General features: G+C 38.5%; 6 protein-coding genes across 7 annotated transcripts; 2 read left to right on the top strand and 4 right to left on the bottom strand.

Annotated features, from left to right (window-relative positions):
* Positions 1-553: 553 nt before the first annotated feature.
* On the bottom strand, positions 554-7,788 carry LOC148098634 (5-hydroxytryptamine receptor 3C-like). The gene is made up of 10 exons (XM_087852884.1): positions 7,780-7,788; positions 7,178-7,241; positions 5,739-5,902; positions 5,406-5,450; positions 5,021-5,127; positions 4,308-4,477; positions 4,025-4,188; positions 3,087-3,297; positions 921-1,130; positions 554-828 (listed from the first exon to the last, which is right to left on the bottom strand). The coding sequence occupies exons 1-10, from the start codon at positions 7,786-7,788 to the stop codon at positions 554-556; spliced, it is 1,419 nt and encodes a 472-aa protein (XP_087709010.1).
* Positions 7,789-22,235: 14,447 nt separating this feature from the next.
* On the bottom strand, positions 22,236-32,247 carry LOC102793853 (5-hydroxytryptamine receptor 3C-like). Its single transcript, XM_087852772.1, has 11 exons — positions 32,077-32,247; positions 30,876-31,048; positions 30,172-30,235; positions 28,438-28,601; positions 28,226-28,270; positions 26,779-26,885; positions 24,832-25,001; positions 24,540-24,703; positions 24,049-24,259; positions 23,146-23,355; positions 22,236-23,064 (listed from the first exon to the last, which is right to left on the bottom strand). Exons 1-11 carry the CDS (start codon positions 32,228-32,230, stop codon positions 22,781-22,783), a joined length of 1,746 nt encoding a protein of 581 aa, XP_087708898.1. The 5' UTR covers positions 32,231-32,247; the 3' UTR covers positions 22,236-22,780.
* An 8,404-nt stretch (positions 32,248-40,651) lies between these two features.
* On the bottom strand, positions 40,652-44,097 carry LOC102794437 (5-hydroxytryptamine receptor 3A-like). The gene is made up of 9 exons (XM_087852377.1): positions 44,076-44,097; positions 43,278-43,441; positions 43,037-43,081; positions 42,804-42,910; positions 42,344-42,513; positions 42,081-42,247; positions 41,652-41,862; positions 41,032-41,217; positions 40,652-40,947 (listed from the first exon to the last, which is right to left on the bottom strand). The coding sequence occupies exons 1-9, from the start codon at positions 44,080-44,082 to the stop codon at positions 40,652-40,654; spliced, it is 1,353 nt and encodes a 450-aa protein (XP_087708503.1). The 5' UTR covers positions 44,083-44,097.
* Positions 44,098-45,749: 1,652 nt separating this feature from the next.
* LOC102789501 (receptor-transporting protein 2-like) lies at positions 45,750-46,807 on the bottom strand. Its single transcript, XM_006791973.3, has 2 exons — positions 46,523-46,807; positions 45,750-46,141 (listed from the first exon to the last, which is right to left on the bottom strand). The coding sequence occupies exons 1-2, from the start codon at positions 46,669-46,671 to the stop codon at positions 45,814-45,816; spliced, it is 477 nt and encodes a 158-aa protein (XP_006792036.1). The 5' UTR covers positions 46,672-46,807; the 3' UTR covers positions 45,750-45,813.
* Positions 46,808-47,735: 928 nt separating this feature from the next.
* Positions 47,736-50,006, top strand: LOC102789798 (receptor-transporting protein 3-like). Its single transcript, XM_006791974.2, has 2 exons — positions 47,736-47,943; positions 48,908-50,006. The coding sequence occupies exons 1-2, from the start codon at positions 47,798-47,800 to the stop codon at positions 49,239-49,241; spliced, it is 480 nt and encodes a 159-aa protein (XP_006792037.2). The 5' UTR covers positions 47,736-47,797; the 3' UTR covers positions 49,242-50,006.
* Positions 50,007-50,400: 394 nt separating this feature from the next.
* On the top strand, positions 50,401-56,278 carry dynlt2b (dynein light chain Tctex-type 2B). Of its 2 annotated transcripts, XR_015720754.1 has the most exons (6): positions 50,401-50,765; positions 51,299-51,432; positions 53,089-53,158; positions 53,555-53,618; positions 53,696-53,846; positions 55,955-56,278. XR_015720754.1 is itself a non-coding variant. In XM_087852771.1 (5 exons), exons 1-5 carry the CDS (start codon positions 50,719-50,721, stop codon positions 53,741-53,743), a joined length of 363 nt encoding a protein of 120 aa, XP_087708897.1. In that variant the 5' UTR covers positions 50,401-50,718; the 3' UTR covers positions 53,744-54,986. The 2 variants fall into 2 exon arrangements, 1 of the variants encoding a protein (XP_087708897.1); XM_087852771.1 differs by lacking the exon at positions 55,955-56,278 and having other exon boundaries at positions 53,696-54,986.
* The last annotated feature ends 14,806 nt before the right edge of the window (positions 56,279-71,084 follow it).

The raw sequence follows: 71,084 nt of genomic DNA, 5'->3' as shown, positions 1-71,084 counted from the left end.
AAAATAGAGCAACAGGACCGCTAGTCTTTGACTTTATTTATTTTCTGCTGTGTTTTACTTGCATCTATTTAAAAGACTGAGTGTAAACACAAATTTTTTTTTGCTTGATGCATGAAGTTAAAAGATTAAAACTAATAAAACAAGTTTTAAAAAGAGACTCTTCCATTTGATTACATTTTGTATGATCGATTATGTAGAAAAAGTAGAATTGGGCTGAAAGATCTATCGCTTTATCACCTATTCAGATTGTAAATCGTGTTTTTAAAAAGTAACTAAGTAATTCATTACTTTTGAAAATAAGTAATCAATAAAGTAACAGGATTACTTTTTTCAAGTAACTTGACCAACACTGCTCCCAAGTCTCCAAGTTCATTTGTCTTAGTCCTGGTCTCAGTGTTTGTTACTCCCTAATTTATTTTGAAAGTCTCTTGTCCCATCTGTGTTATGTTCAGTTTTGCTTTCCCCGTCTCATTGTGGGTGTGATGTTAAATATTATTTGAAAACTAAAAGTTAATGCAAAGAGTTTAAAGAACAGACAGGCTAAAAAGTTAAATTAGGCTGCATTGTATGAAACCACCCAGATAATGATGATGGTAATGAAGCTGACTGTTATGAAGATGATGTAAAGGATGAACAGCAGGCGGTCTATGATTAAACCTATCTGGATCCATTCCTCTGTGCTCAGGCTTTTGCTCAGATGCTGCTCCACCTGAAGGCGGATGGCCTGGAGGACTCTGCCCAGGCTCCTCAGCTCTTGCAGGGTTTTGTCCTCACCCAGTGGCCCCTTCTGCTCCAGAGTCTTGGATTCCTCTGTCACTGGAGAGGAGACTGGCATTTTGTATTGCAGAGAAAACAACAGAGAAAATTATGTCAGCTTTGGCATTTTTTAAGAACTTGCTCATCCCGACATTCTATCCTACCTTTTGTGACCGGATTTTGGATCACTGTGTCGTTTCGATCTCTGGGCTTTGGAGGAAGGCATACTAGTCGACCCAGGATTTTAAGAAAAAGCACTCTGATCCAGCGAGGAGCTCGAGAGTAGTTAGAGGAACCGCAGAGGAAGTTTGTAATGACGATAGTTTCCAGTAGACTAGCCACCATCATAGCCAGGCACATAGAAAGGAAAACATCTAATAACAATAATAATAATAGTAGAGAAATAATTAATGTCAATATTTTACAGACAAATACATTTAAAACTAAAAAAAGGACATGGAGATGGAGGAAGACAGAGAGAGATACATTCCTTCAGTTCACTGTAAAGAGTGTTGCATACCTAATAATGTAGGGATGTGTGCAACTATTTGATTAGACAATTCATTTTCAGTATTGTCACTAATTGATACCAGACGGACTTGTTGTTTAATCTCATTAGTAACATTTTAATTGATGCCTAATGTCGGTAAATTGTTGTTACAAAAATGTTATGCAACCACTTACCAACAGATGGAGCATTGTTGTTGAGAAACGTCAACAACAATTTTAATCAAGGCCTGATCTTGTTACCACTATTATTGTGAAATGTTTTAAAAGCAAATGATTGTGAATACAAATGGCAGAAATTAGCTCTCAGTGGGTGGATGGGCTCTCTCTAGGGGCTCAAAATAGAGCTGCTACTCCTCCATATTGAAAGGTCACTAGTTGAGGCAGTTGCCTCCTGGGTAAACTGTTCCAGCTGGAGAAAGCCCCCGGGATACCCAGGACACACTGGAGCGATTTAATCTCGTGACTGGCCTGGGAATACCTCAAAATTTCCATGGATAAGCAGTAGTGATGTGCGATACCACTGATTTCCTTTCCGATCCGATACCAAGTAATATTCAGGGTGGTATCGACGATACTAATCCCATACCGATACTTTATACAAAAACTTATTTTATTTGTTGTATCTCAAATTATAGCGTCATAATGATTACAGGACATCAGATTACTTGTTCTTATCACTTAATAATGCAGAGTTCATCATACAGAAATAAAAAACTGAAGTTGTGAGCTATTTGATAACTTAAAAATGTTATTGTTTGGCTTTTTCAGTGTTTTATTTGTTCGTGAGTAAATCGGTTTGGCTGAGATTAAAGTTATTAGGTTAGATTAAATTAAATTTAACTTTATTAATCCCTCGGGAGGGTTCCTCCGGGGTTTTCACACAGCTGAATAAACGTTAAACAGAAAACTAATTAAACAGAAGTGTGAGACGGTCGAGAGTTTAAGTCAGCTCCCGGTTATATTTTAGATAGCAAGGAGCAGACGGCAGAGTTTCACTCCACCGAGGGAGCTCGTGACGTACTACCCGGCTTTCTTTAGACCGCGAAGGCCGGGTCCTCCCCAGCCTCTGAATTTGGACACCCCCGCTGTTTCCGGGCCGGCCAATAATAACGGTGACATTTAACGTATTTTATCCGATAAATAAACACTATAAAATGTATTTATCACCCCAAAACAGCCCTTTTGAACGTTTCCCTAATTCTGAGGTCTCAAGGTTGGCAAGTATGGCCACAACACCTCACTATTTTGCCACATGTATCGCAAACCACGTCTCAGCTGTTTGTCCGCACAATTACGCTCAGCCATTGTTGTGAGTGCGCACGCCAAGGGGCTGCGAGACATTTATACAGCCATATTTCGCACATGACTATGAAAGGCGGAAGAGGAAGTAGTTCTGTTGAATGTAGACAATCAGAATGTTATAGTTTCTTTCCATTCCTGTTTCATTCCTGTTAATGATAAACTACAAATTTACCCTAAATTACTAAAATATTGATATTTTAATGTGAGAATCGATTCTAGAACATAGATGATTGGTATCGGAGGAATCGATATTTCAGGATCGATCCGCACATCACTAATAAGCAGAAGGCAGCTGGTGAAAGAGAGTTTCCTTGCTTAGGCTGCTGTCCATTTGACCTGACTTTAGATAAGTTAAAGAAAATGGCTGGATGATTTATTATTTGGAGAGAAAAGACTTTATCCTCACAAACGTTCCAAACAAGTCATCCATCCACTTTGTATTTGTATACCCTTTTGTATTTGGGCCAAAGACTAACATTGGGAATAAGTGTATACCAATCAAGACAATGTAAACTTACTTATGAGAGGTATGGCATTTCCAGTGGCAGGCAGCAGGTCATTCATCATGAGCAGGAAGACGGTGTAGCCCAGGATCAGTGTCATCTTGAATGAAGACCGGTCAGCATCATTGGGAGGTAAGATGAAGCTGAAGAGGTCCACAGTGATGAGGAAGCAGCTGGGGAGCAGGAGGTTGGCTACATACAGCATGGCCTGGCGCCGCAATGAGATCTGCAGCAAAGTGAGAATTTAACCAATCTCACAGTTTTATGTGCTTTGATTATACAGTACCTCATACATATACAATAGTTAAATGACAAGGCTCATAAATTTGTAGATATAACTTAACTGTGTAAAACAAAGCCTTTCAATCTGTTTACTGTGGTAGAGAACTAGTTATGATCAGAATACTTGTGGCAGCAGGTAATAAAGTTTCTTTTTATTAGTAATTAAACAATTGAACTGCAATTAACCCATATGGAAAATAAATAAAAAAAACTTATAAAAGACTTGCATCAGATTTGGCTTGCTTCATATAGTGAATCATGTAAGGCTTATATGATTTACTCATGAAAGTGGCCACTTTCTCATTACTTTCATATATTGTCTTAGTAAGTATCCAAAACATACAAGTTTCATTTATATAATTTTTCAAGGGATCTTATATCTGTTTTCACTCTTGTATGCTTTTCATAGTTTCACACAAGACAGATACAAACTTTATAAGATTTATATATATCTTTTCCATATGGGAAACTGCAACTATACACCCAAATTCTTTATATACATGAAGCAATATATCCTAGGTTCCTATCAAATATACAAATAATAGAGTCAAATGGTAATGAAGAGAAAGCTCTTCTACTTCCTGAAATAACTTGTCTTCTGTTTTCTTACAGTATGAATAAGTAAATCATACAATAACATTACATTTTTACAGTGCAATGCAGTTTCTTACATAGAAGCGAATTTCATCGTAAGAGCCCGATGCTGTAGATGGTAGTGTGTATTTCTTTGCTGCAATTCCAATTAATTCAAATTCACCCATCGTTGCCATCTTAGATTTAGAGGATTCAAACATCCTCTCTGGAGTCTCTTTCAGGTAAAGCTGCAGAGCATTACCTGCATGGAAAATAGTCAAAGTCAGATAAAACCATTTACATATAAATTAAAAAACAGCTTTAAAGACTAATCCACTCAATTCACCAATGCTCGTGATACATCCTCATGGTTATACTTACTCTTGAGTGTGTATGAGTTGAAGGTTAAAGTGCAGTTCTGAATGTCAAATGGAAACAAGTAGATGTCAAGCCTGCAGGAGGTGATGGCTTTGATAGGCTGTGAATCACTCACAGTACCATTAGAAAGCAGGTAGGCATATGGCACCTTTGGAGCTGTGTTTTCATCCATGCTGCAGGAAGATAAAAGACATTAATTGAAGTCAGATATCTACATGGAAGAAATGGAAAATGTATGGAGAAATAGCTTAAACTGGACTGTAGCCTATATTGATTTTCACCAGAAGTGATAACCAGGTATCTGCAGATGATAATAGATCAAAGACTTGAGAAACGTGCAGCCTAATAATAAGTGACTTATTATTGTTAAATTATCTGCTTCTTTCTGTCTGCTAAATATTATAGGAGGCAGATGATGAGGATTATACCTTTATATAGTGGATAGCAGTGTTACCAAGCCACTCTATTGTCCTGTGCATGCCACAGGACAATGAAACCAACTGGAGTCACAAGCCCCATGTTTTCTGACAAAATTCTACACATAAACTGTACCTTTGTAGTTTCACTTGTATGCACTTTCTCCATTTTTTCTTTCCTACTTAGCAGAGTTAGCTCTTTATTGGCTAATGATGCTTCAGGGCTTGTTCTCAAGATCATAAAAAATACATAAAAAAGAAACTGATTGTAATCTGTGAATTGTTGAAGATAGGACTTACAATTCATTGATTATTATATCTGGTAGCCAGAGATTTGTTCTTGGAACAGATATCCGACTAGTTCCGCACTCTTCTGGGTCCCATTTGGTAAATTCATTTTGCCATTTCTGCAACAAAGAAACCCCAGAGTCTGACACCGTCCTTCTTTTTAACTTTCTCTCTGTATTATTTTACGGTCTTTACCTTACAATGTAAAGAAACTTGAGGCAACTATTGTTGTGATTTGGGGCTATATAAATAAAACTGTACTAAACTGAAAGTCACTAGTGGATTTGACCTTCTACTGCTATTTTGGGACAAAACTTACACTGTGATCCCTAAAAACATTTTCATGGATAGAAATCATCATTATTGCTTGAAAACTTACTATGAAGAAACTACTTACAACATCTTGCCAGAGAAATGTTTTGAGGAGTTGAGCTTTCTCATTCTGAAAAAGAAGATTTTTATCCATAACTGCATAGTTTTACTGAACCTTAATGTCTGTAGAGCACATACTGAACTGAATCATTCATTTGTCTTAATTATTGATGTTCAGATGTATTATACTTATTCATTTTGATTTAAAACTCAAATTAAAATATGTGGAATGAGAGGAAGAAAACATTTTTAAAAAAGTTTCTTTTGACCATTTTATGCTCTTTATCTTGTACAGTATGCAGAAAAGCACATGCGACCATTACTGAATTGATTTTAAGGTAATAAAGGTGTTATTTACCACTCCCAAAATGCCAAACACAGTTATAGAAATGCCAATGTTAGTGACAGTTGTTATGTTCACCACAGGTCGAATGGCGTTCAGGTTGAAGACTGGCTTAAGGGCCTCCAGCATTGAAGGTGAATCAGGGTTAGAGCAGTTCAGCAAGGTGGAGCTGTACTGAGCTACAAAGGATAGAAGAAATGTGCCCTTATGATTTATATAGGTGACTTGACATTTGCTTTACTATCTAGGAGCAGATATGTTTTTTTGCCCCAAATGAATAAATGGCCCTAGCAAAGCATCAGAAACCTACGGAGCCCCGCAGAGGACATGGGAGAAAAAAAAATTAAGAGATCTCGCAAAAGTTGAATTCCAACAATGGCGGCAGCTACTTAGTTGTAATATTACTCTTTCTGGGTCACAAAATACACTTTTAAGATATTTTGAGGCGTGAATGTAGTTGTGTAAACGTCAGATACCTGCTCGGTTTACAAGACATCACATATTTGCAATAGTGCTCCGACGTTTTCGCAGATCTGACACCCACTAGCTCGAAGCTAACGGGAGGTCGAGACCTACTACAGCCAGGAGGAACACCGCTTTCCCGGCACATCGCGCCTCGACCTCCCGGTCGGCTTCGAGCTGGCGGCCTCCGAAGAATGCGGCTAAAACTTTTGCGCAATCTCCCAAAAGTCCGTCTTAAATTTTTTTTCTCCCATGTCCCCTGCGGGGCTCCGTAGAAACCCACATAAACATTCGTGTGAAATGAAGAACCATAACCCTGAACCTCAATGTATACAGTGGTTCGGTTTGGAAGAACAATTACGACTGGTAATGTTTTGTGCAATTTTCAATTTTTTCATCAAAATGTTTTTCAACCCTACATTTAGGTGAAAACAGAGTACAGAGTAAACATTGATTAACATTACAGTAAAAGTCCCACTTAATTTATTGCAAGTTTTCTTAATATCTAAATATCATGCCTCATTTTTAAAAATACAAATGAGGCATGACCAGTCTAAATGTGTCTAAATCTAAACGTGATTTTATTCAGTGTTCAGATTCCCAAAGATTTTGAATATTTTGTTTTTAATCCAGCCATAGAAAATCTTTAAAATGTGGACACGAACGCACATTTCTGACTAAATGTGTGATTTGGACATGTTTTGGCTAAACTGTCATTGTGAGTTATGCTAACAAAATAAACAAGTCACGTCCCTGACCCTGGATTAACAGACAAAATAAAAAGTTCTAATGCTGAACCATTACCATGCATACAATCATTTGCATATTTTTTAGTATTTTGGATAACTGACTTGAATGAAAACTGTAAGAAAATCAACACTCAAAAATTGATTAAAAATGTAAATCAAGGAATTAATCACATAAAAGATGTGTATACATTTTTAAGACAAATCAAGTTAATTAATTTTATACATTTTAGCAGCTGCACTTACCATTCACAAGCAAAGATATGAAGATGAATAGAAGCTTAGAAGGTCTTACTTTCAGCAGGCAGCACTAAAAACATTAAAATTGCATCAAAACAGGTTGTCAGGTTCAGTGGTGTGCAAGTGGTGAGGAATGCCTGTAAAGATTCTTAGTGGCATTTTAAGTGTTTTTTAATGATTATATCTCTTCTTTTTCTTCGTCTGTTTCAAAAATCTGATACATATCCCCAACAGTAGAAAAAGATATTTCAAGATATGAAATAAATATTTTTGTTTAAGACAAAACAGAAAATATTGTTTTTCACGTTTAATGTAACACTGCCTTTATTGTTTTAAGAAAGTCATCACAATTAATTCAAAAACCATTCAAACTGAACCAGGCCATGGGTAAACGAGGGAACACAGCTGAGTGTGATCCAAATAACAAGACAGGGAGAAGCAAATCTGAACATGACGCACACAGGACAGGAGACTAACTTAGTAAAACAGGAAGTATGGGAAACACACAGAGACAGAGATAGATGAAACCAAGGCAACAGAGGAAGGAGAGAGTGCGAGAGCTCAAGAGACACAGATTACTTTTACTTTGCTCACTCATGTTAGGGTACCTGGGTCATTGACTCAGTGTTTTTTATATATATAAGAGCTGTTACAACTATATATTCATGTTTTAGATTACTTGAGTTAAGTGCTGCACTGTAACATGACATTATATCAATGATATTCTTAAGTTGCAGGAAAACTGCAAAATTACCTTCGTTAACTGGTAACATTTTGTAACCATATTACTGATAGTATCAGGAAAATACAGAAATATGCTTAGGGGTTTTCAGGATATCACAACATTATCTGTATAAATGTTTTCAGTTTAAAAAACTTGACTATTCAAGAAATTTGAAATACCATAAGATTCAGCAACCATAGCAACCACCGTCATTTTATGCTTGTTAACACTCTTCTGCTAAAGCCTTTTCTTTTCCTATTTTTGAGTGATGAGCATGCTTTATGATTGTATATGCACCCAAAACTGATAAAAAATATTTGAATATCAATTCTTATCTATGTACCCATTTTCAAACCCTCTAAGGATATTAGTCAAAATTAAGTAAACATTCATGTCACTAGCATAAATTGGGACCTCTAAAACATAGCAGCCAGCTACTACTACTAATAATAATAATACATTTTATTTATAGGCGCCTTTCAGACCCTCAAGGTCACCTTACAGTAGCACATAAACAATACCATAAAAAACATAATGGTATTGTTTACGTGTAACCAAGTATGTAACCCAGCAAAGAAGCTGATTGAGACGAACAGAACGCAGAGGCCAAACAAAAGGCAGTTTTTACTTATTAGTAACATTAAGACAAGAATATTTCTTACCATGATGTTGCAAGTGAAATTGTATTCTTGCCGTTCTGAGAAGTTTGTCTTCAAACTACTACAGAATATTTATCTTCTTTAAAGAATTGTCACATTCAAAACATTTTGCTGTCAGATGCATTAGTGAGCAGCTACAGTGTAAAAGTATGTCTGTAGCTTGCCTGGGAAACTAACTCTTGCCCCTCTCAAAGTCAGCCTTCATGGCCAAGATATACATATTGTCACTAAACAAAGATTGATTTGGTGGATTTGGACAAACCACGGGCAAATGATGTGGAGCAGGAAAAACTAGGCATGGCAGGGCAGCTGCTTTGGTCGTATGTGTTTTGAGACAAAGTGTAGATAAACCACAGTTAATGTGGTTTTCAAGTCAGTGTGTGACGTCAGTGCCACACCTGCTGATCACAAGCAAATGAGAGTAACCGTTGAGAAAGGTGGTGGTTTCAAAACCTCCTACCAGTGAACACGGTAATTAAAATTCACCAGTTTTGTGAGAACATAAAATCCTCTGTGTGATAGTTTCCGTTGTTTTCCTGTTAATAGTAATAATAACTTTAGTTGTACAGCTGTTTTTAAAACACATTTTGAAGTGCTTCACAGTTTTGACCTTATTGCAGTATGGATTTTAAATAAAACCAATCTACATCATTAAAATTACGTCTACAGTCGACCCCTGCCTATTTGCAGTGCAGCATTCGCAGATTCGCGGAGATTCACTCCAAATTATTTGTGGAATATTTGCCTATTCGCTGTATCTAAAATATTCACTAATTATTTATTTTCATGACTAAATACATTTTGGATGACAAAAACCTTCAAATATTAATAGGAGTATTAACAAGCCACTAAATGATCCCATCCACCCTTTTATCATTGTTTTATTTCCAGTGCAAGTAGCTGTAGTCCCATCCCAAATATTTTCTGACAACAGCATTCAGGTACTGTTGGAATTTATTTATTTTTTATTTTTAAGGCTCATGTCCCCCCATTATTGTATCTTACGCAATTACCTCATAATTAGCATTACACATTTGTTTTATCATTTACTACACACAGATATGTATTGTAGAATATTTGAGATTTAGATTGTTACACAAATAACAGATATAAACAGAGAGAGGACTTCTTCTCTGAGGAATTTGTGGGGGATGGTCTGCCTGGACTCTTGATGGCACCAGAAGGTACAAAACTGGCTGACTCTCCTACACCAAAACAGGGCCGTAATATCTGGTGTTAATATCTCCTCTTCTCTAACTGTACATGCCTGACCAGAGGACAAGAGGTGGTTGCCATGGTAATGGTAGTGATGCCTGGAATAGGGTCATCTCCATGTAAGGAAATGTCCAGAAGAAGAAACATGAGCCGATATCAGACCACCCTCAACTGATTCTACCAATCATGTTCACGTTGTGTTTCTGTGAGCCCACCAATAAAAGTGTTTGCTGCCTGTGTGTGGCCGGTTGTCTCTGAGCCAGAGAGACAGAGGTCCATGGCGCCATGTAAAACTAATCTGAAATTCTAACCGTTTGATAATAAATTGTGAAAACGTATAATCTGAGCATATTTGTCTTCTCTCATGAAAAAACCAAACAGTACTCGCACTTGCATTTTCTACATTTTTAATTTTTTTTGCTACTTAGGTCTTTATGAGCTAATAATGCTTCAGGGCTAGTTCTCAAGATCTTATAAAAACATAAAATATACACTGATTGTAATCTTTGAATAGTTGCTGATGGGACTTACAATTCATTTATAACAATGTCTGGTACCCAGAGATTTGTTCGTGAAACTTAAATCCGACTACAACCACACTGTTCTGGGTCCCACTTGGTAAATTCGTTTCCCCATTCTTACAACAGAAATCATGCAGAAAACATGAAACCTGCTGGTTATGTTAGAATTTATTTATTTATTTTTTTTTATCTTTAATCATTATTAACCCCATTATTTTATATTTCACAACTAGCTCATAATTTCGATCACACATTTATGTTTTATCTAACATCACACATTCAAATCTGATTTAGACTGTTGGACTCTGATGCTAACAGACACAAGACAGAAAACGCCTCTTAAGCATTTGGGTGTGGGTTGTGATACCTAAAAGAAAACAACTGTATAAATCATGGTCTAAATCTACCTCTGCTGGCCTGACCAGAGGACAAGAGATGTTTGCTCCATACAGGGTGGAAGATGACCTGAGGGATGGACCCAAGCCAAAGGGAGGACCAAGTCTAAAACCGTGGTACATCCTCAACTGTTTCAACCAATCACATTAACATTGTGTTTTTATGACACACAGTAAAAGCGTATGCTGCCTGGGTGTGGTGCTCTTTGTTCATTTCAGTCTCCTGTAAGAGACACAGCACTGTTTTTAACGTAAACCTTTAACCCTTAATAAATTTAACAAAATATACTTTGAGCATATTTGTCTTCTGTCTCATAAAATGAACCAGACAGTTACCATTTCAAACTTAATTTGAAAAGAAACTCCAGAGACTAAAGAGCCTGGCACCGTCTTTCATCATTTTAATCTGTTATTGTACGCCCTTTACCTTACAACTTGAGGCAACAATTGTTGTGATTTGGCGCTATATATATATAAAACTGAATTGAATTGAATTTAACTGAAAGTCACTAATGGGTTTGACCTTCTACTGTACAGAATTTCTTTTAATGACAAAACTTACACTCTGATCTATAAAAACATTTTTATGGATAGCATGGATAGAAATCAACATTATTGATTCAGAATTTACTATGAGGTACTTAAAAATATCTTGCCGGAGAAATGTTTTTAGAAGTTGGGCTTTCTCATCCTGAAAGAAAAGATTTATTTTATGGTCTTTATCTTGTACAGTATGCAGAATAGCATATGAGCATATGAGGTGAACATATGAGCTAGTACTGAATTGGTTGTAAGTTAACAAAGGTGTCATTTACCACTCCCAAAATGCCAAACATAGTTAAAAAAAAGGTCAACGTTAGTGGCTGTTGTTATGTTCACCATGGGTCGAATGGCTTTCAGGTTAAATATTGGCTTAAGTGCCTCCAGCATTGAAGATGCATCAGGGTTAGAGCAGTGCAGCATAGTTGAACTGTACTGAGCTGCAAAGAAAAAAAAATGTCCTTGTGATTTGCAAAGGTTACTTCATATGGTTTTACTATTTAACAGCAAATATGTTTGTTTTCTCTAACTGAATGAATGTCCACAATCAAAACTCTAGCACATCTTCAGTAACCCACATAAAGCATTCATATGAAATGAAGACTCCTAACCCTGAACCTAAGTATATAAATGCATAAGTCTGTTTTGGAAATACAAGTACAATTGCTAATACAATTTTCGTAGTTTTTCAAATTCTTTTCCAACCCCACACTACAGGTAGAATAAACATTTAACTGATCAGCTAAATTTTCAGTGAAATTCCTATTTGTGTGTTTACGTAGTCATATTTTGTATTGCAAGTTTACGCTGAAAATCTGTGTTTGAAGATACAAGTGAGGAATGATCTATCTACATTATCTATATCTAAACTTGACTTTTTCAAGATTCATATTTCAGAAGTTGATTTTGAATATCAGTTTATTCTATCAGTAAAAATCTTTAAAATGTGGACAGAAACTAAACCAGACAATATGGTGGATAAAATTTTCTGGCTAAATGTGTATTTTGGACATTTTTTTTTTTTTTTTACCTCTACTGCTTTATATTCCCTCTTCCTTAAATACTTATATGAGTTGTGCTGAAAATAAACCACCCCTGTTGCTTGTCATGTGTTTCTTTGGTGTATTAAGAGTTTTTTCATGTGCTATGTGCAGAGGTGGGTTTTTTTTTCTGTTCTCAAACCGATCTCCCTGTTGGAGTTCAGTCTGGGGGGAGTTTTTTTTTTTCTCCTTATCTTTCCTCATGTGGTGCATTTTCTCTCAGCAAGCTTTTCTCTCAGTAATTTGTCTACACTTGAAGAGTTTTAGAAAGCAGTTCTGGAAAATGTTGCAGCCTGTATATACTCTCATTAAATTATATCTCAAGCTCATCTTCAAAGAGGTGAACATACCACTCCTAGAATCCCACACAGCATGAGGAAAGGGCCGACACGGGCCATATGTCACTTACTTCAAAGACTGGAGACAGACAGTCCAGCAGTGCAGGTTGGTTTGGCACAGAACAGTTCACCATGTAAGCACTGCACAGAACTGATGAAACAGTTAAACAATAACATTGAGTCTAATTATGTTCCCATGCATGTTGTCTTTTTTTGCTGCTAAACTAATTTCTCCTTGTGAGAAAATAAAGTATTGAATTGAATTTTCACCAACATAATGCTGATTAAACAGAAATTTATATATATAACAATCATGGTTGGCTTGATGATGGAAGGACCCTGTATAATTAAAAGGAAGTATAATCAGCTATTTTATTAATAATAGCTAGCAGTAAAATATTGCATTAAGGTAACAGATGCACTATTGCTAGTAGTTATTATGTACATTACACTTCATAACATAAAGACCAGAAGATTCCTTTTCATGACTTCCAAGTCTGCAGCTTTTCTGGGAAACCAGCTCCAAATTTCCAGCCTTCATGGCCAAGATATACATATTCTCATTAAACAAAGTGCGATGAGGACAAACCACGGGCAAATGATGTGGTGCAGGGAAAACTAAGGGCAGAGCGACTGCTTTGGCTGTATGTGTTTTGAAACAAAGTGCAGATAAACCACAGGTAATGTAATGTACCTCAGTGTGTGGCTCAAAAAATGGTGAAGACTGACCACAGCAACGTCAGTATCACACCGGCTGATCACAAGCAAATAAGAGTAACCTGTGAGAAACAGGTGGTGTTTGGTTTCAAGACCTCCTACCAGCCAAGCTATTTATCATTTTATATAACATGTTCATTGAAAAAGTTTTTTTTGTCTACTATTTTTTCAGACTTGGTTTAAGTTATATACAATAACAATGCATGCATACTTCTTAATATTAATTTTCTCAGGAACAAATAAAACAGCGAAATAAACTTAACCCAACAGATATAAGTGAATTGTGTCTGGTGGCAGTCAGTGTTTATGTAAGCTGAAAATAAATAATTAAATACATAATTGACAAATTCACAAATGTAATTAATGGTCTAATGATGTATTTATTTAATTCAATTTGGCACTTGTGGCCAAACCAACCAGGGTGGGCTCGTTTGGCTTACAGCAGTTCGCCTTGCAAGCAATGCAAAGGGCTGATGAGACAGTACAATAATATTGAGTCAAACTATGTTGCAGCATTTGGTTTGCAATATGAGTTTCACAATAAAACAATTTCAACATTAATCTCATACTTCTTAGAAATAATTTGGAATTTAATGAATTTTTATTTCCAATTACAGCTCAGTCCAGAAAAAATTAAATATTCCAGGCAAAACCTCCCACAATTCTTCCGCAGTGATGTGAAAAACTCATTGCTAGATACCATAAATGTTTAATCGTCATAATTGTTTTTAAAGTTTTAAACCATGAATTGGTTTTGGTGCAAAAGTGGGGCCTTCCTCTGGTTCCTGTCGTCTGTTTCCACCCACCTGGTGTAATCACACACCTGTTCTTGATATTCTTGTTTGTGGCCAGTACTTTTTCTGAAGACCTGAAGTTTATGTTGACAAAGGGTTCATAGAGATTGAAAATGTGACGTCATTCAAGGGTAAAACCGCAAAGAATTCTGGGAACTCATGGCAAGAGGTACTAGTGCACGCAGGCTTTTAATTCAAATCAGTTACACAGCGATAAAAAGAAACATAAAAAAATGGCAGGAAGCTGTTGTATTATTAACTGCAATAGCCGGTCGCATGACAGCCACAGGAAGCCGACGGGTAAAGAGATAGTTTTTTATCGGATTATGTCGTTGAAGAGAGTTGGGCAGCACGCTAACGTCTTTTGTCCACTCTGTGTGCTTGTAAGGGTCTGACCCTTTCACTCCTTTGATTTTTTCCTCGTATCTTTTCTTTGACTTTTCATCAAGTCTGTCTTTGTACGGACCGGCATTGTTCTCCTTCGATTTGTACATAACTTTTTTGGGGGGGCAAAGAAAAACCAAGAATTTATTGGAACCGGAGAATGAACGTTTTGCGGTGCTGCAAATGCTTGCATTTGATGCGGTACTTGGATTGTTTTGCCACTAGTTCCCGGCATGCAATTCGCGAAAGTCACGTGGTCTGTCAATCTCTATTATGTAAAATTTTTCAACACAGTCCTCTTGGATGACATCTGGTGGCCAAAAATATGAATAACAGCTTGAATCTACAACTTGAAATGAACTGCTTCATTATGATTAGGGATGGATACCGGTATGGCACTGGTTCTGACATAAACGGTAGTAACCAGACCAAAAAGCAGCTCACATTTCGGTGCTTTTTTTTTCTTGAGATGTCTTACACTTTGGATTCTAGCCAATCATTTTACCTTTCCAAGGATAGTAGGCAGGGCCCAGGTACGTACGTTCTTTTAGAGCAGCGGTCAGTGTGGCTGTACTTCACAGCAAAAGATGCAAACTCAGCAGCCTGCAACAAGTGCTTTAAGGTGATACTGTGCAAAGGAGATAACTCCTCGAATCTGGTTATGAATCGTACAGTGGACCCGCGTACAATTGAATAACACGACATGGTGTCAGAAGTCCTGTGGTGATCCATATAACCTCGACTGGACGAACCTGTGTCTGGCGGAGCTCGCGTAAAAACGAAGGGGAGAATGTGGCAGATGAGACTGCACAGAGAGCACCGGCGGGGCCGAGCGCAACATTCAGCATCCAGCCACTGGAGTCCTTCGACTTTTCAAAACCGCAAGAGTGGTCCAAATGGATACGGAGGTTTGAGAGATTCCATCTCACCAGTAATTTGAACGTCAGTTCGGAGGAGAACCAAGTCAACACGTTGATTTACTGCATGGGAGACGAGGAGGACGATGTGCTTCGCGGTCTGAGTTTAACAGCTGAGCAAAGGACAACATATGAGGGGGTACATGATGGTTTCCAGGCTTTTTTCATTGTGAAGAAGAATGTGATCTATGAGCGTAAATGAGACAGTGGATGCTTTTGTGACTGCACTGTATGTGCTAGCAGAACATTGCAACTATGGAGTGCTACATGATGAGCTGATACGTGACAGGCTCGTTTTGGTCTCACGGGCAAACGGCTGTCAGAATGCATGCAGCTTGACCCAGATTTGACTTTGCAGAAGGCTATCAACAACAAGGTGTGTCATGTTGCTGGGTTGTTGACCCAGCGTTTTGTGTTTCATATTATTATTGTCTTCTGTTCTAGTTTATTCTGATGTTGGTATTCGGTGTCCTCCCCTTGTGCCCTGTTCGTGTTGTGGATTTCCTGTTTTATTTTGAAGGTCTGTGTTTGTTGTCACTGTGTTCAGCTTGTATCCTCAGGTCGTCTTGTGTATTAGAATCAGCTGTGCTCCCACCTGTATGTAATTTCCTGGTCTCCTTGTTTGTGTGTATATATAGTGGGTTCTCAGGTTTGTTATTTGGTTTTCCCAGTTTGGGTTTCTTTAGTCATTTGTCATTTCTCACTGCCAGTTTCGTCACCCTATTACTTGTAAATAAACGTCACTTGCATTATCAGTCAACTGCCTGCATTTTTGGTCCTTTTCCTCCTACACCACGCGGCTCGCCTCGGCAGCCGTGACAGTACGAGCCAACCAAACATGGACCCAGCGGCATCCGCACCTTCCGAGGAGCTTCGGGAGGAATTAATTGACTCTGTTTCGAGGTTGGTTAACCTGTGGCTCGAACATGAGGGAGAGGGATTTCACCGCGCTGTGGAAGCCAGGCTACAGCAATTAATCTCTGCTCACCCCTGGCTACTGGACTCTCTTCACCTGCTCGCACAGGATTTTATCCTCCACGAGCTTCATCCTTACCCTCCAGCCGCTACCGCTTCCCTACCCAGGCCGGCGGTGAATGTTTTGCACGTCCCACCAGGGAATCTGCGGCCCGGCCCGCCGGATGTGGAATTACCCGGCCCGTCGGAGCCATCTCCGAGAAGGAAGCGACGTTCGCGCTGTCGGCCCGTCACCCCACAGCCGGATGTTGGAACTTTAGAACTGCCGGCTGTGGTGAGTGGAAAAGACACTTTTTCTGTTTTGCCAGACTTTATGACTGTTTATTCCGGGGCTGTGTTTTTTTGAGTCAGCTGCCCAGCCAGAAGCTCACTCAGCTGTCCAGCCAGAAGCTCACTCAGCTGCCCAGCCAGAAGCTCACTCAGCCGCCCAGCCAGAAACTCAGTTAGCTGCCCAGCCAGAAGCTCACTCAGCTGCCCAGCCAGAAGCTCACCTAGCTGCCCAGCCAGAAGCTCACCTAGCTGCCCAGCCAGAAGCTCACCTAGCTGCCCAGCCAGAAGCTCACCTAGCTGCCCAGCCAGAAGCTCACCTAGCTGCCCAGCCAGAAGCTCAGTTAGCTGCCCAGCCAGAAGCCCAGTCATCCTTTCTTTCACTAGCTCAGTCTCCTGTGTCCCCGCTAGTGCAGTCATCTACTCCACCACCTACTCCAACTTCACCACCGTTATCATCTCAACCTTTACTTCAGTCGCCCTCAGCTCAGCAACCTATTCATCACCTCTTGCTCTTGACGAAGGCGGTCGCACTTTTCTCCTCTCCTCCTCTCCCTTAGCTTCCCTGCTTAGCCTCTTATGTCCTTGTCTAGTCTCGTGTTTTTTGCATTACTTTTCCCTGGAACACTCTCTCACAGTCTGTTCTCTAAAACCTAAAGGAGGAATTATGGATTTGATCAACTGGTCCCTAAATGCAATTGACACCCCTCTCTCAACGAGAAGTTTGGGCTTGGGTGAGCCTGAGTGCTGAAGATATCTACCTACCAGTGTTGGACTGTTAGAACAGCTTTGAAATTCATATGAGCTGTTTGCACTAAAGTAAAAAGCACCATCACTTCATGCGGATACCCTTTCGGCGCCAGCTGCGGTCCCAAGGCTGGAGCCGAACAAAAACTCCCTGATAACGACTGTGTTTAGACTGTTCCTTCCCATTCCATGCAAGGCCACCTGGGTTGGCTGGAAGACTGTTTACTTAGCCTGGCAGGGCGAAGGACACTGTCTCAGCTGAACTCTGGACACGCACACACATACATATACACTGATATGCACACACTCATCCCCCCTCCCTTTCCAAACGCCTTCGATGGTGGGTGTCGGTCTGTGCTCGTCGTCGGCTCGTCTGTGTTCCATGGTGTTTCGTTCCTCCCTCTGCCCCGTATCCCGTTTCTTATGTTCTCAGGTTTGTTATTTGGTTTTCCCAGTTTAGGTTTCTTTAGTCATTTGTCATTTCTCACTGCCAGTTCCGTCACCCTATTACTTGTAAATAAACGTCACTTGCATTATCAGTCAACTGCCTGCATTTTGGGTCCTTTTCCTCTAACACCACGCGGCTCGCCTCGGCAGCCGTGACAAGGTGTTTAAGGAGCTCTACAGACACAACCACCTCCCCTAGTCTCCACAAATCAACCAAGGCTCTCCTGGGTCCTGGGAGGAGTCGTTTGGATGTTGTTGGTGTCAGTGAGCTTGCACTGAGGAAGGGAGACAAAGAAATACTAGAGGATGTCTTTGTCATCAGACACCTGCACACTGCTTTGCTGGGGAGACCTGCCATTAGCAAGCTGGAGCTTGTGGCCCATCTGGGGAGCAAAACTATAGAGACGCTCAAAAAGTGCTACCCAAAGCTATGCAGTGGTCTCGGAGAGGTATGTCAGTCCTACGACATCAAACTGAAACCTGGAGCTCAACCTTTTTCCTTGAAGACGCCACGGAGAATTCCGTTGCCTCTGATGGACAAAGTTAAGCAGGAGCTGCCCCGTATGGAAGAACTAGGGGTGATCAGCAGGATTGAGGAGCCAACTGATTGGTGCTCAGGCCTGGTGGTGGTACTGAAGAAGACAGAAGATGTACGCATATGTGTTGACCTTACACACCTCAATGAGTCTGTGTGCCGAGAGAAGTACATATTGTCAGACAGTAGAAGACTGAGGAAATGTCCCCCTATACATGTCGCTTATGCTTTCAACAGAGCATGTTTTCTGGACATATTAGCAGTAAATGACAATTTCACAGAGAACATACTTTTACAACCAGGAACTGGACATGCCACAGGTCGCCCCTCCACTCTATGCTGTTTTAAGTGGGATATAAGTTCTTTCACTGTGTGAAATTGGCGCTCACAAAGTCTAGTGGCACATTTTAAGTCTGTAAAAATGGCGCTACCAGCAATAAGGGGTGCAGGTACATTGTGAACCCGATAGAAATGGGCTTTAAAGGCCGCACAAGCATAAAATGTATGCCTGCATTCACTACAGATGCATTTGAAAAAATGATGGGGTTTGTTCCTGTGAACTCGACAATGCAGCACATAACCCCTCAACATCTTCAGCGTTTTGTTGCAAAAAGAGCACGAAATCATTGTAGCTGTCAACAGCACATTTGTTTTAGGTTACTAACCTCCTATGACCTTATAATAACCACTGCTTGAAAACAGCATGGAAAAAATAGGACTAGCCTATCGCTCGGTCAGACGCCATTAATACTATTACTGGAAAACATACTCTAATGTATTTAAAGATAACAGAAAATGCAATGTTAGCTTACCAAAACTTTTGCTCGTGCTAAAATAGCTGAATATCTCAACGTATACACATCTCCACCAATCTGCTTGCAGACTGAGTGCGTAAAGGCACGAGCCGCCAAGCTTGCTACTCCCGCAATAATTTAAGTAGTCCAATCAAAGAACAGAAACAAACTCTCAGGCTCAGTGATTTGCCAAGGTAGAGCTTGTGTAGTTTTAAATACTAACACACTTTGGGCATTAAAAAAATAAATATTTGAGCAAATGATTAATTTAACTTTTACTAAATCTGGCTAAAATTGATTGAACGTGGTGCAAAATTAAAGAAATGACTAACATGGAGGAGATAACCAGCTGTCTATTTGAAAGATAATCAGCCCAGCACAGACTCTAGTCTGGCCCACTGGCCAGCTTTGGAAATTTGGATTTTAACAAGTTTTAGAAGATTTTACACAATTTTACTGTTAATTTCACAAACATTTTTACAGTGTAGGCTTCACATAAACATCGTCATGGATTCCCTCTAACTTTTGCTGTTTTGCCTTCCAGCGATAAAATCACACTTCATGCACAGCTCTCTCTCTCTCTCTCTCTCTCTGTACACTTCAAGAACAGTTTCCCATCTAAAAATCTGTTTTTCTGCATTATTAACTTGCTTATTATGTACAGCGCTGTCGGACGCTGTTTTTTTTTCCTTTTACTTACTTCTGAAAAGAAAACCTCATTTCTGCTGTTCAATACTGAACAAATTTCACTTCAGCAGCGTTTTTGATCTACTGCAGAATATTTTTATAAAATGCTTACACCTCTGATGAAGTCTTGCAAGTGTCAACTTTCTTTTTATAGATATAAAAATAAGGAAATGTACTGATGCATGATCTGAAATATAATATTTCTGACTGTCTGAGGCAAAATTTCCCCGATCCAAATCGAATTGAATCAAATCGTATCGATTCAGGACCTTGTGAATTGGAATCGAATTGATTCTAGATATCAGTGATGATACCCAGCCCTAGTACATGCGGCTGTCTTCTTGTTTGATAGAGTGATACCATATATGCCCTATAGCTACAAAAAAGGCTAACATTGTTATCTTTTTACAAAGAAAAACAGCTAAACATGAGAGGTTTTTGAACAAAGTTTGTGTTCTCCATTCTTAAAACACCGGTTCGAGCACCGTTTAAGCACCGGCACCGTTTCAAAAATACCGGTTTGGCACCGGTATCGGATAAAACCTAAACGATACCCATCCCTAATTATGATTGCCCCATCTGCAGAGCTGATTTGACAGCTTCTGTTTAAGATCATGTGACAGTTCTGTGGGATACTGGGCTACCGTTCTGGTGCTTTGAACATATATTTTTTGGTGAAAAAATTATGCTATGTCAATTTGATTAATACATCATTTTGATGAATACAATTGTGTGTTCTCCCTTTGCTTGTGTCGTCTTGATGTTTTTTTTTCTTAATAAAAATCCAAAAAACACTTTGAATGTAATCTATACAACACAATCTTACAATAGGCTGGAAGTATGCTTGTGCTCCATGTGATTATATAATTCATTAATCAAGCTTTATTAACAGACTTAAGTTCATGATTATACAAAAGAAAAAAAAGCACAATATATAAAACCAACCAAATATTGACTTTCTTAAAAGTGCTTTAAAAGTGCAAACACCTGCAGTTCCAAACATCTGAAAAAACATCTTACAACCCCCTCTGGCTATTTTATACAGAGCCCTGCAGGGGACATGGGAGAAAAAAAAATTAGGACGGACTTTTGCGAGATCTCGCAAAACAAACTCGGGATCTCGCAAAACAAACTCGGGATCTCGCAAAACTTTTGCGAGATCTCACAAAAGTTGAATTCCAACAATGGCGGCAGCTACTTAGTTGTAATATTACTCTTTCTGGGTCACAAAATACACTTTTAAGATATTTTGAGGCGTGAATGTAGTTGTGTAAACGTCAGATACCTGCTCGGTTTACAAGACATCACATATTTGCAAAAGTGCTCCGACGTTTTCGGAGATCTGACACCCACCATCTCGAAGCTAATGGGAGGTCGAGACCTACTACAGCCGGGAGGAACACCGCTTTCCCGGCACATCGTGCCTTGACCTCCCGGTCGGCTTCAGGCTGGCGGCCTCCGAAGAATGCGGCTAAAACTTTTGCCGAGTTTGTTTTGCGAGATCTCGCAAAAGTCTGTCTTAATTTTTTTTTCTCCCATGTCCCCTGCGGGGCTCCGTAATTTTAAGGAGGATTCTCATTGCATCATTGTATGTGACATGCAACTTCAGCATGCTACATTGTGTGTAAGATGACCACAGGGGGCCAGTAGAGAATGGTGTGCCATATGCTTCAAACCAGGTGTCTCCAACTCCAATTACTCCAGAGCTACTGTCCTGCAGCTTTGAATCCATCCCTACTCCAACACAGCTGAATGAAATGGTTGAATTACCTCTTCAGCATACCATAAAGTTTGGCAAAGGCATGGTAACAAGGCCAATCATATAGATCCTAAGATTTTCAGTGTGATGACCATGGTGGTGAGAATTCAAATGGAATAAATCAGAGCATTGTTATATCCCAAGATCAAAGTTGACTACAAAACCCCCCAAAGCACACTGAGTAATATATCATATGAAAACGCCTGTAGAGAACTGTGCAAAACGTAGTTTTTCCCAATCACAATGACGCCATAAATGTAGCAAAATCACACAGTACATGAAAACATCTTAACCCTTTAAAACCCCCCGTGTCATATTTCCTACATGAGTTTGGTTTTTTTTTTTAAACTTCTGCATCATCAGCGTGAAATAAATTGGAATTTTTTTCTAAGCATTAAAATAACAAACAAATGCAGGATGTAGCAAATATGACACAAATGAAAATTATACTGAATTTAATATTTAAGATTTTTTAAAAATGTCATCAATAGGGTCAATAAACAGTCCATTTTCAAGAACAAAAAAAGGATCCTCTAGTGTTGTTCAGGCTTTAAAGGAATTTTACAGCTTATAGAAGCAAACAATTTCAGCCAAAATGGGTGAAGATAATAAAATACACCATTTTAGTATGCAATGCTTTATAGTTTAGGGTCACACAAATTAGGAAAATGCTTTAGTTTCCACTGGATCATCTACAGACTTGCACACTATGAGTGCTCTTGTTTTATTATTTAATTTAATTTTAATTTTGAAGCCTTTTGAGTAATTTAGCACCAAACATCAAATACAGAAAACTGCTGCTATAGAAAATGTATGTATAGGGTTCACAAGAACTCAGTATAAAACTATCATCAGTTAAGATGCTTTTACACAGCTTAGAATATTTGTAAGATTTATTATCTGGACTTTAAAATATCTTGATTTAATTGTCTTATTGGTTCACAAAGTCATTGAAATTTAAGACAGATGAAGGGTTTTGTTGGAAAACACGGCTCTGCTATATATTTATTTGCATAACTGGCATACTAAAATGACAAAACATGTATTGAATTATGGTTAAGGTAAAGTATTTCAGTGTGTGGTGTTAAATGTTCTTTTTAAACAAGAAAAACGAATACAAAGAGTTTAAAGAACAGACAAGCTAAAAATTTAAATTAGGCTGCATTGTATGAAACCACCCAGATAATGATGATGGTAATGAAGCTGACTGTTATGAAGATGATGTAAAGGATGAACAGCAGGCGGTCTATGATTAAACCTATCTGGATCCATTCCTCTGTGCTCAGGCTTTTGCTCAGATGCTGCTCCACCTGAAGGCGGATGGCCTGGAGGACTCTGCCCAGGCTCTTCAGCTCTTGCAGGGTTTTGTCCTCACCCAGTGGCCCCTTCTGCTCCAGAGTCTTGGATTCCTCTGTCACTGGAGAGTAGATTGGCATTTCTATTGAGCGGAGACAAGTCAGAAAATTATGTCAGCTTTGACATTTTTTAAGAATTTGCATATCCTGATCTTGTTTCCTACCCTGTGTGACTGGATTTTGGATCACTGTGTCGTTTCGATCTTTGGGCTTTGGAGGAAGGCATACTAGTCGACCCAAGATTTTAAGAAAAAGCACTCTGATCCAGCGAGGAGCTCGAGAATAGTTCGAGGAACCGTGCAGGAAGCTTGTAACGACAATAGTTTCCAGTAGACTGCCCATCATCATAGTCAGGCACATAGAAAGGAAAACATCTATAAAAATGATAGTGGAATAATAATTAATGTTTACATTTTACAGACAAATACAAGTTAAATCCAGACAAAATATTTAAAAATTAAAATCATGAATATTTTTGGTCTATTCAGGGGAATGGAGACAAGCCGTAAACTATTTAAGAAATATCCTCAGCCCCTGTCAGCTCGGTGACAAAAATGGTCACAGATGACGCTTTAATCTATGAGACTGTGAGTCAACTGCTCTCAAAAATTCTGTGTTTGTTGTGATGCATATATTGATTTTCCTAAATCTTGATTCTGACATATTTGTCATGCATTATTTATAAATAATAATTAAAAAGACCCAAACTATCACTGAAACTGATAAAAATTAGATTAAAACTAAACATTTTCATATAATAAGAACTAAACTGAAATCAGCAGACCTACAAACAGAAAGTTGAAACAAAATAACAAAAATAACTGTGCATTATAACCAAAAACCTGGCACTTTGTTAATAATTCGATATGATGATTTGTACTTTTTAAAGGTATACTTTTAAGAATATATTATCCATCGTTTTCTTTCTCACATGTAGCTTCATCATTACATTATGGTAGTTATACTGTTATATCTCTAGGTGGCTCAGAACAAGCAACCCTTTAGTATTTGGGCCGAAAAGTCACATTGGGACGAAATGTATACCAAACCAGACAATGTAAACGCACTTATGAGAGGTATGTCATTTCCAGTAACAGGCAGCAGGTCATTCATTATGAGCAGGAAGACGGTGTAGCCCAGGATCAGTGTCATCTTGAACAAAGACCGGTCGACTTCTTTGGGAGGCAAGATGAAGCTGAAGAGGTCCACGGTGATGAGGAAGCAGCTGGGGAGCAGGAGGTTCACTACGTACAGCATGGCCTGGCGCCGCAATGAGATCTGCAGCAAAGTGAGAATTTAACACTAAGGACGGTGCTGATGTTCCTGGGTGTTTTTGATGTTTTTAGAACTTTTAGATGTTTTTGATTTAAATGTTCTATAGATCCTAGGTTCCTCTGATATACTAACTGAACAGTTAAATATCTGATAATGAAGAGAAAACTCTTGTTTCGGATTACTTTCTAAAAGCCTTTGCCTTTGTGTCCTCTGTTTTCTTATAGTATGAATAATTAAATCATACAATAACATTATAGTTGTATAGTGTAATAGAGTGTCTTACATGGAAGCGAATTTCATCATAAAAGCCCGATGCTGTAGATGGTAGTGTGTATTTCTTTGCTGTAATTCCAATTAATTCCCATTCACCCATCGTTGCCGTCATAGATTTAGAGTATTCAAACATCCTCTCTAGAGTCCCTGCCAGATAAAGCTGCAGAGCATTACCTGCATGGAAAACAGTCAGTTTGTCAGACAAGACTATTCATATCAATGTCAGTAAAATAATTTTACTGTATTATAAACGAAACCATTCATTTCATAGGAGAGACTGTGATAGATCCTCATGAACTTACTCTTGAGTGTGAATGAGTTGAAGGTTAAAGTGCAGTTCTGAATGTCAAATGGAAACAAGTAGATGTCAAGCCTGCAGGAGGTGACGGCTTTGACAGGCTGTGAATCACTCACAGTACCATCAGAATGCATGTAGGTATATGGGACGTTTGGAGCTGTGTTTTCATCCATGCTGCAGGAAGATGAAAGACATAAAATGTAGAAACACATGCACCTGTATGCTGATAGAGCCTTCATTATTAAAATTAAGTTTACTCCGATAGCTACATGGCAGAAATAGAAAATGTATGAAGAAAGGGCTTACAGTTGGTTTATTAGTGCCGCCTAATATTAAGTATGACTGCTAAGTGTTAACTTGTGTGCTTCGTTCTGTCTGCTAAATATTGTAGGAGGCAGATCAAAAAGATTATACCTTTATATAGTGGATAGCAGTCTTATCAAGCCGCTCTATTATCCTATCCACACTATTGTTATGTTATTCCACTGACATCAGTTGGACCCCTATGTGAATTGCTACCTTATAGTAGTGGAGGGGTTTGTGTGTCCTACTGATCCCAGGGGTTATGCTGTCAGGGAGCTTTGTCCCCTCACATGGCAAATTGGTCCTGGGTGAGGGATCACACAAAGAGAAGAGCCTTCAGAAGACGCTTATGTGTACACGACCAAAGGAACCATTCACTCTGCTTGGGATGGAGTTACTATCCCAGCTCAGGACCACTTTGCTCGGACTAGAGCCGCTACTTCTCCATGTTGATGTCAAGGTGCTGGGTCTGGTGACCCAGTGTTTGTGTTTTTGGTTAAATATTCTTTGATTATTGTTGTTCTTGGTTTTGGTTATCTTAATTTCTTAAGCTCTCAGGAATCTTAGTGCTCCCTCCCTCAGTTTTCATCTTAGCCTGTGTTTAGTTTTTGTTTCCGTGTCCCACGTTTCATGTCTACTCTCCCCTGTCTTTGTGTTCCCCGTGTCTCCCCAGTCAGCCGTGTCTCCATGTCGCCGTTTGTACTCTTGTCTCTGTGCTTCACGTTCACTCCGTTTTCTCTGTCAGCCTTGCCTCCTTGTCAAGTCTGCGTCTCTGCACCTGTCTTTTGTTTCCTGTTTTACTTTGATAGTCTTGTGTCCTGCATTCACTGTTTTGAGTTTTGCTTCCCCTTCGTCTCGTTATGTCAGATTAGTCCCAGCTGTTTCCCTCCTGTTTTCCATTCCCTCGTTACTCCCTGGTGTATTTAAGTTTTCCTCTGTCCATTGTCATGTTGTTAACCATGATGTACCTCTGTGCTGCGTGTGTTTCTTCCGTACTCCCACGTTAAGTTTCCTAGTTTCTTGTTTTTGGTTTGAGTTTCATGATTCTAGTTTCTTGTTTTTGGTTTTGTTTTTTGTATCAGTGTTGGAGTTTTTCCAGCAATAAAGCTGCTGTTTTGGGTTTACTCCCCCGTGTATAAGTCCTGTGTTTGGGTCTGTCACACAGCAAACTACGACAGTTGGAAGGAGCCAGTTATGATGGTCAGGCATTTGATAAGGATGCGTCCTGGTGAGGTGTGCTTGACGCATCCCAACGGGAGGAGGTCCCCGGGAAGACCCAGGACAAGCTGGAAAGATTATTTTTCTTGACTGGCCTGGGAATGCCTCGTTGTTCCCCTAACTAATCTGGAGGAGGTGGCTTGGGAGAGAAATCTGAGCTTCTCTGCTGATGCTGCTGACCCCGCGACCAGATAAGAGCAAGAAAATGGATAGATGGAAATCAGTTGGAGTCACAACTTAAATATTTCCTGACAACGGTATGCACAGAGACCATGCCTTTCTACTTTCACCTGTATGCTCCATTTTTGTTTTTGCTGCTTAGTAGAGTTAGCTCTTTATTGGCTAATGATGCGTCAGGCTAGGTCTCAAGATAACATATACATAAAAAAGAAATGATCTTAATCTGCGAATTTTTGAAGATGGCACTTACATTTCATTGATTACAATATCTGGTACCCAGAGATTTGTTCTTGGAATTGAAATCCGAGTAGTTCCACAGCTTTCTGGGTCCCACTTGGTGAATTCATTTTCCCATTTCTGCAACACAAACCATGCAGATGTAAACATAAACACAATATAAAACCTGCTGGCTACCATTTAAAAACTCGAGATAATTCAATTTAAAAGGGAACCCCAAAAACTTTTCTTTTATCTTAACTAGGGATGCACCGATACCACTTTTTTGGAAACGAGTACGAGTACTTGCATTTCAGTACTCGCCGATACCGAGTACTTAATAAAAACATGATTTAAATTTACAGGTAACAGCTTTAGTCCTATAATTTAACAAAAAACAAACAAACAAGGGACTAGTTTGGAATTAAGAACATTTATTTAAAATGAAAAGCATGTTGTATGCAACATATTACAGAATAAATAATTATAAAAAAACAAGATTTAATTTTAAATTTGTTCGTCTGTTTCTCTGTTTAGAAGTCTCACTAGCACAGTCACAGCTGGGATGACATCAGAGGCTAGTGCGTCGTAGCTGCTCACTTTTTTAGTTAGTTCCTCAAAGGGGGCGAGGACGGCAACAGTCGTCTCCATAAGAGCCCATTGGTGAGCGGTGAGATAGTCAGGGAGTTCGTGCTCGGACACGCCCAGCACTCGCTTTTGCTCAATGAGAGACTGGAGCATGTAATACGTGCTGTTCCAGCGCGTCTGTACGTCCTGCTGCAGTCTCTTTATTGGTTGGTTGAGCTGTCCCTGAATGTCCTCGAGGCGGGAGTAGGCTAAGGCGGAATGTTTAAAATGCCCAACTATTTTCTGTCCCACTGCTATAGCATCAGCTATGCTCCTCTGTGCTAATAAGCGTGGGTAAATAAGCGTGGGTAAACTCTTTGTACTCGTTGTCGTGTATTTGGTGCTTGATTAAATTGCTTGTGTTAAATGCGCTACCTTTTGAGCCTCCTCTGGACAATTTCGCTGAGCACAATTTGCAGTCCGCCTTTGTTTTCGCGTCTTCGTTCACTTTGAAATAGTTCCACACGGCCCTTCTCTCAGCTCTGAGCTGCAGCCGGGGCCTGGGGGCGGGCACTCGGGGCCTGGGGGCGGGCACTCGGCGCCTGTGATTAACCCCTTACATGCCGCTCAAACATAGACAGGTCTCAGACCGTGGTATCGGTCCCCGGTATTGGGGGACTTTTAACGAGTACGAGTACTTTAGAAAATGTGGTATCGAGGCCGATACCCGATATCGGTGCATCCCTAATCTTAACACTTTTATGTCACTAATGGGTTTGCCTATTTGCTGCCCAAAAAGATTTCAAGGGCAAAACTTAAACTTTCATCTATAAAAACATTTTTTATGCATAGATATGGGTAGAAATCAGCTGTTTCATTATTGCTTGAAAATGTACTATGAAAAAACTACTTACAATATCTGACCATAGTAATGTTGTGAGGAGCTGGGCTTTTTCATCCTGAAAAAGAAGATTTTCATTTATTTATTCTCAAAAAAATTAAAAATTGCCCTCATGGAAAATTGCTTTTGACCATTTTATGCTCTTAATCTTGTACAGTATGCAGAAAAGCGCATGCACATGATCTAATAATGAAATGGTTTTATGGTAACAAAGGTGTCATTTACCACTCCCATAATGCCAAACACAATTAAGAAAAGGCCAACGTTAGTGACTGTTGTTATGTTCATCACAGGTCGAATGGCGTTCAGGTTGAAGACTGGCGAAAGAGCCTCCAGCAGTGACGGTGTATCAGGGTTGGAGCAGTTCAGTATGGTGCAGCTGTACTGAGCTACAAGGGAAAGAAGAAATGTGCCCTTATGATGTCGCAGCAAATACCTTTGCCCACAATTACAACTCTGGCAAACGCGACCCAAATACGAGTGAGGCATCATGTATATCTACATTTATCTAAATCTAAACTTGACTTTATCAAGTTTCAAATTTGAATTTCAGTTTTTAATCTAAAAGTAAAATCTTTAAAATGTAGACAGGAATAAATTGGACAACATGGTCCATAACATTTCTGGCTAAATGTGTATTTTAGACAATTTTTGGCTGCTACTACCTCATGTTTCCCCTTCCTTGAATATTTATAAGACTAGCTAACTGTCAGTGTCAGCGCTGACAAAGTGAACAAGTCAAGTACAATGACCTTAAATTAAAAAAATCCTCCAATACAAAACATGTACACTTTATCTTTTAATTGGTGTTATAATCGGACTATAGGAAATCACATTTGCAGTTCGGAATTTCAACAGGTATAACATCATTTTGTAATAAGATTATTTTTTAATAAGATGTCTGGAGACACTGAAGATTATGCACATAAAATAAGCGGTATAGTGCAAATAATAACACAGTTTGATGAACCATTACAATGTGTCATTTATATGTTTAAATACTATTTACTATTTCAGATAGTGACTGTGAGAAAATCAACACATCAACAATTAATTACACAGGAGATTCAAATGGTCAATAATATAAGAATTAGTCAAAGGAGCTTGCAAAGAAAAGCGTCTGGACTTCTTTAAGTTACTTGAAGACGTTTCACCTCTCATCCGAGAAGCTTCTTCAGTTCTAAGGTCAAATGGTTTACAAAAGACAAAAACTGGTTCACCAGAAAGACAAAACTCCAAAACACAGACTTAACAATGTGGTGTATGCTGTACAGTGCAGCGAGGAATGCCCAGACCTCTACATTGGAGAGACCAAACAGCCACTTCACAAGCGCATGGCACAACACAGAAGAGCGACCTCCACAGGACAAGACTCAGCAGTTCATCTGCATCTTAAGGATAAAGGACACGCTTTCGAGGATGCCAATGTTCACATTTTGGACAGAGAGGACAGATGGTTGAGCGACCATCTTTGAACAGAGGCGGTGGTTTACGACACCAACTCTCTGCCATCTATAATCCAGTTTTGAGTTCCCTCCCCAGACGCCTTAACGCCCACTCACATCCTGGGCCATCTGACCTCAGGAATTCGCATGATAAGGTGGGGCCAGGTTTCACAATGAGCTCACCTGAAACTCTGGCTGATTGGGACCCACACCCAGTTTCACACCTTGGCTCAGGCGATTAGAGGATCATCAGGGGGTCCTTTTGTCCCTCTGTGGGGGGGAAACTCCCACTAGGTTTAAATCTGGGACTCTCCGCCATTTGACCTTAGAACTGAAGAAGCTTCTCGGATGAGAGGTGAAACGTCTTCAAGCAACTTAAAGAAGTCCAGACGCTTTTCTTTGCAAGCTCCTTTGACTACGATGACCTGGATGACTGAGAACCTTCACAGACATAAGAATTAGTTATTTTTTAATAATATAAATAAATGTGTATTTGTGCATTATAGGAACTTACCATGCATGAGCAGAGAGATGAAGATCAATAGAAGCTTTGAAGGCCTGACTTTCAGCGAGCAGCACTGAAAACATTAAAACTGTGGTTGTCAGTTTGAGTGGTGTGATAGTGGCGTGGGAATCTTTTTAAAGACAGTCATTACAGGTCATTAAAAAAAATCAACGTTCAAATCGAACCTAACTGTTAAACCTTGACGTTGTTAAACATTTCTTCATCTTACATCTGTTAAACATCTGGTATGAAATTTATGCAAACCTTCCTTGTATGCCCACAATGTAAAAGCAAGTTTATATTTTTTAGATGTTAGATATACATAATAAACAGTAGTTACAAGTGTGAATAATGAATGAGGTGTATCTTGGTCTTGAAACTGATGTTTTAGATTACTTGGGTTAAGTACCACACTGTAATATGGTTCAATCATCATTGTATTCTTAAGTTGCAGATAAAATTACATTTTGTAACTGGTAACACTGTGTAAACATATTATTGATATAATCTCAGGAAATACAGACATATCTATAGGGGTTTTCAATAAGAGGGAGAGCCTCTGTTTTTATGATATCACAACATTATTTTTTCATGTTTTTCCAGTCTTAAAAACAAATTAAATATCCAAGGCTCCATCCTAAAAGACCATAAGGGTTGGCAAACATATTTACAGTGTATTTTTGTACACTCAAAATAGATAAATATTTGAATACCTGCATCCAGTCCTCTGAGCCTTGGTTGACTTGCCGGTGGATGTCTTGGAGGTCCTTGCCCCCTTTCTTTAGCTCCTGCACAGCCCCGTCCTCCACTGCTGGCCCATTTTTCTCTTGAGGCCCTTCATAATCTTCAATATTTTCCACAGCAGTCGGGGTGTTAAGGTCTATTTCTAAATCAATGAGAGAAAAAGTATCAGAATCAGAATCTTTAGTGCCATAATGCTAATAGCACAACAAAATTATATGCTAATCCATTCAGTGCAAAGCAAGGGAAGCAAACAATCAGTTTAACTATTGAAAAAATACATAAATAAAAAATAAAAAATATGTTCTGAAAATAAATATAGTATAAACAGTATAGAAATATAAACAAATAGATAGGTACATGTGTGTGTAATTGAGTCATTATTGATTGCACATATCAATGTTCAGTTATTGTTTATTATTTACAATCACAACAGCCCCTCAGTATATGCCGTTTATTTTGGTTTTTATTGTCCTGTGCTGCCTTCCTGTGGAGCAGTTCATGTGCCGGGGATTGTTTGATTTAGGTCTTTTTTTTTTTTTTACAACTTTGCAAAATAAATTATTTTGAACTCTGTAAAATCAATTATTTCTGTTATCCTGAATTTCCTCATGCTACTGATTCTAAACCACTTCAAAGCTACTTAAAAACTACATACCCAAACACTTAAGCCAGACCCAATCTGCGCTTTATTTGGAGTGAAGCCGGTTGTTGTAGACCTGTCAGCCACCCAAAATAATGTGATACGTTTTATGACGCTGCTGGCACGCCGTCTGATTCTACTAAATTGGAAACAAAAGGTGCCTCCTACCACATCAGCGTTAATACAAGATGTATTGAGACACTTGCAGCTGGAAAGAATTAAACTCCTACTAAAGGGGAGGTTGGAGGAATTCCATTCAACCTGGCAACCTTTTATAGATCTCTTCAATACTGTACAGATATACATGATCACTGAGCCTCGTTGGTAGTTCGATAAATAGCATCCTCTGTCCAACGTTCTTTCGTTGTTTGTTGTTGCTTTTTTTGTTTTGTTTTGTTTTGTTTTTACTTTGTTTAATTTTTATTGTATATATGTAATCATTTATATTTGAATCTTAGTTGCCTTTGTGATAAATAACACTGGAAAACCAAATAAAGAGATTTGAGGGAAAAAAAAAAAAAACTACATACCCGAAGCTCTTGATTTCTTATTTATTGGTGCCATGGAAACAAGAAATCCCAGAAATTGTGTGAGGACTCGGATCCAGTGAAGGACGGGAGAGAAGTCAGCAGACCCACACAGCAGGTTGGTGATGGGGTTTATTTGTCGCAAACTGGCCACCATCAGAGGCAGGCAGATGGAAAACAAAACGTCTACAGAGAGACAGAGTGTGTGCTGAGGCCCAGAAACAATACAGATTTACAATGTCGCAGCCTAGTTGACTGAATTTGTGCGTGTGCCTGGACATAAACATTAGCATTAAATACTGTTGGCATGAAAACCTGTTCGATGTAAGATTTACATATTTTTATTTTATTTTTTACACACAAGAATGTTCCCAGTCCAGTTTCTATTCAAACACAAATGTAGCCAGTTTCAAGAAATCAGTGTAGACTTTTTGTTGAGTGTTACTCACATATGAGGGGTATGGTGTTTCCAGTGACCGGCAGCAGGTCATTCATGATCAGCGGGAAGACGCTGAGGATGAGGGTCATCTTGAAGGCGGACCTGTCCACGCTATGTGGAAAGCAGCTGGGGAACAGGACGTTTACCATATACATAGTGGCCCGGCACCTCAATCTGATCTGTGGAAAGAAAAGAAGAGATAACTGAGGTACTCTTAAGCTGTGTACCATGCTTGTCATTACCTGGTACATGAATGTTTGATATATAACTGTATAATTCAGGATTTAGACTGAATTTATATTTTTAGGTGTGTTTTAATTTTGCAATAATGTTAAACATTTAAAAATATAGGGAAAAAATTACAACATAGCTTTGATTTTATCTTACTATTTATTGTAACTTCTCATTAGAATCAACTTACATGAAATTTAAACTCATCAGCACATAAACCATCACTGTTAATATCATTCTCTGTTGCTTTATCTGAGGTGATATCCAGTAGCTCCCATTCACACATGGTGGCCATCAAACTCTCGGAGACTGTTGCCTTTATTTCTGCAGGTCTTCCAAGAAAAATCTTTATGTCCCTTGCTGTGCGGGGAAGAAAAGTAAAGAGAAAAATGCTGACTTTAGTCAGAGCTCACATTCAATTTAGATATAATTAAAAAGGGTGAAACTGATATGCATAATTGTTAAATGTTCTTACCAAAGTGCAAGTAGGGGTTGAAGGTATAAGAGCAGTTTTGTATGTTAAAGGAGAAGGTGCAGATATCAAGGTTACAAGAGCTGACAGCCTTGACAGGTAGACCGTCATCCACCGTACTACTACACAGGGAACAGGGCGTTTTTTTGTGAATAGATGTGTGAAATGAGGACATGGCATAAATTAAAGGCACTGTTGATGTTGACAAACAACCCCAACACTAACCCCATTATGTCACAGCGAAAAAGTAAAACTAAATTATTTTGTAAAAATACTTCTCGATGTGTCTTTTTGCACAATATTCAGGAGAACCATTTTCAAAATCCAAAAATTCAACATTCTCAAATCACGGGATTCGATTTAGGGTTTTTAATTAAGGGTAATCATATTCTCTTGTTTGCATATAAGTTAGATTTGTAATTTCAAGACAAAGGCACAGAGGATTTGTGGCATTTACAACAACAGAGTATCCCACATAATGCTGAAACATTCATTTTTAGAGTTTCTAGATGTCTGCTCTTTTGGAAATACTTGTGCGGAGTTTGAGATAAAGAGTAAATGATTTTGTACTTACAGCTCGTTGATTACAGGCTCTGGAACACACGATTTGTTTCCGGGGAGATGTAGCAGCTCAGTACGCCACTGAAATGGGTCCCAACTGACAAACTCATTGATCCAAGACTAAAACAACAAAATTGGTATCAGCACAAATAGCAGGCAAACCCCTGCAGGGCTACTAAAATTATTGCAGTACATAGTGCAATAATAAGTGAGGAGAAGTTCAGCCTTTTCATCCTGAAAGACCAGAAAAAAAAGTCTCTAACACAGAAAACACAGAAAGTCTCTCTTTGAATAAGTTTGAACTAGTTTGTGACAGTCCGTCAACTCAAGAGTTTCAGATACAATAGATACCAAAAGATAAAATCTGTATACACACTGTTGGGAAGCACTAACGGCATTGTAAATAAGCTCATGTGACAGGTGACATACCGCTCCTAGTATCTCACACAGAGCGACGAAAGTGCTGACATCGGTGGAATTTGTCATTTTCTCCACAGACCATATGTCACTTACTTCAAAGACTGGAGACAGACACTCCAGCAGGGCAGGTTTGTCTGGTGCAGAGCAGTTCACCATGTAAGCACTGCAAAGAGCTGATGAGGCAACAAAATCATGAATCTGAGTGTAATTACGTTGTAGTGTTTGGCTTGCAATGGGATTTGACTGAAATGAATTCAGTAGTTGTCAATTCAGTTGTCTCTCTCCAGATTTAATGCTCATACTTTTACTATATTTAACATCATTGATTAGCTACTGAACTACTGTTGTTAAAACTGAAACTCAAACACTTTCATTGTGCTTAACAAAACACATACCTGTCTTGAAGATCAAAATCATGGTTGGCTTGAGTGACGTAAGAAGCTCCTGTAATCACAATCAGGAGGATTTATGGATAAAAAATGGTAATAACATTTTGTATTCAAGTAACAGATATGCACTATTATTAGTATTTAACTTCAGCAGTAACACTTGTGACAATGTAACGAGAAAGAAGAATTCCTTACCATAATGTTGCGAGTGAAAGTGTTGTATTCCAGCTGTTTTTTGAATGGAAACTGTTTTATTTGGTATACTACAGAATAATCATCTCCTTAAATAATTGCCACATTAAAAAAAAAAAGTTGACAGCTGTATTAGTCAGCAGCAGAGCAAAGGTGTGTCTGCTGGTTATCAGGGAAACTTACTCTTGCAAGACTAAACTGCGAAGATATACATATTGTCACTAAACAAAGCGTGATGTGGACAAACCTTGGGCAAATGATGCGGAGCAGAAGGCAGGACAGCTGCTTTGCTTGTAGGTGTTTTCATACAAAGCACAGATAAACCACAGGTAATGTAAGGTACCTCAGTGTGTGACTTGAAAATGCTGAGGACTGACCACAGTAGCGTCAGTGTCACACATGCCCATCACAGGCAAATCAGAGAAACCCGTGACAAGCAGGTGTTAGTCTGCCAAACAAGCTTTTATTATTTTATGGAACGTGTTTTTTTAAATATATTAAAATTCACCCATTCGATGAGAACAAAGAAATAACCTGAGATGATACTACTACTACTACTAATAATAATAAAACAAAATTCCTCATGTCATCTTGGGTATACTTGCTTTGATTATAATCACTTTCTGTGTTTCTGCGTCACTACTGCGTCAAATTCTCTGTCGAATTTAAAATTTAATTTTCTTTTCTCCTTTATGAGTTATGTATCAAGATACTTTGTATCAGGTTGGATTTTTTTCTGCAAATTATTAGACATATTAATTTAAATAAAATACCAGCTACAGTGGGGCAAAAAAGTATTTAGTCAGCCACCGATTGTGCAAGTTCCCCCACTTAAAATGATGACAGAGGTCAGTAATTTGCACCAGAGGTACACTTCAACTGTGAGAGACAGAATGTGAAAAAAAAATCCATGAATTCACATGGTAGGATTTTTAAAGAATTTATTCGTAAATCAGGGTGGAAAATAAGTATTTGGTCACCTCAAACAAGGAAAATCCCTGGCTCTCACAGACCTGTAACGTCTTCTGTAAGAAGCTTTTCTGTCCCCCACTCGTTACCTGTATGAATGGCACCTGTTTGACCTCATCATCTGTATAAAAGACACCTGTCCACAGCCTCAACCAGCCAGACTCCAAACTCCGCCATGGCCAAGACCAAAGAGCTTTCGAAGGACACCAGGAAAAGAATTGTAGATCTGCACCAGACTGGGAAGAGTGAATCTACAATAGGCAAGCAGCTTGGTGTGAAAAAATCAACTGTGGGAGCAATCATCAGAAAATGGAAGACATACAAGACCACTGATAATCTCCCTCGATCTGGGGCTCCACGCAAGATCTCATCCCGTGGGGTCAAAATGATCATGAGAACGGTGAGCAAAGATCCCAGAACCACACGGGGGGACCTGGTGAATGACCTGCAGAGAGCTGGGACCAAAGTAACAAAGGTCACCATCAGTAACACACTACAACGGCAGGGAATCAAATCCCGCAGTGCCAGACGTGTTCCGCTGCTGAAGCCAGTGCATGTCCAGGCCCGTCTGAAGTTTGCCAGAGAGCACATGGATGATACAGCAGAGGATTGGAAGAATGTCATGTGGTCAGATGAAACCAAAGTAGAACTTTTTGGTATAAACTCAACTCGTCGTGTTTGGAGGAAGAAGAATACTGAGTTGCATCCCAAGAACACCATACCTACTGTGAAGCATGGGGGTGGAAACATCATGCTATGGGGCTGTTTTTCTTCCAAGGGGACAGGACGACTGATCCGTGTTAAGGACAGAATGAATGGGGCCAAGTTTCATGAGATTTTGAGCCAAAACCTCCTTCCATCAGTGAGAACTTTGAAGATGAAACGAGGCTGGGTCTTCCAACATGACAATGATCCAAAACACACCGCCTGGGCAACAAAGGAGTGGCTCCGTAAGAAGCATTTGAAAGTCCTGGAGTGGCCTAGCCAGTCTCCAGACCTCAACCCCATAGAAAATCTGTGGCGGGAGTTGAAAGTCCGTGTTGCTTGGCGACAGCCCCAAAACATCACTGCTCTTGAGAAGATCTGCATGGAGGAATGGGCCAAAATACCAGCTACTGTGTGTGCAAACCTGGTAAAGACCTATAGTAAACGTTTGACCTCTGTTATTGGCAACAAAGGTTATGTTACAAAGTATTGAGTTGTATTTTTGTTATTGACCAAATACTTATTTTCCACCCTGATTTACGAATAAATTCTTTAAAAATCCTACCATGTGAATTCATGGAATTTTTTTTCACATTCTGTCTCTCACAGTTGAAGTGTACCTCTGGTGCAAATTACTGACCTCTGTCATCATTTTAAGTGGGGGAACTTTCACAATCGGTGGCTGACTAAATACATTTTTGCCCCACTGTATATTATTTTGAAAAAGCTTTTGCCTCTGTGAGATGGGAATTTTTTATTCCAAGTAATGCTTAAATTTGGGTTTAATGGGTCGATCATTACAATATTGAGGGCTTTGTATAATAGTCCAACTGCAAAAATAAAGATCAAAGGTGAACTTTCAGATGCTTTCAAGCTTGAAAGGTCCACAAGACAAGGATGCCCACTGAGTCCACTCTGATTTGCCATTTTTATAGAGTCGTTGGCTCAAAGGATTAGGCAGAATGATAAAATAAAAGGGATTAATATTGCTGGAAGTGAGCAGAAATTGGCCTTGTTTGCAGATGATGTTTTGGTTTACTTATCAAAAAGTACTGAATCATTTATGGAGCTTATGTCAGTGTTAAAGGAGTATGGGTCCTACTCGGGATCAGTGTTGGTCAAGTTACTTGAAAAAAGTAATCAGTAACTAATTACTAATTACTTCCCAAAAAAAGTAATCCCGTTACTTTACTGATTACTTATTTTCAAAAGTAATTAATTACTTAGTCACTTAGTTACTAAGTTACATTTATAAAAACAATTTAAAACCTGAATAGGTGATAAAGCAATCAATCTTTCTACTTTTTTCTGCATAATCCATCATACAAAATGTAATCAAATGCAAAAGTCCCTTTTTAAAACTTGTTTTATTAGTTTTAGTCTTTTAACTTTATGCATCAAGCAAAAATTTAATTATATGCAACATTCTCTGACTGGAAGAAATTTGTTTAACATTTAAACTTATTTTCTGCACATTCCAGCACATAAAATAAAATATTTTTTGTGTTTACACTCAGTCTTTCAAATAGATGCAAGTAAAACACAGCAGAAAATAAATAAAGTCAAAGACTAGCGGTCCTGTTGCTCTATTTTCACCTGTAAAGCAGGAGTGGGGCAGGCGGAGGTTTACCCTGGTGCAGGTGTGCTGCAGCGGTCAGTGGAAGAATCCGCGAGTTTCTCTGTGAGTTTCCCATTACGTCGTAGCGCACTGTGATTGCTTGGAAGTTTAGGGGGTTTTTTTTCGCTGTAAAAAGAAGTTTTCTTCCCACGCACAACGGACACTAATGTTTTTGTGGAATCAAGCTTAAAGTAAGGTCAGTACTTCCACGCTTTAAACGCTGCATGCTCATACTCTCTCCCGCACTCGATATATTATCCATTGTTGATCTGCACACAGCTGTTGTCACAAACGTCGCACTTGCTTACGTCACTGTCACATTCTCGCAAAAAAAATCACGGTTTTAGTAACGCAGCGTTCCTACAGGAAAGTAATAGTAATCTAATTACCGTTTTTGCAATAGTAATCCCTTACTTTACTCGTTACTTGAAAAAAGTAATCGGATTACAGTAATCCGATTACGATTGCAGTTACGCGTTACTGCCCATCTCTGCTCGGGATAGAAACTGAATATACAAAAAACACAAGTTCTTAGTAGCTTTTACCCCCCCCCCCCCCCCCCCCAAATTTGCTCAGCAAACACAAACTAGGCTGGGACAAAAAAAATTATCAAATATTTGGGCATTAACTTATCAAAGGATATAACCAGTTTGGAAGAAATCAACTACTCCCCACTTAAAAAAGATATCATGGTAGATATTAGCAGATGGTCATTAACCCCTTCTCTAAGCGTCTCTTCTAGAGTAGACACCATAAAATGAATATGCTCCCAAAGATATTGTACTTATTCCAGTCTGTTTCTATAGAAAAACCTGACAGATACTTTGCAGAATGGGATAGGATCCTCTCTAGATTTATATGGGCGGGTAAAAAGCCAAGAGTTAAGTTTAAAACACTTCAGCTTCCCAAGGAAAAAGGAGGACTAGGCCTCCTTTGCCTACATGACTATCATAGGGCAACTCAAATAAGAAATCTGGTGGGCTGGTTTAAACCTGGATACTGTTCAAGATGGAAGGAAGTGGAATTTTTCTTGGGAGGTAACTTCCCTGTCGGGGCACTGATAGGTGATCCCTCAGAGTTACGATTCCCAGGCAACCCTTGGATAGTAAGCTCAATAAAGACATGGAAAAGAGTACTTAAAAAGTATCAATTAAAACAGAGGGCCAGATTCCTTAGTTGGTTTACATATGACCCAGAATTTTTGCCTAGTAAGACCGACTCGACATTTAAAACATGGGCTAATAAAGGCCTCACCACATACATTACCTTGTTGAAAGATGGAAAAGTGATGAGTTTCCAGGATCTTAAGAATAAGTTTGGGTTGCAAAATCAAGATTTTTTTTAGATATTTGCAACTGAGGGACTTCCTGAATAAAAAGCTAAAACATCCCCAGTTATCGACTGGGAATGAAGAAATTATTTATATATTCGAGAATGCATATAGAGATGCACCCTATCAAAACATTATTTCCAAGGTTGTATCCAAGATGGCCGACTTCTAAATGGCCACCATGGTCACCACCCATCTTGAGGAGTTTGCCCCCTCACATATACTAATGTGCCACAAACAGGACTTTAATATCACCAACCATTCCCATTTTATTACGGTGTATCCATATAAATGGCCCACCCTGTAGACTATTTTTTTAATGGAAAGAATAACTTTTAGGCTAAAGTTGCAGGCGGACTCATTTGAGGATTACTGGTTGAAATGGTTGAAATATGTACAAAATGGGAGGCCCGATTTTGTATAATCTCATTGTATTTTCTGGTTTGTTTGTTTTTTTCGGCTTTGTTTTGTTTTGCTTTTGTCCGTTTGTTTTTTTGTTTTATTTTGTCCCCCCCCCCCCACTGTAATTAAGTTGTATTGTTGTACATGCTGTATAAATAAGAAAAGCAATAAAATATAAATAATAATAATAAAAAAGAATATCCCATATAGCCTACCTTTGTGTTAAACAAAAACTACAGTGCTGAAACTGGAAGTTTTAAATATCAAATGGAAAGCAGAAGATGGTGCCATGATTGGCATAACGTCTCAAAGCTAAATTCCCTGTTTGAGCGTGATTGCTTTGGGACCTGTCTGTGTAAACTTTTTATGTTGTGTGGCTCGATAGGTTTGGTGCTCTGGCTTCCTCCCACAGTCTAAAGAGGGTTAAATGTATGATTCAAGTGCAGCTTGTAGTCTGAAGCACTTAGAAGGAAACATTATACTATATAATACCATTTATATAATCTACACAGGGATGTGATTGTGCGTTTTTAAATGAATGTCACTCACAAATTGAATTAAATTTTACAGACGTTTTATTTTGTATACAGTGGTTTCCTCCATTTAAAAATTGTACAGTACAACACAGAAGGGTAAAGATGAATGATTATAAATGCAGCAGAGCTAATTTAAAGTCCAGTATGAAACAACAATGCAAAATACAGTATAACTATACTATACATACTGCATAAATGTGCTCTAAGACAGTAGTTTTTCACACCATCTACAAAAATGACAAAATCTTGGTCCAAATCCACTAACATTCAACCCACTAGCACAAATGGAGAGCTTTAAAACACATGGCAGTTGTCTACTTATTGTATGAGTTCACCCAGATAATGATGATGGTGATAAAGCTGACTGAGATGAAGAGAATGTAGAGGCCAAACAGCAGGCGGTCTATGATGAAACCCACCTGCATCCACTCCTCTGAGCTTTGGCTGTCGTTTAGCTCCTGATCAACCTTCAGGCGAATGGCCTGGAGGTCCTTGCCCAGTTTCTTGAGTTCATACACAGCCAGGTCCTCCGCTGATTGCCCCTTTGGCTCTTGAAGCCCCACATAAGTTTCAATAGCTGCCACAGCAGTCCTGGTCTTAAGGTCTGTTTCTAAGCAAAGTGAAGAAGAAATATTCATAGTCACCTAATCTTGTAACCTTAGATTTCTAAACTCGCTACTTATGTTTGACATACCTGAAACTCTTGGCTTCTTATTCATTCGTGGCATACAAACAATAACACCCAGAAATTGCAGAACAAGGACTCTCATCCAGCGAGGGACAGGAGAGAAGTCAGCAGACCCACACAGCAGGTTGGTGATGAGGATTGTTTCCAGCAGACTGGCCACCATCAGAGCCAGGCAGAGAGAAAAGAACACGTCTACAGAGAGACGAAGGAACCCAGAAACAATACAAGTTTACAATGTCACAGTCTAAGCCACTAATCTGTATATTTTTATCTTAAAAGCTGTTCTTTAAATGCATATAGTTTAAAAAAAAGTGAACAGTATTTACAAATTTGGACATAATAATATTGATTTGACTATTTCACACATGTTATGTATGTGTATCTATAACAAGTATATAAGTATACAATGCTAATACTGCATTACAGTATGTATGTGAGTACAGATTTTCAACTTGACTCTATAAGATCGAGGTCTGATATGGGATGTAAGGGTTCCCTTAACTTTCTTTAACCAGTACGTTTCATATTATAGTTTTTTTTTAGTATAGGATAAGTTAATAATTAAAAAACATAACTACAAACAGTTTCAAGAAATCACCGTAGACATTTTGTTGAGTGTCACTAACTTATGAGGGGTATGGTGTTTCCGGTGACCGGCAGCAGGTCATTCATGATGAGCAGGAAGACGGTGTAGCCGAGGATGAGGGTCATCTTGAAGGCGGACCTGTCCACGCTCTGTGGTGGCAGCAGGAAGCTGAAGAGGTCGACTGTGATGAGAAAGCAGCTGGGGAGGAGGAGGTTGACCACATACATAGTGGCCCGGCGCTTCACTTTGATCTGTACAATAAGGGAAAACTTGGTCAGGTATGTTTGTGCTGTGAAATCTTCTTATCGTGACCAAGTGGATCGTGTATGTAAGCAAATCGTGATTTTAGCTGTGTTGGATTTACAAAACAGGCATTATAGACACATTAATACGAGGTATGTGAACAAGCCCAAGTATGTGCTCCTTTCTGCCTAGTTACAGCAGTTTATTGGCACTGCAATCCACCTACACGAAATTCAAGCTCATCATAATAATCACTGTCATCCTCTCCATCATGATTGAGTTTACTGGCGGTGATTTCCAGCAGCTCCCATTCACCCATGGTGGCCATCACACTCTGGGACATCTGTGTTATTAGTTCTGCAGATCTTCCAAGAGAAATCTTTATATCCGATGCTGTGCAGAGAGGAAAAGCAAAGAGGAAAATACTGAGCTAAAGGTGAGCTCACTAATTGTCCACATGTAATGTATATGTATAAAATATTTTCTGACCATCGTGCAAGTAGGAGTTGAAGGTATAAATGCAGTTTTGTATGTCGAAGGGGAAGGTGTAGATATTGAGGTTACAGGAACTAACAACTCTGACAGGTATAGCGAGATTCACTTGACCATTACTGTACAGGTACAGATAGGGAGCAGGCGGTGCCTTGTTTTCCTCCATACTGTAAGAACAATTAGAAAAATGATGGCGTGAATAACAAACATGGCACCTATTTAAACATTTGCTAAGAATTACAGTGTCTAGTAGTTAGACAATTATGGACCTATAAAAAACATAGCAACTGCACAGTTACATATAATAAAAATTGCTGAGAGATGACCAAACATTAACAAAGACAAATACAAAATGTTTTTATTATTAGGAAAATATAAGGAAAAGACTTGTTTTGGTGCCATAGATTATAATATGTGTATGCTTTGAGAGGCACAGGCTTGGTAATATATCACTTACAATTCATTGATTACAATATCGGGAATCCAAAATTGGCTTGAGGGAAGAGACATCATGTCTGTACCACACTGGACTGGGTCCCAGCTGACAAATTCATTCATCCACAACTAAAAGAACAAAACTCATGACAATGGATAGATCGCGCATGCTACACGTAATCATCATGTTTTAAAAAATATGATTATTCCTGTATCACAGAAGAACAAATGTAGCCGGATCATTGCAGTACTCACACACTGTAGCCAAATGTAAGCGGTCAAGAGTTGTGCCTTTTCATCCTGAAAGACAACCCAGTATATGCCAAGGGATTAAAAAACATTGGTGTTGCTATGGAAAGAGAATCATTTGAGCAATGTGGATATGGTTTATCCATTTCTGTAAGTATTTTGCCTTTACTTAAAGAGTTTTAGAGTGCAGTCTGTATACACACTTGTTACATTTTATGTGATGTGATGTTCTGATCGGTGAACATACCACCCCTAGAATCCCATACAGAGTGAAGAAAGTAGTGATATTGGTGCATGTTGACATGTTCCTAACAGGCCGTATGTCACTCAAGTCAAAGACCGGAGACAGCGCCTCCAGCAGGGCAGGTTGGGTTGGCTGAGAGCAGCTAATGGTGTAATTACTGCAAAAAGCTGATGAGACAATGAAATAATATTGAGTGTAATTATGTTGCAATGTTTGGCTTGCAATGAGATTTTCACAAGAAAAAAAAAAATCAGTGTTTATCTTGTACTTTGTAGAAATCATTTGGAATTTAATGAATTCTGTATTGATTTGAATTTCCAATTTATAACTCAGTACAAGATAATTTCACTAATCCTGAAGTTCTTTTACTCTGTTACACAAACATTGTTCTGTAGACACCAAAAACTTTCTTCTAGACTTTTTCTTTTTGAAACTGATGCTGACCTGTTGTTGAAAATGAAACTCAAATACTCTGTGCAATATCCCATCTACCCTCCCGTCATATTTCTTTTCAAGATTTTGTTATTTAATCACTAGTGTACATATATTTATATTTATAGATACATATATATTTAGTCATCTTTTCTCTTTTACCATGTCTCTCTAATATTTAGCTCCTTACTATTTTTATATTTTTATATTTTATTTTATTTCATTATATTTTATTATATTTTCTCCTACTGTATCATGCTGCTGAGTGACTGCTGCTCGTCAAACACATTTCATTGCAATGTTGACCCTGTGCTAACTTGCATATGACAAATAAAACTGAAAACATAGTATGGTTCAGAAACTTCTTACCTGGCATGAAGATACTGAGGGAAATAATCAGTGTAGACTTGATTGATGACAGGAGACCCTTGAATAAAAGCAAGTACAATCAAAAGGTCTGATGGTTAAATGATGAAATGTTTAAATAAAGTAACAGAGGATGTATTGAATTGGTGGTGCTGTATTGATCCTAAGGAATAACATAACATAAACACAATGCAGGTATACCTTACCATTTTGAAAGTGAAATTGTTGTATTCCAGCTGCTTTGGAAACTGTTCTTTGATATACTCGTGAATAATCTTTAAAAAATGGACACATTCAAAAAATTTTGCTGCCAGCCCTATTAGTCAGCGCCTACAGTCCTAAAGTGTGTCTCTACTTATCTGGGAAACGAACTCTCGCAAGTCTAAAGTCAGCCTTCATGGCCAAGATATACATAATGTCACTAAACAAAACGTGATGTGGACAAACCCATGGAAAAGTTGTGGAGCAGGCAAAACTAAAGGCTGGCAAGTGCTTTGCCTGTAGGTGTTTTCAGACAACATGCAGATAAACCACAGTTTATGTACCTCAGTGTGTGACTCGAAAAATGTTGAGGACTGACCGCAGCGATGTCAGTGCCACACCTGCTGATCACAGGCAAATGAAGAGGTGTCGCTGTGTGACAAACAGGTTGACTTTGCTTTCATGCAAAACCTCCTATCAGATAACCTTTTCCTTTTTTCAACAATTGTGCAAAGAAGAGTGGGCCAGAATTCCTCCACAGTGACGTAAAGAAACGCATCAGCAGTTACCACAGATGCTTGATTGCAGTTCATGCTGCCAAAGGATGACATAACCAGTTATAAGGTTTAGGGGGCTTGCACTGATGTTTGAATATCTTTTTTTAAATCATGAAAAACAGTAAGTTATAATTTAAAGGCAGATTTTTATTTATTCTTTGTATTATCTTTGTCTGCACTACAAACACGTCATAAAGGCAGTTTAACTACAGTTGCAGGATCAGTAAACATGATGCACTAAAGTCTCCTCTTGCACTGACGAGTTACAAAAAAATGGAGAAATAAAATACATTTCCAGAAGATTTTCATTTTTTGTATTTTTGTAAGAAAACAATATCGTCTGAGACAACAGCACGTGTTCAGCCCCCCTTTTTTTACAATTAAAAAAGTAACATAAGAGAGAGTGTACTTATTAATATTCATGAACATGCTCATGTTTGTTCTTAAAATACCAATCCAATAATATCTTTGCATATTTTTTCTTGAAGAATGGTGTTTTTTTCTCTTTGAAAAAAATACTCATTGTAAAACAATGTATTATATTTACCAAAATTCATGGTATGTCATGCTTCACGTGTCAGCTGTGTGTGTGGCTCTAAATCACTTTAAAAAAGAAGATGTTGCCCACCTCTCTTGAACAATAATGTCATGCTTATTTTTTTCATAAAGATGTATTATTTATTTACAAAATCAGAAAGTACAAATTTAAATGTGAAAAGTGACTCCTGTAGACCTTCATGTCATATTTAAATCTTGACTTATTTAATTCATTTGTAACAGTAAATGTATGAGAGCTTTTGTGCTAAGGAACGTTTTTAACAAACAAAGCGATATATTAGCTAAAGCTGTCTGCTACCAAGCGCAAATAAAGGATAAATACAACAATGTGCATCTGCTTATTACATAAAAGAAGAATAAAATAAAACAGAATGAAAGAATGCAAAGTTATGATCGAACAGAAACAGGCTGACTTTAAAAGCAGCTCATTTTGTGCACACGCCTTTGATGCACCCCTCACAATGTGTGGGCTCATGCGGGCTGTCGACGTCAAAGCTTCTGAAATACCGATTCCGTCCACCAGGGTTTTTATTGTAGCACTTTTGTTTTATTTTCTCCACCAGATTCTCCATGAGGATGTGCACATTGTCAGATTCCACGCTGGGATTCTCCATTGGAGCTTCGGAGCACACCTTGCAGTTCTGGCGTAAGGGCCTCACCTTGACAGTGCCCTGCCCGTTTTTCAGGCGCATGTGGAAGAGCACCTTCACCTTGTTGGAAGGCCATTCTCTTCTGCACATGGAACATTTAAACCTTGGAAATGAAAAAGAGCATGTGTTACTTTACTAGAAGAGTCTAGAGTGATTACATGATTATTTTAATACGAGTTTAAACTTGCATCGAATTGTTTTTTAACGAGATGGCACCCACACAAGGACGTGAAAGGAAACAAATGATGTCAGCTCCATCTTACATCTTCAGTTTTAGCGTTGCTAGTCTAAAAAATATGCTCCCATCATTGAAACTCTGGAATATTCTTTTTACTTTTAATGAACTAAGGCTCGTTAGCAACTACATTTATTCCCTCATCTTTAATGTTGCAATCCTCATGCACAGTAAGCAACTATAATGCAACTATATTTTTATATATTAACCTATGAAACATACCATACTGAATATACAAACCACACTGACCTTGCACCTGTGTTCCTGATGTACTGCTTCCAGCCCATGACTGGGTTGTCAGGCTCAATATTTTCATCATACTCTAAATACCAAGAGTCTCCTCGTTTAAGACTCTGTGCTTTAATACGAAAGATACGTATCCATTCAGGTGGCAGCATCTTTTCAGTTAAAGTGGTCGCTGGTAGCTGAAGAAGAAGGATAACTCTAACAGCTGATGTGTGCAGTAAACAAACAGCTGGTGAGAATGAGTCATCCTCCTCAAGCTGCGAACTTTGACTGTGGCTCTGTCAGAAGAGTTTGTGGGGAAGACAAAACTTACAACTGTAAAACACGCTATCTTAAGTTTCAGTTGCAGTTTTGTACAATCGATACTGGTGCACCTGAAGACTGAGAGAAATGAAACTGAAAGCGTTTCTTGTTAAGCAACACTGACATCTTCTGGTTGCTCGCCATGCTCCTCTTTGCCCAGGTAGACTCAGAAGGCTTTTCTGTATCGCTATACTTTTTGCACACAGTGTGGCGAAAATGTGCAAAATGTTTTCACTGTGTATAAAAAACAGACATTAGTGAACATTAGTGGAAAAAAGAGCTGATAAAAAACATTAGTGAACACGTGATTCTTATCATCGTGCTTATAACTCAACTCTACTGATTTTGTTTTTCTTTTTGTAGCTTCTCCCTGGTAGCAGGTAGCTCTGCATATGTCTGTGCGCATGTTCAAGCAGGTAATCGTTTACTTGTTAAGCAAATGTGTGAAACTCTACACTATGGAGTCATTAATTATAATAATGTAGAATAAGAATATATAACATTCATTTATTTATTTGCTTTTTCTGGTAACATAAGAGCAAAAAATATGTTAATTTTACATTTTCACCACTTGTATTTATTTATTTTGCCAGAGTGAGAATATTTCACTCAAAGTAGTGACTGCAACAAATGCGTGCACAAAGGCTACGAGTATAAATACAGTCTGAATTCCCACCCAGGGAGAAGTGTGGAGGGCAACAAAAACCAGCAGGTTCCAGTGTTGCTAGAAAACATTTCAGTTTCATTTCACGTACAATCTAATGATTCGCCATCTAATATTCTGATGTTCATTGTGTAAACCATAACAGAAACTTAAGGAAGCCTGCTTTGCACTGGTAGCTTTCGGTTTCCTCTCAGCTGGTACAGCCCTATTTAAAGTTCGCAGCTTGAGGAGTCATTCTCACGAGTTCCTTGTTTACAGTACAGATCAGCTGTTAGGGGTTTCTTTCTTCTTCAGCCGATTTAATTGAAAAGATGTCACCAGAATGGGCACAAATCTTTCAGATTAAAGCAGAAGATCTTAAGCAAGGAGACTCTTGGGAATTACAATATGATGCAAATATTGAGCCTAATAACCCAAACTTGGACTGGAAGGAGTACATCAGGAACACAAGTGCAAGGTCAGTATGCTGAACAACTGTGAATTACTGCAGCTGGTTTGCATTTAGTATTTGCATGAGTGTTAATATTTACACTATTGTATATTTGTGTTACATTAATATGCCTTACATTATGTAATGTGCGTGATAACAGTACAACATCAATACATTTTAGTTATTAAGGAATATTTGTTCATTCCTTGTTTGTTACAATTCCAGAGTTTGAATGATGGAAAATAATTGGAAGTGGTATAAATACAATTTTACCAAAAAAATACAGATTTTAGTCTACCAATACTTGCCTGGAAGAGCTATTCTAGCGATTCTAGCTCTATCTGGTATTATGTAAACTGGAATAAGTAACATCAGATGGTTTGTTTTCCTTTTATGTTCTTGTTCCTCACTTTTCAAATGTCATTATTACACTATTAATTAGCCAAAAAGCTAATAATTTGGTCTGCTCAGTTACATCTAAAAATATATTTATTAGATTTTCCTCTTTCTTTTTATGACATGTATTGTATTACTGTGGTGGCACATCACTGTCACACTGTAATGAATATACTAAGGTCATATTCACCTATCCATCCACAAGTTTTCACTGACTATTCTCTAAATAAAACAAAAAAGCTGAGTAAACATAAAAAGCACAAGCTTCTTCTCTTTGAAATATATTCAACTTTCATAGCTCAATAGTAAATTTTTTAACAAATTTAAACATAAACATCATATGAATCACACATTGATCTGTCAGAGGGGACACAGTTAAGCATGAGAAGCTCAGTTATATCTCCTCCCACTGCCCTTGTAAATGCATTTGATTCCACCCAACATCTGAGTGCAACACATAGGGCAGCTATCAGCTTTTACACAAATCATGAGTTTAGTGCAAGTTTGTGTGGTTAAATGAAAAATTCTGAATTTTTTAAAAGTAATTTTGACTTCTACTGAAACAGACATGCTCTTTCTCTTTTTTAATTTCAAGTTTCAAATGTTCCATGTGTCGAAGAATGTGGCCTTCCAACAAGGTGAAAGTGCTCTTCCACATGTGCCTGAGAAATGGGCAGGGCACTGTCAAAGTGAGGCCCTTACGTCAGAACTGCAAGAAGTGCACAAATGCTCCAATGGAGAATCCGAAGATTGAATCTGAGAACATAAACACCCTCATGGAAAAACTGGTGGAGAAAATCAAACAAAAGTGCTACCATGAAAACCTTGAGGAAAGCAACCGACCTTTCAGACTCTATGAAGTCAAAAGTCCCCATGAGCCTGGACACTGTGAGGGGTGCATAAAAGGAGTGTGTAAAAACAATCTGTAGTTTTAAATCTATTTACCTATATTATCAATATCTGATTCAGGGGCTTTAATTATTATGCTAATTATTATGCTGTTTGCCTCACATAATGGTAATGTTAGTGCTCAGTCATGACTTCAAAGCTGAAGGGTATACAATTCACAAATTCTGCACAAGCAAAACATGAAGTCCATTTGTGATTAGACATGTGAAAACTTATTGTTTACAAACAAAATGCACATAAGTCAAAATTGTCTACTATCAGTAAATGTAGCATGATGTTTACAGGAGTCACTATGTCAAAATGATTTGTAAATAAAATAAAAAAAAACATAGTGGTGAGGTTGCAATAAGATATATATAAGATATAAGATATAATAATAATTTATGATATTGTTTCTTCTGTTGAATGCATTGTTGTTGAGGTGGATAGTAGTTTATTTATTTATTTGTCTTCTGTTTAATGAAGTAAGCTAAATGACATGAAAGATCATATACAAATGTATATTATTATTATTAATATTTATATTTTTCTTTGTCCCCTGTTGGCCTGAAGTGTTCTATATAACGAGCAACTGAAATGAAACAAGTGCATCTTTGTGCCTCTTTGCTAACAACCTCTGTGATTTAAAGTAAGAATAAAAATTGCAAAAAGATGCAGATTTTGCACATGTAATGACACTATTTAGCTAGCATAAATTAAAAATGAATTAAAACTTTTGAAATCTCTGTTGAAAATGTGTCTGCATCTGTATATTGTCAGAGCTGGAAGTTGTTCTTTAAAGACAAATTTACTCACATCTTATCATTTTTGGGTCTCTTTCTTCAGATACGTTGAGCAATGGGAAGCATGATTTGATCAGGCTGCAGCTAAAAGGCCTTAGAACCAGCTGCATTCAGAAGTCACACAGATACCATGAGTAGCCCAGTAGTTGAAATTATTACAGATGTAATAAAAACATCATTTTAAGACAGTGTGAATCATGTATGAGTAAAGGCAGTAACACATCACTAATGGGGACAGAGTATAAATGCATTAGGTGGACACAGAAACGATTTCATAAGTAGTAGAAGGTTTATGTGTTTAGGTTTACAAGATGGTGAAGGAAGGCTTGCAGACAGCTGTCCACATGTTGTAGCTGTTTACAATCACCAGGGGGCAGTGTCACTGACAACCGGTTTGAGGCCTACTACAGTTTCTACTGCTGTTGATCTTTCAGCTAGTCACCGAGAAGAGCGGAGTTAAATCGAAACTGAAATCGAGTGTTAAAAACTGTGAAAAGTGTCCAGTAGCGCCATTATCTGTGATTTTCGTGCTTTTTTTGATCAACTTTAATGTAAAAACGGAAGAAAAACGAACCGGTTAGCTAAGCGGTACTCTTATTTTGAAACAGGAAACAAGGGAAAACGTCGCCATGGTTACGGGTAGCATTTGGCTAGCTTCTTAAAGACGCTCTTCACATTTATTTGCTCGATACTGTAGTTTGAGTACTCATATACCATGGGGGAGTCCGATACTTACCACATACGACCCAATCATCAGCAGAAGTGAGTTGATTCATGTGGTTAAACGGCTTTTTTCCCAGACAAGTAAAGAAAACTTAATTTAGCCTTTTAGCTAGCTGATTCGCGGTCTACTTTTAGCTGCGCAGTTGTTCCAGCCTTGAATAAATGACATCTAACGTCAAACTTAATTTAGGAGTATAAATACTACCATTCGTCAATCAAAATAATGTGGTTACGTGTGCAAACTTGAATTTTTAACCATAGTTTAGTCTGTTACAGCGTTCTTGCAGATTTATCTGCAGGAACTGTATCCATCTTTCCTGTACAATGCAGATGTACCAGTGCATTCAAATGTGATTATTTTAGGCATGTACTTACAATATACAGTGCCATAGGTAAATAAGTTTAAAATGCAAATGAAAAAAACTTATAGCCTATTGAATATAGAATGTATTGTTCACATGACGTTTATTAGCATGCATGTTGCCATTATTAAGATATTTGTGTATCAGAGGCTCATTGTGCTTGTTGGAAGGTTCATTTGCTGTCTTGTTGTTTTCCTGTAAATCTTGCAGGTTCAGGCCAGCTGTTGTGAAGGAGTGTATTCGTGAAATTGTGAGGGAGCGACTGTCTGGGGTGCAGTACAATCCAGAGGAAGTCCCAGAGCTGACCCGTTCACTGGCAGACTCTGTGAAGGACAAAGTAAAGAGTGAGTGAAGCATTGTCGCTCTCATGTGCTGTCAAAAGGACGGAACATTCAATTATTTCTAAAAATTTTAGCCGCAGCTTATAATGACCACTTTAATTATAGAATGTGGCAACCATCTGTGTATCTGTTTAAATGACAGTAAACTTGTGTTTCACGTAGAGGAACCCAGGTGTCATAGGCACTTTTTTCCAAGTAACTGAAAGGTTCCTTCAAACGGCTGTTTTCTGCATTTCCACTGTGGTACTCAGACCTGTAAAGATGAGGCATTTTAATCTGCTGCATGTAAATTTTTTCATGCAGCTACCACTACATCTCAGGCCAATATGTGTCATGATTTCCAGCTTCAGTACTGTGCAGAAATCTTGAGTCAACCCGCATTTCTTCATATTTTTCTTCCTAGGAGCCAAACATTTTTACATTTTTAAAAACTGGTCCTGAGCAATAGTTCTCCAGGCTTTCTGAATGCCATGGCCAGCTTATTCTCTCATTTTCAGTCCAGTCCTTTTTACCTGACCATCTGCATCATTTTCGTAATTTTTTTGTTAACTACTTAACACTGATCTATAAACCTTTCAGGGGATGAACCAGTGTTTGTGTCTACTTATAACAGAAAACTTTTTAAATTGTGTCTTTAGACACTTTGTTACAAGCAGCCTGTCACAAAAACACATGATTGTTCCCATTACTTTAGTTGAATATAAGAAAAATGAACATATAATTTGACAGGCATAAAATATTTTTTGAGCCAACATGGTGATTCCCAACAAGTTATTTTATCAAAATCAAGTATATCTTAGCATAGTGTCCAGTGTGCTAGTATTATATTGGGGAAACTGATGAAGTGGAAGATAAAAGAAGACGTGCCAGGTTTAAAAAACTATGTACAGCAGATGAACTGTATCTGAAAGTCATTAAGACATCTTTAGGTAAATAAGGTTTTTTCCTTAAGAAGTTGGAAAAAAATCCTGCAGAGACCTGACACAGGACCTGAGAGATGGAACTGCCCCTTCTGCTGATCCATCTGCTCTTCACTGAAGGTTCATCAGAAATGGTCTCACTGAATGGTGGCTGTCAGGAAGCCATTCTTTAAGAAAGGAAAAAGAGAGAAAAGGCTGGAATTATGCCAAATTACACAAGATCTGGACTGAAAATCAACATGTCTTAATGAGTAATGAATCCAAATTTGAAATTTTTGGTTCAAGCCATCAGTATGTATAGACAGAGGACAGTCAGAACAGAGACACAACAGTGAGTGTGTTCACATCTATAAGACACGGTGGAGGCTCTGTCATGGTTGGGGACTGTATTTTTAGCCAGTGGTGTTGGGGATCTATCTTTTTCTATCGATGTTAGCTTTTTGATGCGTGTTGACTTATTCAGGGCTCCAGTACTACAATGGTTTGAATGCAAACATTTCTGAAAGTTTCAGCAGTGGAAATGCAGCAATGACAAGACTAAAAGGGTTGTGGATCTTCACAACAGCTTGTTGGAGCCATAAATGTATAACACCATAAATTCCTGGCCCCACAATATTAATGAATTATTTCCCATTTAAACAAATTTGATTAGTAAAAAATATTGACTAATATTTATATTACAGTATTTTTTTCTTTTGGATGTACATATAAAATACTATCCTATTCTCTTTGTGAACAGATTCAGGATTCGACAAATATAAGCTTGTTGTGCAGGTGGTCATTGGAGAACAGCGAGGGCAGGGAGTCAAGTAAGTCTTCATTTGGTACTGGAAACATTAGTCTTGCTCTTGACTTTCAGAAACTAACTTTGACACAGGGATTACAGTTAGGTCTCAGGGCTCAGTGTATTTTTTGGACATGTCATATGTTGTACCAGAGAACGGAGACCGGATCATTCAGGTTATTATCAAAGATCTGCTCTTCATATTTACATCATCAGTATCAGCAAACACCTGATTAAGGTAAAACTGTAGTGATTCAAAGTTTCTAAAAATTTGAAGTATCAGTAAAAGCAAACGGTAGGACCGTCTCAAGAAGACACAACCATTATTTTACATTTTTTCAACATATATATATTTTTTTAAGTAGTTCAAACTTTAAGATTTTCTTAGCTTGGTCTCTGTTTGTTTTTTTTTTCTCCCCAGGATGTCTTCCAGGTGTTTTTGGGATGCTGACACAGACAGCTATGCAGAGGATGTTTTCATGAATGTAAGTGCTCAGCTCAGTCACATGTTCATCACTCGAGAGTCCGCTTCCTAAAAAGCACTCTGATTGTCCCTCCACAGGACAGCTTGTTCTGTGTGGTAGCAGTTTTTGGAAGCTATTACTACTGAGGAAGAGAGGATGGACCACAGGAAAAAAAGACTTTTACATGAAAATGAGCTGGCCTCAACTAAAGAAGCGACGCACATCTGGTCTTTAAAATGAAAAACCTCAGTGAGATTTTGTGACTTATTAAGGACAAAGACTTGTTATGGCTTTTTTTTTTCTTTTTACCTCAAAACATTGTAATTGTATAAAATGATAAATATATTGTTACTGTATACAAGGTTACAATACTTTATGTTCACTTGGGTCTATTATATTCCCAAGTTACTGTTTATGAGAATAACATCTGAGCTCTGTGAGTTCTCTGAAAGCTGACTGCTTTCAATGTGCAGTTTCCAGCATTTTTTAATACATGTAATAATATGGTCATCTGCTCTATGCACAGAGAAAGGCCAGGCAGGTTTATTCCAAGCCAAAAGCCTTTAAAGTGTCATTGTCTTCATACAGTTTCACAAAAGTCTTTAGTTTGTTTTATGCAGTAAACCTAACAAATGAATAAAGGTCAGATTTAATATATTTGGTGACATTTTAATTTTTCACCTCTACACTTATTAATATAACTTTATTTATCCCACACTGCTGAAATTCAACTATCACAACAAAAAGTGAATTAGAGACATACAAAAGGCTATTGTTGGTATAGGAAAATGTTATTGTGAAAAAACAAAAGATTGTATTATTTCGAGCAGTTGAGTGAGCAGAACTGGTCCAGCAGAGGTCAGTATCTGCCTGTAATTGCCAAAATCCAGATGCACGGATTTTTATTTTTATTTTTTTTAATTAAAGTTATGTGTGTTCGGGTGGGAACCGCCACGAGTCCCGACTTCGTCAAAGGAAAAACAAATTGTTCAGCAGTTTGCGGCGGGACTCCTGGTCCCTGTTTCTGCACAGAACACGAAACAACTCGGAAACTGTTTTAGGTCCTGGTTGGATTTAGCTATAAGAAAAAAAACTTCATGCAGTCTAAGATGATGGAGTTAGTTTAGGAAACCTCGGTATGAATGTCTATCCATGTGAAATGGCAGACAGGAAGGGCCTGCGTTAACTGGTCAGCAGCTTTCAAAATAAGAGCTGAGAGACTGTCTAAGTATGTCCAAGATGAAGTAAAAGAAATCATGAATTGCCTAGGAAACCCACCTTCTGTAAATATACAAAACATTAACAAATTATTCTTAACTATATATTAACATATATTCATTAAGTGATGCCGTTTTGAACAGTGATGGCATCAAGCTGAGAGCTAATCCCATATGGAAAAGAAATAGTAAAAACTTATAGGACTTAACTCATGAAAGTGGCCACTTTCTCATTACTTTCATATATTGTTTTAGTAAGTATCCAAAACATACAAGTTTCATTATATAATTTTTCAAGGGATCTTATATCTGATTTTACTCTTGTATGCTTTTCATGCAAGTTTCACACAAGACAGATACAAATTTTATAAGATTTATATATATCTTTTCCATATGGGATTACACAAGGCTTCTGACAAACAGGTCATAAAAGAACAGGAAAAGATTTAATTTGTGTGTTTATAAGTTGTACCTTTAAATGCTTAGTTTTATTTACTGATGCAGGAAATTTATGAACCATTTTATGTTATATATTGTGTTAAGCATTGAATGTTCTTGGATTGAATAATTCAAGCTAAAATTCATTGATGTCAACACATTTTTCTGTCTGGTTGTTCAGTGTTCCTTTGGTTCCTGAATCAAAGTCAGTCTGACTGCGATCTAGTGCATCACAGATTCAGCCATCGTGAGTTTGTTGGCTTATTGCGAACATTATTTCTGTGGTGTTTTCATTATTGTGATTATTTAATGGCACTTTCAGAAGTGAAGGGATCATAGCTTTGCATGCTCAACTGTCTTTTCATCCTTTTATGTCAAAGACAAATGGACTGTATAAAGCTGCAGAAGTAATATTGTGTGTGGATAGAACAGCACCATAATCAAACCGTACCTGAAAAGCTTCCCTGTACTTCGTGACCATGTCATTACGTTTACGTTTACATTACCATTTATTTTCTTCATCAAGCTGGTTCCATCACTTTGTAGCTTGAATTTAAAATGAAACGAAACGTTAGCTAATTGTTAGCTACTGGGTCATTAGTACCCATGATAATTCTAAATTAAACTCTTTAGCATTTAGTTTTAAAAATATGGCATAGTGTCATGTCTAAAGTCTTTTTTTTCCGTCTTGATGACATGTAGGCATCTTCCATACTTGTGCCCAGAAGTCTCCCTGGACTGTGGCCAGAAGCAGTACTGACACCCTGTCTACACTCATAGCCCCCTGGCTTCTTATTGTAAATAAAGTGAATTGCAGGTGTTTCTGTCTGTGTGAAAAACATGTAACATCTTCGTTCAACAAAATCCATAGGTGTTTAATTGGACTGAGATGTGGTTTCATCTGCCCTTTGGATGGAGGCTTTGTCAGTTTGGAAGCAAATTCTCACATCAGGATAAACCTGTTCAGTAACGGAAAACATTGGATTACAGATAAAGTTTTTATTGATTTGCAGTGACACTTATATCTAAGGAAAGAAAAAGTCAACCCGTCACAATATCCACCACAGCACAACAAAGTCTCAGGAAGCACTCAGGACAGGGGTCAAGGGTTAAGATGTTTCCTTTAAGTCTTTTTTCTGTCCGCAATTTAACATTTTAGGGACTATAATATACCAGTTTATACTAACATATACAAGATATGGGACTGTTGTGCAATAAAAGGTTAGTAAACGCCAGATGATTGCATTACACAGTTCAGGCTTGTTTTTGCAGTAGAGAAACTGGAATTAGCAGAAATGGTTGTTATGGGTATATGGTACACTGGTTATTAAAAAAATGGTACAAATGATACAAAACATTCTAAACTGACTAATTAGTTCATATTTGTGGCAGGGATAGCTCAGTAGGTAGAGTGGTTGCCCCATGATCGGGAGGTCGGGGTTCGAATCCACTGAATGGTTACCCTGCGGTACCCCTGAGCAAGGTACTGTCCCTACACACTGCTCGCCGGTGTGGCTGCCCCACTGCATTACTGTTATTTTAAAATAAACTATAGTTTACAACAACAACAAAAAAAGAAATACCAATTTGATGGCAATGATAAAAGTGCCATAATGGCATTTAAAACAATAATAAACAAAACCATAAAGTCCACACGTTACACAACACTATACAAAATAGCTTAGGTTTAGTTAAATGTATGGCTTTTGGTAATTATTTGGTCACCTAGCAACAATCCACAAAAAATGGTGCATGCAGTGACTTTCTTATTTTTCATACAGTCAATATAACTCACGCATGCTGCAGAAATTGTGAAATGCATATGAAGACAGATATCCACCAGATAAATGAAATATTTTTTTTTTCTAGAAAATTGAAAAATGTACATTTCTTTGCTTAAACAGCCCACCTGTCTCTCGTCCTCAAAACTCGGAGTGCCAAGCAACCTTCAAATGTTTAAGCTGTTCCAGAAACTCAGTTGGGTTTGCTTTTGGAGCTCTGAGATTAGGGGTCTCTCACCAAAGCAGTATAGTTTACTGGGATTATAGGACAGACCTTTAAACTGTGGCCACAGGTATTACATAGAGGTGTAACTTTAAGCCATCACCCTGGTTCCATTAAGATGACGCTGGCCTGAGTGACCTGGATTGTGGCTATAAAAGGGAGGGTGAGTGCTTATGATGAGGGAAGCTTCTTCCAGAAAATCCTAAAAAGCTATTTCAAAGGCTTACTTGTGTTCCTTAGCCAGACTGCTCAACTGTCTTCCTCCAGTCTCTCTGTGTATTCTGTCATCTCTTGGGCTGCTCTCAGATATTAATTGAAGCTGTTTAAGTCACAGGTTAACTGATCAGCTTATGATCAGCTTACCACTAACATAATTATTTGTTATCCTGTGAACAGTCTGTAAATCTTAAGTGTGAAGAAGGTAAGGCCAAGTCAAACGTGCACAAGGTTGTCACAGTTGTCTTTGTTGGTGTGCTTGTGTAGTAGTTGGGTTCTGCCAGACATCAACGGAATGACAAATAACAACTTAGACTGCACGCTAACATAATGACTTCAGGGCCTTGCATTACTTTGCCAGCCCAGCACAACACCAAACTTGGTAACTTCTTTCCATTCAGAAAGGAAATACTGCAAACATTGTGAGACAAAGCAGAAGAAGCTTAAGCGCGTTGGTATTTGAAGCACCTCAGGACTGCTTTTTCTCATCAGGCTGGGTCATGTTGAAGCAGACAGTTACTTAAAACCAACAACACTGACACATTTTTTCAGAGATAGGAAAGGCTTTAGGAGTCTGGGGAAAGGCATTTAGACCATCACCGACTACAAACACCCACCAGAGACCTTTGACAGTAACATTGCTTCCTTTTCCTCCACTCAGCTCTCACCCACCAGGGCACACACACACGCACACACACACATGAAAAAATAAAACTTATGTCAGAATGCTGTTCATAGACTTTAGCTAGGCATTCAACACAATCATCCCCCTTGGAGTTAGTATGCAAACTGGACCCGCTGAGCCCGAACACCTCACTTTATAATAGACCTCATCAATGGGGGACCACAAGCACTTTGGGTCGACAACAACACATCGACCACCATCACGCTGTGCACTGCAGTCCTTCAAGCATGTGGTTTCATTAACTTTGTGGATGACACAAACGTAATGTGGTCTCACCAAAAAAACAACAAAAGGGATTGTTCTGCTGTGGAAAGGGTGAGCAGAGGGGCCAACCAACTGGTCGTGTCGTACAGTGGCAATAATGACTTCTTAAATGTGGAGACAACAAAAGGGATTGTTCTGCTGTGGAAAGGGTGAGCAGCACCAAATTTATGGATGTGCAAAACACAGATGACCTTTCCTGGACAAACAAAAATGCATTTATGGTCAAAAAAGACAGTACACACAGTAAACTTCCTCTGCAGATTGATGTGAGCGAGAGCCCCGGTGCTGATTCTGTGCTCCTTCTACTGAGGCAGAATTGAAAGCATCTTGACTACCTACATCACTGTGTGGTTCAAAAAATATACTTCCTCCAACCACAGCAGCGCCATTTACTGCAGTGCACAGAAAATATTGCCGGAAAGCTCACTGATGTCCCCCTGGTCTTCTTCATGGACTACTTCGTGGGCTCAAACCTTTACTGTATGTCAAGAGATTTATTCTAAAAGACACTACTTCAGCTGAGAGTCAGAGACTGGAGACACAAACGCTGCAGTTTTTACTTGCAAGGGCGGTCACAGAGCGCTCACATCAGAGTGGGTGCCCTGTGAAGTGCGCTCTGTTACCGCTCTGGTCTTTATTTATATACAAAAGTAGGTGCATTCGTTTATCCGGTCGTTAAGTGATGACGTGACGAATCCTACTTCCGGGCCTAAAGTAGTCTGCGTTTAATATGGCTTTTGTGTTGTTAACATGTTTAATGTTTTGTATTTTCTTCTATTTAATCTCAAAAAGCTCCTAAAACAGTCAGTGATCACTGTTGACCTCCCTCGGCTTTTATTACCGCTAATCATTTATTTAAGATCAGTTTTTAAAACCTTAGGTTTTAAACCTACAGCCCAGCCCATGCAGCAGTATATGAATGACTAACCTCGTATTTTGGATGGATTATCTCAATTGTTCTCCTGGCTGAAGTTTCGTCCTTTTACAGCATCCTGCCATGTGATTACATTTGTTCCTGACCACCGAGAACACTCATGTTAACTTTTATCAAGTGGAAAAAAAGTTAGCTTGTTTATATTATGCTAACATAGCTGTGTCGCTAGCGGTCACGTAGCACATCATTATATACCAGCTAGCCAAACTTCAGTAACCCTACAAACGTCACTGCTGTTTCGTTTTCTGTCTTCTTTTATTTTGGAAGTGATAACAGAGCTGTACGTTTGAATTTCTTTCCAAAACCCCGCAGTCAGGATGCTATATTGTATTTAGATAGAAGTTAGCGAGCTAACTTCCTGCTAACTTCTAACTCTGTTAAATGTCATAAATACCGTTTTCATGGATGCCTGGATGTTAAACTCAATTGTTACACCTGGTAGAGCAGAACGCTGATCATTTTATTAAAGATGAAAGACTTTAGACAGTTTTTCAACTCTCAGTAATGCCATAGTGATCGTTTGATATATGGACCTGCAGCGGAGTTTAGGCCCAGACACGGCTAGTGACGTCAGACTTAACGACCGGATTACATTGGAATGTGGATGTGTATATGTGTGTGTGCGCTTGTGTGCGTGTGTGCCAGGAGAGGCTTCTCTACCTGGCACAAAGTGAAACTGCTCGTTAAGCTCTTATCTAGCACTAATAGGTACTGCTCCTTCCCTGCATGATAACGGGTCACAGCGAACTAAAAACAGTCTGAGTTATAAAGAGGTCATCATGCAGTATTCTATCATATGCAAACTTATTTTATTAAAAGTCTATACTGACTACTAAGTACATTTTTCTATTGACACTGTACATGCATAATTCATATTCTTCTAACTTTGAAATATTCTTATTTTGTTTGTGGACTGGGTGAAACAATATTTTACTCCTGTGTATGACTGGCAAATATGGCAGAATTGACTTTGAAATATGTATTAGGTTATTGCAGACAAAGGTGCGATGAGTTGATTACCTTGTTTCACTGAGTTATATGGAAATTAGAGCTGATGGAAGATCAGTTAGAATCCAGCAGTGATGGTGGCATCACAGTGGCAGTGGCACCATTAAATGATGTCTGAAATCATACTTCTCTAGATCAAACAGACAATTAAGAAAACAACTGAGTTTGAACGGGGAATTTATTTCATATAACATTGCTTGCACAGATGGAAATGACTCAGGCGGCACTTATGTAAATGTATATAAAACTTTTTTAAATACATTTAATCTAATATTAAAGTATTAAAATGAATTTATTGATCTTTTGGTCTACTGTGGCGTTCACTGTGAGCACCATTACATACTTTCTCTTACTTATCCCAGTGATTAACAGCCATTTATCTGTCACATGTGCCATTTTCAGTCTGTTTGATGTAGAGTATTTTTTTTAAGTGGTTCTAAAGGTATTAGATCAAAAACAAGTGAGACACATTTGTATTTACTTTTAGTCGATTACATTCCTAATGTACAGTTTTTAAAATGTGGGCTAAAACACAGTTTGGATTTTAATAATAATAATAATAATAATGGATTGCATTTTGGTACAATTCCACTATTCATTCACTCTCACATTCACACACTGGTGGAGGCAGCTACAGTTGTAGCCACAGCTGCCCTGGGGCAGACTGACAGAAGCGAGGCTGCCATATCACGCCATCGGCCCCTCTGGCCATCACCAGCAGGCAACGTGTGAAGTGTCTTGCCCAAGGACACAACGACCGAGACTGTCCGAGCCGGGGCTCGAAACATCCCATGTTCTTTGCATTTAAAAAAATCGCATTTTTATATTGGCTTTTCCTCCTATATATTATTTTCTCACAAGTTCCCTTTAACCACAGTTAGCAGTTAGCAGTTGTGACAATTAGGAGTTATTTAACAAAGATCATCAGTTAAGGAATTGAGATCTCTTCTGTCTCAGTTTGTCGATGAAATTGTAAAGTTGTGTTAAATCACCCTGGAGGTCACTTTCATATATGTTTCTGTCTTAACAAGTGCCCAGCCAAGCTGAACTATCCAGTGGGTATTCTGGGCAGCATGAACCCAGAGACTCATGTTCAGTAAAACCTTTGTCGGTAATCACAGAGGTTAGACGTGTCTTGTAGTTGGCCACTAGTTTTGCAAATCCTCTCCAAGCCATTAATGTTTCATGGCTGATGTTTGGCAACTCAAACCTTCAGCTGCCTCCACAGATTTTCTATGGGATTAAGGCCTGGAGACTGACTAGGCCACTCCAAGACCTTAATATGCTTTTTTCTTGAGCCAATATTTTATTGCTTTGACCGTGTGTTTTGGATCATTGTCATGCTAGAATATCCACACATGACTCATTTTCAATGCCCTGGGTGAGGGAAGGAGATTCTCATCTACGTTTTGTCCCCATCCATCCTCCCTGTGATGTGGTGCAGTTGTCCTCTTTTTCTTTGCATAAAAACACCCGAAAGCACAATGTTTCCACCTCCATGTTTGACGGTGGGCACAATCCTCTTGGAGTCTTTGGCAGCGTTCTTCTCCAAAAGTTATGTTGATGCCAAATAGCTCATCTGACCACATAACTTTCCCCCAGTCCTCCTCTGAATCACTAAGATGTTCAGTGGCATACTTCTAAGGGCCTATGCATGTCCTTTTTTGAGCAGGGGAACCCGTGAAGCATTTCAGTCCTTCACGGCGCAGTACACTGTAAAATGTAATATTGTGTTTAATTAAAAATATTAAATAGGCTGAACTCAGTTTTTATCAATTTGTTATTAGAACTCGATTTAAATAAGTTACCAGTACTTTTTATGCAAAAATGCTGATAAACTCAATTTATTTGAGTTGTCTTAACTTAGAGAAACTAAGTAAGCTGGAAGTTTTGCTTCTCAGTGCGGAAGGATGAAAGATGTGTTTTGAAAAAGCCCCGTCACTACCGTCCTCCTCCCTCTTGGATCAGTCTGCATGTTCATGGTGCCAGCATTTGTTATGGAATATGTTGAGCAAACCTGGAAAAGCGTCAGCTCAAGATATTATTGTTTTCATTGCTGTGAATCTTTACCTGATACACTGACTTGGTGAGTAAATGTTTACTTTTATTCAAACTGATTTTGTGGCTTCTCTTAGTTTAGCACCAGGTTTATAATCTAGCTAGCTAGTTAGTGTTAGCCTAGCGTTGCTGCTGCCGCTGGGCTCATGTTACTTAAAAGTTAACACCACAGCCTTAAAAACCTTACATAACACTATGTCTGTGAAATTTTCTGTTGATTGTTTGAAATAAAAAAGTGAGATAAGAGCCCAGACAAAATTCTTCGGGAGGTGCAGCCGTTAGGGGTGGGGTGTGGGGGGTATTTTCAATCCATAGCCATAACTAACTAATTATATATATATCATGTTTAACCTGAGTAGCAAAAGACTGCAGGGGGATTGAAAAGAATACGCCAGGAGTTAGCTGTGCTCGCGGACTATATCGAGCCTTGATCTCCCGGTCAGCTATCGCCCTGGTGGATAACAGAGCTCTCCGAAAACGTGGAAGCACTTTTGCAAATATGTGATATTTTGATAAATTAAGTAGATATTTGAGCATTACACAGCTACATTCTCGCCTGAAAATATCTTAAAAGGTTATTTTGTGACCCAGAAAGGGTAATCTGGGGAAAAGGAGGATCTCATTAATGGCCTGTTGTCAGAGCCTGTGCATACTTGTAAGCGCTGCAATGGCGGAGGAGCGCGGCTAAAAAACTTATTTGTTTTTCTGGGTCACAAAATAAACTTTTAAGATATTTTCAGGCGACAATGTAGATGTGTAAAGTTCAAATATCTGCTCGATTTATCAAGACATCACATATTTGCAAAAATGCTCCAACGTTTTCGGAGACGTCCATTTTTTTTCATGCTTTGTGGCAGCTTTTGAACATCTATGGCATCTATTAATGTCAAATCTAGACTTTATTTAACAACACAAGCAAACTCTATGTTACAATAATTGCACAGCCATTAAGGATCAAATCAGTTTCTGAAAAATGTTCTGTTTTTTCTCCCTCTGCTTGCTTCTTACTGTCTTGGAGGCCCCGGATCAGCACTCCTGTTGTTGGACAGAAAGACATCAACTCAGTGGTAAGTATTTTGGTTTTCCAATATATTAGCAACTGTCAGTGACATTTATATTAATCAGGCTGAACTTTAATCATACTTTAGATCAGCCTGTTTTACTTATTGTTTGATTTGTGCTTTGGTTTGGGGAAGTTGTTTCTGTACTGATCTTTTCCTGTCTTCTGTTATTAGACTTGAGATATGACTGTGCGATGCTGTTGCTGGTGACTCCAGTTAATTCTACAAGACATGCTGTAAGTAAACAAACAACAACAGTTTGTCTGCATTTCTTGAAAGATCACATCCCCCAAACTTAGTTTAGAGGGTCTACACTGTATATAGTGAAGTCTGCAAGTTTTCTAACAACAAAATTTGTTTTGTGCCCAAATCATTTTGTACATCATTAGAATGAAAGTTATTGGCCATGTTTGCATAGCCCTTTTTAAAATGATGCTTTCATTACATTATTGTGTGTTGAGTGGTGGTCACGGCTATCCAGACTGACAGTGGGACATTGAATGTCACCTCTCTGGTGGGGAGGGAGCCTGAGATTGTCTAAATTGGAGTCTGTTTTATACCAAATGCAGAAAAAAATGTTTTAAGAAAGCAATTCAGTTCATGTTCCAAAAAATATGATTGTTTGCTTGCAGGACAACAGAAGAGATGAGTCCTCCGTCACAGATGGTGTGGTCAGTGAAGATGGTCGCCTGCAGGTTCAAGCTCATTGCATCTCCAACCCACATCCACTGCTACTGTACTTAAGGGAAGTTAAAGACTTTCTTCTGCACCTACATTTGGATCACCTCGATCCATGATAGTCATTCAGGCAGTAATGACTGGACTGGAAACAAGCCATCCTTAAAATAATACAACATTCCAGCTCATGTGTTGGAATGCAAAACAAATGTGTTGTTTAAATTAGAGACTGCACTTGTGACAGAACAACAAATATTTTATTTTGATTATATAAGTAATGTAAGTACAAAACAAACTTGTGGCCTAAACTTATTTTCAGAATAATTACATCTGAGACTTTGTTTCATTGTAAGATTATAACCGTGATGGCAATATAATTGTTTGTTCAGCAGAACAGTGTCCAGTATGTTGGCTGTTATACTTTGTTGTGTTTGAAAATAAAAGTTGGGCTGATTTTAACATCATTACAAAAAGTGTTGTTAATTATTTTTAGTCATATTCAAATTGTTTTTTCATTTAGTTGAACTTGAAATGTGTGTTTGTAAGTAAACAATTATAATTGTACAGTCAGAAATATCAAGATATTCTTAATACTGCAGACTTGCAATGATGGCTGTTGTCCTAACAGTCATCTTAAGTAAGCTTTACTTAGTTTTTTTGAGGCAACGAGTTTCCTTAATTTTTTTGAGTTCTGGGAACTAACAAGGCCGTACAGTGTACTCAAAATGAGTAAGTTGCCCTAACTTGGTCATCTTACGTAAACTTGATCCAATTTTCTTGAGTTCTGGGAACAAATGAGCTTGTACAGAGTACTCAAAATAAATAAGTTGTCCTAATTTAGTCATTTTTAGCTAAGCTTTACTCAATTTTTTTGAGGCAACGAGTTTCCTCGATTTTTTTGAGTTCTGGGAACTAATTCGATTTTACAGTGTATGTTGCCAACTGTTTTCTTGGTGACTATGGTCCCATGAGATCACTGACAAGTTCCAAATTCTGGGCTGGTTCCACACCGTTCTCATTATCACTGAAACTCCATGAGGATAGACTGAGTGCTTCCATGGACAGCTGTCTTTTATATATCAGTTCATTACTATATAAAATACACCTGGGAGCCAGAAATCTTGCTGATTGATGGGGGATCAAATACTTATTTCATTCATGAAAATGTAAAATTATTTGTCTTTTTTGAAATGCATTTTTCTGGATTTTTTGGTTTTTCTTCTGTCTCTTACTGTTCAAAGAAGCCTACCATTGAAATTATAGAATGGTCATTTCTTTGTTAGTGGGTAAATCAGCAGGGGTTCAAATAATTTTTTGCCTGACTGTGTCTATAAAGCCCTCATCAGCTTGTTTTGATTGGTAGGCCCCAACCAAAAGAAGCTGGTTAGAGCCCACCGAACATTTGTGTCCAGGGTCTGTAATTTGATTATTTAGGCATGGCACTAGGCATCTCTCCTGGATTTTAGAAGATCCTCATCTGAAAAAGGAAAAAGAATTATGGTGAAAGATTAAACACACATGAAGAGCTGAAATGATCATGAAACAATTAGTCAGTGATTCCTAGTTTGATTGGTATATGTAGCGGGGTAGATTGTATTTCTCTGGATATAAAGCAGTAAAACTACTAAAACTACTCTGAACTTACATTTTATTACTCTGAAGAACTGCCCAACTTAAACAGAAAAAGATGAATGTCCTCTTAATCTCTCAAACTGATGGCTCCTTTCGATGTGGAGGAGCAATGGCTCTAATCTGAGCCCCTCCCAGATGGCTGAACTTCTCCCTCTATCTCTAAGGGAGAGGCCAGCCACCCTTCGGAAGAAAGCTCATTTCTGCCACTTGTATCCACAATCTCATTCTTTCGGTCACTACCCACAGCTCGTGGCAATAAGTGAGGGTAGGGACGTAGATCGACCGGTAAATTGGGAGCTTCGCTTTTACACTCAGCTCTCTCTTCACCACGACGGACCGGTGCAGCATCCGCATCACTGCAGCCACTGCACCAATCCGTCTGTTGATCTCCCGCTCCCTTCTCCCATCACTCGCGAACAAGACCCTGAGATTCTTGAACTCCTTGACTTGGGGCAGGAACTCATCAGTGGGCACTCCACCCTTTTCCGGCTGAGAACCATGGCCTCAGATTTGGAGGTGCTGATCCTTAATCCCGCTGCTTCACACTCGGCTGCGAACCGTTCCAGTGCGAGCTGGAGGCCCCCACCCGATTAGGGATGGGTATTGTTTAGGTTTTAGGTGCCAACCCGATACTTTTGATACGATGCCGGTGCTTAAACGGTGCTCGAACCAATGCTTAAAGAATGGAGAACACAAACTTCGTCCAAAAACCTCTCATGTTTGTGTGTTTGTTTGTTTTTTGTAAAAAGATAACAATGTTAGCCTTTTCTGCAGCTATAGGGCATACATGGTATCCCTCTATCACAAAACAAAAAGCACCGAAATAAAGCACCGAAATGTGCGCTGCTTTTCGGTCTGGTTACTACCGTTTATGTCAGCAGGATACCGGTACCCATCCCTACACCTGATGAAGCCAAAAGAACCACATCATCCGCAAAAAGCAGAGATGAGATTCTGAGGCCACCGAAGTGAAAGCCCTCCGCCACCTGGCTGCTCCTAGAAATCCTGTCCATAAAAATTATGAACAGAGTTGGCGACAAAGGGCAGCCCTGGCGGAGCCCATCACCCACCGGGAATGACCCCGACTTATTGCCGGGAATGCGAACCAAGCTCTTGCAACGGTTGTATAGGAATCGAATGGCCCGTTGCAATGGGCCAGACACCCCATAGCACCTCCCACAGGACACCCCGAGGGACACGGTCGAATGCCTTCTCCAAGTCCACAAAACACATGTAGACTGGTTGTAAGTCTATTTAATTTAAAAGTCTGAATATTTAGAAGCTTAATCTTTAGGTCTAATCTTTATTTTCCTGTTATGCTCTGTAAACTTTGTAAGTAGGAGAAATCCAGAAACCAGTTAAATTATTATTCATCCAAGAACTCAAATCTAGCATATATTTGCATCTTTTTAACTAATTAAAGCATCTGCTTTTTAAATGCATCCCATTCACACTAATCATCCCACAGCTGATAAAACTGAATATATATATTTATAATGTATTTGAGTTCATTCACAGTTCAGCTGTGCTTCATAGCCAGATTAAAAAAATCTAGCTTTTCAGTGCACCAAAATAATAAGTAAGTAAATAAGTTCAAACTGAGCATCAGAATGAGGCAGAACGATGATTTAAGTGACTGATAGGAAGGCTAAAAGTAATTCACATGCAACTTGTTACAACCAAGGTGTGCAAAACAGCCTCTTTGAACAGCAGCAGAAGACCACACCGGGTGCCACTCCTGTCAGCTAGGAAAAGGAAACTAAAAATACAGTTCACAGCAGCTCGCCAAAATTGGATGATAGGAGACTGAAAAAACATTGCTTTGAGAAACATTCAATGATTCACACTAGAATTGGTGATGTAATGGCGTGATGGACATGATTTTTGGCACACTTTGGGCCCCTTAGTACCAAATGAGCACTGTTTAAAGATCACAGTCTATCTGAGTTGGTTACCATGACTATCCCTTTACCAGCACAGTATATCCATCTTCTATTGGCTGCTTCCAGCAGCCATCATGAAATGATAGTTTGATCCATACCTCTGCTAACCTTACCTCCAACAGCTGATGACAGGAAACTTAGCTCTTTACTACGGAGCGTCTGCTTCTTGGTCTATTAAAAATGTGCAGCTGCAACACAAACTCCAATGATTTTGCTTGTTTTCAGTACTGCCTGATGTTTTCCTCCTCGGTTACATTAGATCAGGTTCAAATTAAAAAGGTTGAACAGAATGCATGTTTATCTCAGCATAGGCTCCTTCACCGTTCCAGACAGTTGATATCACCACCCAGAGTGCATTGCAAAGGACTAATGGTGAGATTGATATTCCACCCATCCAACCATCCATCCATTCACTTCTGCGTCTCCTTTTCAGGGGGCGCTGAAGCCTATCCCAGCTGTCTTAGGGCGAGAGTTTTGAGATTGTTAAAAATATTATGAAAATTAAGTTCTATAGTTTTTAAAAACATCAGATTTAAACCGAAGATATAAATGTCTTCAAAGTGCAGGTTACTTTTAATTAAACTTCAACCACCTTTTTCTTCACCAATACCAATATTAAGACAGACAGTGCTATTGAGAAGTTGATGAATTTCAGACGGACGTCCAGCTGACAGGATGTGAATGATCACAATCATGTGAAAAATCTGCACTTTTTTTTTTAAGTTTCATTCAGAAAACAGTGAGCTAGTTTTTTTTTATGTAAATGCAAATACTAACTGTGTTTTTCTTCTCTCGCCCCAACCAGTCGCAGCAGATGGCCCCGCCCCTCCCTGAGCCTGATTCTGCCGGAGGTTTCTTCCTGTTAAAAGGGAGTTTTTCCTTCCCACTGTCACCAAAGTGCTTGCTCATAGGGGGTCATATGATTGTTGGGTTTTTCTCTGTATCTATGAAGCGCCTTGAGGCGCCTTTTGTTGTGATTTGGCGCTATATAAATAAAATTGAATTGAATTGAATTGAATTTAATTGAATTAAACTGTGTGTTTGTCACTCAGGAGACAGTGACTGCGGCATTTTGTTCATACCCTCTATTATAATTTGCTTTCATCACCCTACTGTCTGCTTTTCTGGAAGCAGTATAATTATGTTTTACGCAAGATACACCTGGAGGATGTTGTGCCTGAATGTAGTAAATGCTTTACTCAGGGACTCTTTGCTTTACTCAGGGACTCTTTTTTTCAGCATGGATCATTTGCATTATTATGTTGTCCAGTTAGTCCTGTGTTTCATCCTTAATTCATTAAAAAAGAGGTTTGGATGGGCATATGAATTCAAAATTCACATTTCGGTTCTTTTTAAATTATTCAAGCAGTGTGGTGAAACCCTTCACATATTTAATTCTTTAAAATAATCATAAAAAAAATCAAATACTGGATTTAAAAGATTGGCGAATCTTTTTTTTCATTGATATTTTATAGACACTTGATTTTGGGGGGAAAAAAGTGATCACATTTTGACTTAAAAACGACTTCCTGAGTTTAATTCAATTATGTTTGTGAACAGTTGTTAAAGATTTATATATTGTCAGTAGGAGGGAAGGGCTTAGAGCTGCGAGCCACACTAGGGGAGGCTGGAAAGTGGTGAGGAAGCTCTAACAAGCAATTTGTTTTTCTTTTAGTCTTTGAATGGGATTTGCTGAGAACAGCAGCCCAGAAGAAGCGTTGCTTATTATGTCCTGTTTAAAATAGTCTCAACCATCATTTACTGGACATCACGGTGTGGGTTTTAAAGCTGTATCACAGGAACCAGTTGTGCCTTTGTCTTTGTCACAGGTATTAATATTCAATTCAATTCAACTGTATTGATATAGCGCCAAATCACAACAACAGTCGCCTCAAGGCAATTTATATTGCACAGTAGATCGTACAATAATAAATACAGAGAAAAACCCAACAGTCATATGACCCCTTGGAGCAAGCACTTCTATTAATACTATACTAATACTATTAATAGCACAATGCTTAAAAGTTGGCCCTTTATTGGTGAAAAATGCTGCCATTTATCACATGACGTTTACACCATCATTGAATAAAACACCACAGACACATTTTCTATTATTTTAAAAAAATAATGGACTGGTCAGCGTTCCTCACAGTTTATGTTTGGATGTGTTATTTAAACCTTTCACTTTTAGTTTGCCTATTCCCAAAAGCATGCGCAGTGATTAAGCAGGTCTATTGATTTTTCAGAGTAAACACTTTTCTCTTGAGCCTTAATTGCTTTTCTGGCTTAAAGCCAGCAGATGCACCTAAATACCTGCCCCTCAGAAATGATTTCAAACTGCTTTGGCTCAAATCACGTAAGGACAAACATGTGGAAATAAATAAATAAATAAATGGGGACTGAATGAAGTTGGAGGGAATGTTCATTAAATCTTGACTTAAAATTTCCTGTTTACATTTTTCCTTTTATCTCTTTATAAACTTTTTTTCTGGCTCTATGATACTTCATTAGAAATGATGATTGTTGGTGGTGCTTGGTAAGGTTTACATTTAGAACAACATAACAGGATCAATTTAAGTGCATCAATACATCAAACCGGGAGAGGGAAGGGAACAAAAACGGGAGTTTGAAAGAGGAGGAGGACATATCCACAAGAAGTCTTAAAATACCGTTCGATGTAGTGATTTGTGTCCTCTTTTTATGCGCTGCCATATCTTCTGCATAGTTTAATCTGGCAACCTGTAATTATCATTGTGGCTGACAATGATAATCAAACTCCCTCTCAGTAGCTATATTTATAAATTAGCCATAATTACTGGATTGCAGGATTTGCATGAACACAGTCGATGCAGTGGTCACCATAAGTTCCACCCAACTATTAAGAACTGGTCGTTAATATAATTAGGCGAAAATAATTATTGGTGGCAGTTTGTGTGTTGTTTTTGTGCACACTTTGTGAACACTCTGGGTTTCAGCTTTTTTCATTCCCTACATGCACTTTATAATCTTCTTATTGACGCTCATGTATTGCTGTAAGCCTCAAAGTGAATTTATGCCGATTCGGTTATTTTGTTCAGCATCACATTACACTCACTGATGCAGCGTGTTATACACATCGTCTGCTTGTGTCAGATTTTTATACTTTCCACAGAGTAATTGTGTTTTTATTGCTGTTATTTACTTTGCTGTTTATGAGCAGCTTTGATGCGCCGCTGTGACTGTAGGAGAATATTGGCTGCAGTCACTCATCACTGAAGTAAGTGTTTATATTCTGAACAATATGAGAAGGTTTCTGGTGAAAATGATTTTTCTTTGAGTTGCTTTATGTTTGAACCTGCTTTGAAACCAA

Source organism: Neolamprologus brichardi, chromosome 15 (genome assembly GCF_056152115.1).
Source record: "Neolamprologus brichardi isolate AB-2024 chromosome 15, ASM5615211v1, whole genome shotgun sequence".
Lineage (NCBI taxonomy): Eukaryota > Metazoa > Chordata > Actinopteri > Cichliformes > Cichlidae > Neolamprologus > Neolamprologus brichardi.
Note: the sequence above shows the minus strand (reverse complement) of the source record. Positions and strands in the feature narration are given on the sequence as shown.

Coding starts and splice junctions, on each gene's coding strand:
- LOC102789798 (XM_006791974.2), top strand. CDS start 47,798: ATGTCACCAGAATGGGCACAAATCTTTCAGATTAAAGCAGAAGATCTT. Junction 47,944..48,907: donor ATCAGGAACACAAGTGCAAG/GTCAGTATGCTG, acceptor TTTAATTTCAAG/TTTCAAATGTTCCATGTGTC.
- dynlt2b (XM_087852771.1), top strand. CDS start 50,719: ATGGGGGAGTCCGATACTTACCACATACGACCCAATCATCAGCAGAA. Junction 50,766..51,298: donor CGACCCAATCATCAGCAGAA/GTGAGTTGATTC, acceptor TAAATCTTGCAG/GTTCAGGCCAGCTGTTGTGA. Junction 51,433..53,088: donor TGTGAAGGACAAAGTAAAGA/GTGAGTGAAGCA, acceptor CTTTGTGAACAG/ATTCAGGATTCGACAAATAT.
- LOC102789501 (XM_006791973.3), bottom strand. CDS start 46,671: ATGCTGCCACCTGAATGGATACGTATCTTTCGTATTAAAGCACAGAGT. Junction 46,142..46,522: donor ATCAGGAACACAGGTGCAAG/GTCAGTGTGGTT, acceptor TTCATTTCCAAG/GTTTAAATGTTCCATGTGCA.
- LOC148098634 (XM_087852884.1), bottom strand. Junction 5,128..5,405: donor CATTTCTCTGGCAAGATGTT/GTAAGTAGTTTC, acceptor TCTTTGTTGCAG/AAATGGCAAAATGAATTTAC. Junction 4,478..5,020: donor GATATAATAATCAATGAATT/GTAAGTCCTATC, acceptor ATCTTCCTGCAG/CATGGATGAAAACACAGCTC.
- LOC102794437 (XM_087852377.1), bottom strand. Junction 43,082..43,277: donor TGTATGGGATTCTAGGGGTG/GTATGTTCACCG, acceptor GTTGTCTTTCAG/GATGAAAAGGCACAACTCTT. Junction 41,218..41,651: donor AAACACCATACCCCTCATAA/GTTAGTGACACT, acceptor GTCTCTCTGTAG/ACGTGTTCTTTTCTCTCTGC.
- LOC102793853 (XM_087852772.1), bottom strand. CDS start 32,230: ATGGTGGCCAGTTTGCGACAAATAAACCCCATCACCAACCTGCTGTGT. Junction 30,236..30,875: donor GCTCAGAGGACTGGATGCAG/GTATTCAAATAT, acceptor TAATGTTTTCAG/TGCTGCTCGCTGAAAGTCAG. Junction 28,271..28,437: donor TGTTTGGCATTATGGGAGTG/GTAAATGACACC, acceptor CTTCTTTTTCAG/GATGAAAAAGCCCAGCTCCT.